The sequence below is a fragment of the Cornus florida genome, unplaced genomic scaffold, assembly GCF_030987335.1.
Source record: "Cornus florida cultivar Cherokee Brave unplaced genomic scaffold, ASM3098733v1 CherokeeBrave_3.0.0_Hap2_Chr01, whole genome shotgun sequence".
Lineage (NCBI taxonomy): Eukaryota > Viridiplantae > Streptophyta > Magnoliopsida > Cornales > Cornaceae > Cornus > Cornus florida.
The window spans coordinates 86976308-87048396 of NW_026775571.1; the positions used below are offsets into that span (position 1 = coordinate 86976308).

The 72089-nt window shown below is 34.2% G+C and overlaps 4 protein-coding genes and 1 pseudogene across 4 annotated transcripts; all 5 read left to right on the forward strand.

Annotated features, from left to right (window-relative positions):
• Nucleotides 1-1301: 1301 nt before the first annotated feature.
• On the forward strand, nucleotides 1302-2883 carry LOC132276827 (aspartyl protease family protein At5g10770-like). The gene is made up of 2 exons (XM_059778452.1): nucleotides 1302-1344; nucleotides 1616-2883. Exons 1-2 carry the CDS (start codon nucleotides 1302-1304, stop codon nucleotides 2881-2883), a joined length of 1311 nt encoding a protein of 436 aa, XP_059634435.1.
• A 2869-nt stretch (nucleotides 2884-5752) lies between these two features.
• On the forward strand, nucleotides 5753-8617 carry LOC132276836 (aspartyl protease family protein At5g10770-like; annotated as a pseudogene).
• Nucleotides 8618-11451: 2834 nt separating this feature from the next.
• On the forward strand, nucleotides 11452-13418 carry LOC132304713 (aspartyl protease family protein At5g10770-like). The gene is made up of 2 exons (XM_059802447.1): nucleotides 11452-11586; nucleotides 11903-13418. Exons 1-2 carry the CDS (start codon nucleotides 11520-11522, stop codon nucleotides 13168-13170), a joined length of 1335 nt encoding a protein of 444 aa, XP_059658430.1. The 5' UTR covers nucleotides 11452-11519; the 3' UTR covers nucleotides 13171-13418.
• A 1753-nt stretch (nucleotides 13419-15171) lies between these two features.
• Nucleotides 15172-16219, forward strand: LOC132276844 (aspartyl protease AED1-like). Its single transcript, XM_059778471.1, has 3 exons — nucleotides 15172-15385; nucleotides 15636-15936; nucleotides 16033-16219. Exons 1-3 carry the CDS (start codon nucleotides 15172-15174, stop codon nucleotides 16217-16219), a joined length of 702 nt encoding a protein of 233 aa, XP_059634454.1.
• Nucleotides 16220-53868: 37649 nt separating this feature from the next.
• Nucleotides 53869-54333, forward strand: LOC132276860 (uncharacterized). Its single transcript, XM_059778490.1, has one exon. The coding sequence runs from the start codon at nucleotides 53869-53871 to the stop codon at nucleotides 54331-54333; it is 465 nt and encodes a 154-aa protein (XP_059634473.1).
• Nucleotides 54334-72089: the final 17756 nt, after the last annotated feature.

A 72089-nucleotide genomic window follows, 5' to 3' on the forward strand; every position in this document is an offset into this window, starting at 1 on the left:
ATAATTTTAAATTTTTAAGCTCATTACATCAGCAAACTATAGAGCATTTCATTTTATTTTTGTCCAAATCTGAAAGCTACCTTACAAATCAACAAATAATTTCATTATCACACACATGATCCAAAATCAAAGAGAGATACCATTTTAATGGAAATATCAAAAAATAAGATGTTTGGATATAATTGAAAATCAAAAATTGAAATTGAAATTAGGGTAAATGGATTTGTTAATTAATTAAGGTTTGGAGACATTAGCTCATCTCTACCTACAAATCCTTTTAGAAATTTCACTATGTGCCAACACCCAATTTGGCCACTGTGAAATTTTTTCATGTTTTTATTTTTATTTTATCAATTCAACTTTTTTTATTTTATTTTATATTTATCATCAATGTATATTGCAAAGGAAACCCAATCAACTACGTAATTCACATGCAAAAGAGTATCCAATCAACAATTCAACTATTCAGACCACTGCCAACAACCACCATACACTCAACACTTACCCGAAAAAAATTTAATTGCTTCAATTTTTTTTTTTTATTTGCTGCAAAATCAGTACTTAACCAAAATTTTTTTTTTTTAATTGCTTCAATTATTATTTATTTTTTTTTAAATTTTATTTATTTATTATTATTATTATTATTTGTTTATTATCAAAATCAGCACTTACCTACAACTCGTCGGAGAAGAGCCAGCCGAAATCGCCGGCGAGACAATGAAGCAAAGAACAGCCAGCCGACAAGCTCGCTGGAAGAAAACGGTCAAAAATCGCCGGAGAATGGCGACCCACAAGCTCGCCGGAAAGACCCTGCCGCGATCAGAGAAGAACCTAGCCGCGACTCACAAGCTCGCCGAAGAAAAACGACGCAGCGAAATTGTTGGAGAACAACGACGCAAAGAACCCAAATCGTCCTAAAGAACGACGATTCAGAAACTTGCCGGAAGGAATCCAGCCGGAATCGCTGGAGAAACCGGCGATTCAAAAGCTCACCGGAAGGAACCCGCAACCCAACAGCAATCGCCGGAGAAGAACCAGCCAGAATCGCTGGAGAGCAGGGCGATTCACAAACTCAGCGACCTAAACTCGGCAAAGAAAAGCAACCCAGAACCATGGCGCAAGAAATCACAGCCGCGACACCGTGGAAGATGAGAACAAACCATGAGGGATGGACGAAGGAATTGGGAGTGGAGGTTGGGTTTAGAGAGTTGTAGGGAAAGAGAAGAATCTGTGAGGACAGATGAAAAATTCGAAAGGAGAAGAAGAGTGATTTATTTGGGGTTTGAAACTAAGGCAGAGATATGCGAAAGGTAAAGCTAAAAAGGGCGCTCGATCACCTTATGGGTATTTTAGGCAACACAGAAAAAAGGGGAAGGGCATTTTAGGTAACACAATTTTTAAACAGTAAAACTCCATATGCCACCTCAGCAATTCAGTCAAACTCATTTTAGGGAAACTATGGAACTTTGACTCAGCCTCTAGGTAAATATAGTGCCTTAACCCCATTTATATGTAATAATCCCATATATATATATATATATCTGTGCGTGTGTTGTGCATGATATTAAAGGGATATGGATTAATTAAATTACTTCTATTTCTCTATTTTGGGCAGAGGATGAGCAAGGACTTAACCATTCAGCTTTACACTTCACCTTGCATCATGTGCTTGGACATGGCTCGCCTCTAACCTCCCGGTCTCCGCTATCCTTCTCCGAGTTACTAACTCGGGATCAAGCACGAGTTAAGCATCTCAGCTCCAGACTCACCAAGAATATAACAAGCAGTGTCACAGAAAACCCTTTTGGATCAAATCTCGTCAGCACACCCGTGAACTCTGATATGTCTGTTGGTGTGGGCCATTACTATGTCAAGGTTGGTCTTGGCACTCCACCCACTTACTATCCCGTGATTGTCGACACCGGCAGCTCCATCTCCTGGGTGCAATGCAAGCCTTGCGAGGTGCACTGCTACCAACAGGTCGTTCCCTATTTCGATCCCTCTGCAACAAGCACCTACAAAAGGTTGTCGTGCACAACACCCGAGTGCAATTCATACGATAGCGGCCATTGCACGCCCTCTAATGATTGCTCGTACGAGGCTAACTATGGGGACAATTCTTTCACTGTTGGCTATTTGAGTCAGGATTCACTAAGCCTAACACAATCGGAAACACTGCCTGGTTTTGTGTTTGGGTGTGGGCAGAACAATAGTGGGTCGTTCGGTAGGTCTGGTGGTCTTTTCGGCCTGGGTGGTAACAAGCTGTCTATGGTCTCCCAGCTGTCAACCAAATACGGAAATGGCTTCTCCTATTGCCTCCCAACAGTGAGTGGAGGCAGTGGAGGCTCGTTGTCCATAGGAAGGGATTCGCTGACGGGACCACCCTACAAGTTCACTCCAATGCTTCCTATTCAACAAGACCCGGGCTACTATTTTTTGAAGCTGTCCGCGATTGTAGTGGCGGGCAGGACACTGCAGGGAGTGTCTGAGGCCGACTACAACATTCCAACAATACTAGATTCAGGGACGACGCTCACGTATCTGCATCCGTCGGTATATGCAGCTCTCCGCGATGAGTTCAAAAAGATCTTGTCCTCCAAGCACGAGGCTCTCCCGAGTAATTCTAATGCGTGTTATCAAGGTAGTTTGAAGGAGTTGTCAGCAGATGTGCCTGAAGTTCGGTTGGTGTTTGAAGGAGAGGCTGAACTCACTCTTGCTCCTCAAAACATTCTTATTGATAGGAGCGGCGGATTTACTTGCTTGGCCTTCGGGACACTCGGCCCCAACTTAGCGATTGTTGGATACATTCAGCAGCAGACGTATAGTGTGGCTTATGATGTCTCCAATTCAAGATTTGGTTTTGCTGCTGGGGGCTGCAGCTAGTTATTAAAATGATGGTAACTTTATCTCATATATTTATGAATAATATGGCATCTCATGAAATAGAGTCAGGAGAACACTCAGCAACAACCCTTTTTATATGATAGATGAAGATCCCATGATGCTAAATTGTTCTTTTTTGTGTTTTTTGGACTCAATATTGTGTGAGCTAACCATAGGCCTTTTATAGGCCCCATGTTACATGGGTATAATCAAATTATATAGTGTTATTTATTTTGTCCCTTCTGTTAAATGAGTTATAATCGACCCATCAAAGACAAGTATCTAATCAAGCGACACATCAAACGTATTGGATCGGACGGTTATGACCATTTGGTTACGGTTGAAACTGAAGACACAACCAAGTATCTAATCAAGCAACACATCAAAACACATGGGATCAAACGGTTATGATCATTTTAATCATGATTAAAACTGAAAATATAAGACAAAAATATTATCGGCAAAAAACTGAGTGCGCAATTTTTTTTCCAAAGAACCAAAATAAATAAGTAAATAAAAAAACAATAAAAAGAAAATAATTGAGATAAGTTATACAAAGCAATATAGAGTCACAAGCCAAGTCACGTTGAGTGGGAGCAGGAGCGGGAGCGCGAGAGTGGCATATCCCAAAAAATCTTAAAGTAGGAGCGCTGCTAGAGCACAGCATTATAAATATATAAAATATTAATTTATAATAGTAAATATATGTTTTAAATAAATTTCATACAAATAAAAAGACAAAATAGTAAATCAAATATGAGTCCATTACAACCAATATAACCTGCTTTATAAAAATGCATAAATTAACAAACATAACAATCAAACAAGCGGCTTTATAAAAACAAAAACATATGAATAGGGCATAATAGAAAAAGCAATGTTCAAAAATATTGTCTTTTATACATTTAACCTGCTTTAAACTCTCAAGATGACAATTATTGTCTTTGAAATAGCAATGTTCAAAAGCATATGAAAAGTATATGAAATAGCAGAGAGAATATGAAATGATGGAACAAGAGTAAGACTATAAGAGTGAATCAAGAGTCAATTACTAGTGAAAGAAGTTCAAGAATCATGAACCCAACACTTAATAGCAGAGAGAAAACTAAGAAATCACAATCAGAATATGAAAAATTATTCATTTATTTATTTCTTTACTAATAAATAAGTATTATTAAATATTAAGTATATTGTTATATTATTTGATTTTTACCTATAAAGTACAGAGTTTACTTAATTAAATTAAATTGATTACTTTTTGATATAATTAACCTTATTTGGTCTATTTAAGTTGGGGGTAAAATCGAAATTTCTCAAGATTCACACTAAATTCATGAATTTTTTTGTCAAAAGTCGTTGAATTCTTAAACAAAATACGTGATTTTATCTTACACAATTCGTTGAATTGAACTTTAAGAATCAGCGAATTCTTAAATTGAATTTGCGAATTTAAAAACATGAGAGTGTGAATTTTTGGCGAATTCGCTCTCAAAATGCCAATTCGGATGCGGAGTGATGAAGCATGAGTGGTTTGAGCGAATTATGTGACTTAGGTCACAAGAATCATCGCTCTGTCCTCTCCCTTCCCATATTTATTTATATTTTACTAACTAATAGTGCCTACTGCCTAAGTATGCATAGATTAATATTTTATGATAGACGTATCCCTTGTGATTGAAAGGGAAATTTTATTAAACAACTATTACACCTTCCACACTACGAACAACTATCAGGCTCTGGTCAGTGACTTATTCCTCTGGATTGAACCCTCTTACTGATTAATGACCACTCATAACGAAAGAAATATATTACCTCATCCCAAAATAGTGTTAAAAGTTTTGAGAATTTAACTTTTTAAGTGTATGAGTTTTAGTATTTAATTTTTTGTTGGATTGATATTGAATGTGTTACTATATTTATTTACAGTGGATATGTAAAGATATGATTTTTACTTTTTATTGGTTGAATGCAAAAATAAAAATTTAAATTAATAATGTTGAAAAAAAAAATTAACACTTTGATTTTACAAATGAGACATTCAATTTAAGATACCTAAAAATGAAAAGATTGACATGTATTTTAGAAGAGTATATAATTTACATACACGCTTCATCAAGAAGCATATAAATATTTACAAGAGTGAGTAGGCACAGAACCACATTGGGCCCGGGCGGGCTGCTGCCAATCGAGCTTAACATGGTTCTCCAATAAATAAATATATATATATGTATAGGGCAATAGATTTTCTGGGAATCAAACCTTGTAGATTTTACAAAAATAAAAGAATTAATATATATAAAAATATATATTTACTTTATTATATATAATTTTTAAAATTTATAAAATGTTCTATAAAATTCTCTCTTATTGAAATTCTCTCTAACTTTTTTTTTTTTTTTTTTTTTTTTCATTTCTCTTAAACTGTATTGTTTTTTCAAGTTTCTCTGTTCCCTTCAAAAAAAAAATTTGCATTCACTTTCTTCAATCAAACACTACTTTTTTTTCTCTTCAAAGTTCTTTTAATTTTTTTTTTCTTTTATTTCTCTTGTAGACACTAAAATTTCTTGAATTTTATTGATTGGAAATGATCATATAAGTATTTCATCTGCACATACTCCACTTAAATATTGAAAAATTTCCCTCCACCTCAAAAAAATCACACCACCTTTTTGGATCAAATTTCATCAGCACACCTGTGAACTCTGATATGTCTATTGGTATGGGCATTTACTATGTCAAGATTGGCCTTGGCACTCCAATCAGTTACTATCTTGTGGTTATCGACACTGGCAGCTCCTTGTCCTCGCTGCAATGCTAGCCTTGAGCCGGCTACTGCCACATCCAGCACCTACACAAGGTTATCGTGCACATGACCCAGTGCAATTCACTCAAGGAAGCCACTCTAAATGACCCTGCTTGCACTTATTCTAACGAGTGTCTGTACGCTGCTACCTATGGCGACAACTCTTTCTCTAGTGGCTACTTGAGTCAGAATTCATTGACCCTAACCGAATCAGAAACATTGCCTGGTTTTGTGTACCGGTGTGTGCAGGACAATAATGGGACGTTCGGTGGGACTGCTGGTCTTTTGGCCTCGGTAGTAACAAGCTGTCCATGTTCTCTCAGCTGTCAGCAATGGCGTATCCAGCCCAGCCCAAAAATATATATATATATATATATATTATTAGTATTAGCCAACTCAAACAAAGCCAACTCAGATAAGTCACAATACTAAGGCCCAAGCCAAACAAGTCCTAATAAAAAAATTTGCTTAAGAAATTGTGTTACTAAATTTATATTTAATTTTAGCCCACTCCATTGATAATTTCTGGATCCGCCCCTGGCTGTCAGCCAAATATGGAAATGTCTTCTCTTATTGCCTCCCAACAAAGAGCGGAGGCAGTGGAGGCTCATTGTCCATAGGAAGCGATTCATTGACAGGATCATCCTACAAGTTCACTCCAATGCTTACTAATTCTGTAAAAAACAGTTTGTACTATCTGAGTTTGTGCGCAATTGCAGTGGCAGGCAGGACACTGGGAGTGGCGGAGACCAAGTACAGGGTTCCAACAATCATAGATTCTAGGACGGAGATCACATGCCTGCCTATGTCAGTATACGCTGCGCTGTGGGATGAGTTTGCCAAGATCATGTCCTCGAAGCACGAGATTGGCCTGTCTTTTTAATTTCTTGACACATGTTATAGAGGGAGTTTGAAGGAGATGTCTGATGTGCCTAAGGTTCGGATGGTGTTTCAGGGAGAGGCTGACCTCACTCTTGCGCCTCAAAATATTTTGGAGGATGTTGCTGAGAAGGGCAGTACGTGCTTGGCCTTCGCAGGTCGGCCACTGATGATATGGCTATTATTGGAAACCATCAGCATAGACATATAGTGTGGCTTATTATGTCGCCAGAATTGGGTTTGCTGCTGGGGGCTGCAACTAGTTATTTAAATGATTGTAACTTTATCTCATATATCAATAAATCAGGCACATGAAGTGGAGTCATGAGATGCTCTGTAACTATCCTTTCTACATGATGGATGAAAATCCCATGATCCCGAATTGTTGTTCTTGTTTGGCAACGTAAATTTCAAGTTTGTGTATAAACAACTAATTATATTGTTTTATAGATTGGTAGATGCAGAGAATTGAAACCTAGCACTCAAAGTTTAATGGAAACACTAATCCATTGGACTATCGAGGCATCTTCACCCTCTTCAAAATTTAATGAAGCTAGCTTTTACAATTCACATGTTCATAAAGTATTACCCTCCATGAATTACTGTATTCATGTATATATTGATCTAAAAATAATAATTTTGATCAATCATGTTATTTTAAATTATTTTTGACTTGTTGCCTACTCAAAGAGGCTTGTATTTAAATCAAATGAACCAATTTGTATAGGGTTGTTTAATTTCATATTTTACCAATTATAGAAATAGCTCTTAGATATTTTCTCTCTCTAGAACTAGGGTTTTGGAACAAAGCAAAGAGGAAGAAGATGGTGCCTACATTGAAGAAAACCCTTAAGGGTTCTATGGCCACTACCATGAGTGGCTAGATCATTCTCTTGGGGCTAGAGATAGCCCCTAGGCTTGCTTCTTAAACTTAGTATTTTGTAATTTTTTGGGATTTTAGTTGTAAATGATGTTTTGACCATGAATAAATATAGATCTTGTGTTTTTACATCATTTGTATGAATTAATGCTTCCAATTGATCTTTTAATTCTATTCATATATCTATGTATGTTAGAATGAATGGTCATACTTTTATCACTAGGTTTTATGAGTTTGATGCATGTCTATGTGTGTTGAAATTATAAATCTAGTGATGGTCAAGACGTGGTACTTAATTGATTACTCTTGTGGTTTGTTTGATGGATCACGCTTATTTGTTGATGGATTGTGCTACCTCCTTAGCTTAATTAGGTTAATTTCCTTGTCATTAGAGTAATTGTAGTGTAGTTGCTTTAAATTATTAGATAGGTTGCCAATCCATTCTTTTTGTTTAATGATCCATGCTTATGAGTGCAACTAGTACATTTCTCTAGATTCTTGTGTGTGCATTAATTGTGGTTTTATTGAATGGTTAATGGCTTAGTTTGATAGGTTGTGCTATTTACTAAATTGATTAGATAATATATACTTAATTTACCATCCATACTTAGTTTTCAATTAATGTCACACACACATTTGATTTACAACATGAAATTTCCCTTAAATTTACAAGTGCTAATGTTTAGTGAATTGAAGCTTAGTGGTGAACTCTAAGCCCCAAGACCTTTCTCTCATTCTCTTTACATTAATCTCTAGATTGATTTTAGTTTGCATCTTATAGATTCTGGGACGGAGATCACACGCCTGCCTATGTTAGTATACGCCGCGCAGCGGGATGAGTTCGCAAAGATAATGTCCTCCAAGCATGAGATTGCCCTGTCTTTTGAATTTCTTGACACATGTTATAAGGGGGTTTGAAGGAGAAGTCGGATGTGCCTAAGGTTCGGATGGTGTTTCAGGGAGAGGCTGACCTCACTCTTGCGCCTCAAAATATTTTGGAGGATGTTGCTGAGAAGGGCATTAAGTGCCTGGCCTTCGCAGGAACCTCGGTCACTGATGATATGGCTATTATTGGAAACCATCAGCATCACACGTATAGTGTGTGGCTTATGATGTCGCCAAGTCAAGAATTGGGTTTGCTGCTGGTGGCTGCAACTAGTTACTGTATTTAAATGATTGTAATTGTATCTCATGTATCAATATATATGGCATCTCTGTAATGTTAGAATGAAGATATACATGTTCAAATAACAGAATTTCAAATAGAGGCATGCAATAATTTTCTTAAAGATAGTTGAAGTTTATACTAGGATGACAGCGGGACGGACCTGCATTCGTGTGGGGGTGGGGGCCATGTTATTTTTTCTTTTTGTCCATCATAAAATATTGTTGTTGTCCCTTAAAATTATTTAAAAAATTTATTTTTGCCCCCAGCTCATATTCTGGGTCACCATCTTCAAAATTTAATTAGATTTAATAATTCGCATGTTTCATAAAGTTTTACCCTCCATGACTCACTGTATTCATGTTTATATCGATCTAAAAAAGAATAATTTTGATAAATCATGTTATTTTAAATTTAATTATTAAAAATTATATAGTGAGTACAGCAGTTAAATACACTACCAAATTGGAATTCCTAGCACTTCCATAATTGTTGTAGTGAGAATTGTAGTTCCATCCAAAATCCTAGGTTTAGTCAAAGAAAACTTTACCTGTTAGCCAAAATCTTAGGTTTGGTCACTAAAAACTTTACCGAAAGTTTACAAGATTGTAGACAATTCATCGAAACCTTCACCAGAGTTTCGCGAAAGTTTGTCAGATTCTAAACAATTTAACAGAAACTTCATCCGAGTTTCGTCCAAATTTCTTTGAGCTTTATCACTATATTTTGACCACTAATCAAGCAACACATAAAACACGAGATTCACATATAATTGACCAGGGCAATATGATGAGTGATTGATAGTGAAAATAGAGACAAAATATTTGTGTCATAAACCAGACAACGATATAAATTTTGAAACATGTCCACCAAAAAAAAAAAAAAAAAAAAAATGCACCAATAGTATCTCCTTAAAATTTTACATGCAAAAAATAAGAGTGTGAATTTCTTAACATAGTAAAAAGTAAATAATAAGATAAATTAATTAAAAAATAAAAATAAAGAGAATAATAGAGAGATATAAGTCACCAGACACACCACTCCTCTGCCATATTTAAGATTTGCTAGTACTGGGAGTATGCAAATTTTTACGTAGTAATAGTTCGGGGAGATTTTATGTAATTAATTCTAATTTAAGGTTAAAAATAAAATTTTAGAAGTACTTAATACGCATCCATGCTCTCATTTCAACATAAATAATTAAATTGAGTCAATTCTATGTGAACTATTGGACTGCATCATCTCAAGGTCATTCTCACTTGGAAAAGACTCACAAGCATCCTCTTTCTCCCTCTCCCTCTCCCTCCGCCAATCTTGTCGATATAGATTTTTTCAAAGAAAAATGATGAGCACACAAAGCAAGACTTTTCTATCATACATGTAAACTTCAACAAATCGAGTTCAGACTGGACCTTTATATTTAAAAAACAATATTTATGATTCATAATTTAATAAATTATTTGATATTTAATTCATATCTGATTACTCTCTATGATAAGATTAGTTCTACTTATTCTTAAGAAAATATTATGAAGTCTTATTTTAAATATAAATAATTATATTATTAAATTTAATAATTCATTACTATTTTACTATATGTTTTTGCTAAAAATAGATATCATCAAATACAAATTTATTTATTTATTAGAATTTAAAATTATAAGGGTAATTGTGGTATATTCAATCACTTTCTTTTCACTTTCATGCCATCTAAAATAACAAATCAATATTTTCATATAATTTTCTTGAATAAATTTTCATACTAATCAAATGCATGTGAGAAAATAACTTTTCTTTTCATTTACTTCATTTTTCTTTCATTTTCCATTTTTTTTTTCTTTTCTTGCTTATTTCCATCTAAATTATTTGTTATCATTTTGTGATGAAGGAATTTGTGTATGTATATAAATTATAAATGTTGTTACGGTTGGACAAAAGAAATTTTTGTTTAAATTTTTTTTTTTTTTTTAAATTTTTTTTGCTTATGATTAATTTTTTTGTAACTTAAAGGGTCCGTTTGGTTAGATGAAAATTAATGTCAAAAAGTGAAAGTGAAATGAAGGAAAGGAAATAGATTTTCTAAGATTCATTTGTTTAGCATGAATTTTTTTAAAAAAAAAAAATATAAGAAAAAATTATTTAATAGTTTGGATGGTACGAAAGTTAATAGAAAATATTATGATTTACCTAACTTGTCCATTTTTTTTTTATTAAATATAACAAATGGTTTAAAGTAATTTAAATTTAAAAAAATTTATTTTTAATTGTAATATAAGAATCTAAATAATAAAATTTTATAAGATATCTTAGAGAGGTAACTATTATAATATTCTTATTAAAAATCATGCATAAACGCAATTTATTTTAGAAAGTAAAAAAGAAGGACAATTGAAATTTTATATAGTTTTCTCAAGAAAGCAAAATTTTGCTATGCTTTTAATAGGGAAAAAAAAAATAAGAAAAGAAGAAATGAATCCATTGGATTTAAAACTTACTTTTTAGTTAATAGGTTATGAAAAAATTGTGTAGTTATAGAAAGTTACGTTCTCACAAAAAATTTCTTTCTTTTCTTGTTAATCAAACTCTTAAAAAATAAAAAAATAAAAAATTCTTTTTATTTTCTTTCTTACTATTTGGATCTAACCAAATTAAGTCTTACAAACTCTCGTAACTTCTAGATACTAGTGGTTGATGTTTTTAAACGTGAAAGAGACCCTTTGGGTGCCAAAATCATCGACTCTTTCTCATATTGGGGTTACACATGGAGTACATATGCATGTTACGACTCAAAGTCGTCCCAAAGTCGTCCCAGACTATTTCATGTATATATACGTGTGCGCGAGAGAAGTGAATCATATATACATAAAATATACTTAAATCAAGATAGCATTCCCAAAGGTGTAGGAGAAATGGAGTTGGCTTGGTTCCTCATTTCTTTCTCTCTGCTTGCAACATCTTCATTTGCAGGGAATCAAGGTATGTGGTTATCTGGCATTTACAAGATTCACTTAATTGTTTGCAAGAATATTTTATTTTATTTAGAAGGTTAAACAAATACATATTCATGCCTTTATTAAAGTTCGAATATTCAACCTCTCTTTTGGCCAGTTTGTACAACTTGAACTATTGTCCATTTGATTATTATTTGCATCATTTTCTTTAATTACATATACGATGTGTGTGTGTGTATATATATATATATATATATATATATATATCTGTGCGTGTGTTGTGCATGATATTAAAGGGATATGGATTAATTAAATTACTTCTATTTCTCTATTTTGGGCAGAGGATGAGCAAGGACTTAACCATTCAGCTTTACACTTCACCTTGCATCATGTGCTTGGACATGGCTCGCCTCTAACCTCCCGGTCTCCGCTATCCTTCTCCGAGTTGCTAATTCGGGATCAAGCACGAGTTAAGCATCTCAGCTCCAGACTCACTAAGAATATAACAAGCAGTGTCACAGAAAACCCTTTTGGATCAAATCTCGTCAGCACACCCGTGAACTCTGATATGTCTGTTGGTGTGGGCCATTACTATGTCAAGGTTGGTCTTGGCACTCCACCCACTTACTATCCCGTGATTGTCGACACCGGCAGCTCCATCTCCTGGGTGCAATGCAAGCCTTGCGAGGTGCACTGCTACCAACAGGTCGTTCCCTATTTCGATCCCTCTGCATCAAGCACCTACAAAAGGTTGTCGTGCACAACACCCGAGTGCAATTCATACGATCGCGGCCATTGCACGCCCTCTAATGAGTGCTCGTACGAGGTTAACTATGGGGACAATTCTTTCACTGTCGGCTATTTGAGTCAGGATTCACTAAGCCTAACACAATCGGAAACACTGCCTGGTTTTGTGTTCGGGTGTGGGCAGAACAATAGTGGGTCGTTCGGTAGGTCTGGTGGTCTTTTCGGCCTGGGTGGTAACAAGCTGTCTATGGTCTCCCAGCTGTCAACCAAATACGGAAATGGCTTCTCCTATTGCCTCCCAACAGTGAGTGGAGGCAGTGGAGGCTCGTTGTCCATAGGAAGGGATTCGCTGACGGGACCACCCTACAAGTTCACTCCAATGCTTCCTATTCAACAAGAGACGGGCTACTATTTTTTGAAGCTGTCCGCGATTGTAGTGGCGGGCAGGACACTGCAGGGAGTGTCTGAGGCCGACTACAACATTCCAACAATACTAGATTCAGGGACGACGCTCACGTATCTGCATCCGTCGGTATATGCGGCTCTCCGCGATGAGTTCAAAAAGATCTTGTCCTCCAAGCACGAGGCTCTCCCGAGTAATTCTAACGCGTGTTACCAAGGTAGTTTGAAGGAGTTGTCAGCAGATGTGCCTGAGGTTCGGTTGGTGTTTGAAGGAGAGGCTGAACTCACTCTTGCTCCTCAAAACATTCTTATTGATGGGAGCGGCGGCATTACTTGCTTGGCCTTCGAGACACTCGGCCCCGACTTAGCGATTGTTGGATACATTCAGCAGCAGACGTATAGTGTGGCTTATGATGTCTCCAATTCAAGATTTGGTTTTGCTGCTGGGGGCTGCAGCTAGTTATTAAAATGATGGTAACTTTATCTCATATATTAATGAATAATATGGCATCTCATGAAATGGAGTCAGGAGAACGCTCAGCAACAACTCTTGTTGTATGATAGATGAAGATCCCATGATGCTAAATTGTTCTTTTTTGTGTTTTTCGGACTAAATATTGTGTGAGCTAACCATAGGCCTTTTATAGGCCGTATAATCAAATTATATAGTACTATATATTTTGCCCCTTCTGTTAAATGAGTTATAATCGACCCATCAAAGACATGTATCTAATCAAGCGACACATCAAAACATATTGAAACTGAAGACACAACCAAGTATCTAATCAAGCAACACATCAAAACACATGGATCTAACGATTATGATCATTTTAATCATGATTAAAACTGAAAATATAAGACATAAAATCGGCAAAAAATGAGTGCGTAAATTTTTTCCAAGAACCAAAATAAATAAGTAAATAAAAAAACAATAACGAGAAAATAATTGAGATAAAGTTATATACAAAGCAATATAGAGTCCTTCAACTTAAAAAAAAAAAAAAAAAAAAAAAAAAGCAACATAGAGTCACAAGACTAACCACTCGGTCCACTCCCATATTTATTTATATTTTACTAAATAATAGTGCGTACTGCCTAGGATGCATAGAATAATATTTTATGATAGAACCTTCCAAAAATATATATATATATTTTATGATAGATGCATCCCTTGTGATTGAAAGGGAAATTTTATTAACCAACTATTACACCATCCACACAAATGCCACAACGTTGGACAACTACGAACAACTATCAGGCTCATGGTCAGTGACTTCTCTGGATTGACCCCTCTTACTGATTAATGACCACGCATAACGGAAGAAATATATTCCCTCATCCCAAAATAGTGTTAAAAGTTTTGAGAATTTAACTTTTTAAGTTTATGAGTTTTAGTATTTAATTTTTTTTTGTATTGGTATTGAATGTGTTACTATATTTATTTATAATGGATATGTAACGATGTGATTTTTACTTTTTATTGGTTCAATGCAAAAGAAAAAAAAAAGTAAATTGATAATGTTTAAAAAAAAAAAAAATTAACACTTTAACTTTACAAATGAGACATTCAATTTAGGACAACTAAAAATAAAAAAATTGACAAGTATTTTAGAACAAATATATAATTTACATGCACGCTTCATCAAGAAGCACGTAAATATTTACAAGAGTGAGGCACGGAACCACATTGGGCCTGGGGCCAAGTATACTCCTCGAGCCCATTCGGCTCCTGGATACTCATGCATAAAACTATTTTAGTGTGCTGCCCATCGAGCTTAACATGGTTCTCCAATAAATAAATAAATATATATATATATATATTTTCTGGGAATCAAACATTGTAGATTTTACAAAAATAAAAGAATTAATATATATATATATATATATATATAAATTTATATTTACTTTAGTATATATAATATTTTAAGTTTATAAAATGTTCTATAAAATTCTCTCTTACCGAAATTCTATCTAACTTTTTTTTTTTTTTTTTTTTTCATTTCTCTTTAACTTTATTGCTTTTTCAAGTTTCTCTTATCCCTTTAAAAAAAATTTGCATTCACTTTCTTCAATCAAACACTACTCGTATTTTTTTCTCTCCAAAGTTCTTTCATTTTTTTTTTTTCTTTTATTTCTATTGTAGACACTAAAATTTCATGAATTTTACTGATTAGAAATGACCATATAAGTATTTCATCAGCACAAATTCCACTTAAAGATTGAAAAATTTCCCTACACTTCAAAAAAATCACACCACCTTTTTGGATCAAATTTCATCAGCACACCTGTGAACTCTGATATGTCTATTGGTATGGGCATTTACTATGTCAAGATTGGCCTTGGCACTCCAATCAGTTACTATCTTGTGGTTATCGACACTGGCAGCTCCTTGTCCTCGCTGCAATGCTAGCCTTGAGCCGGCTACTGCCACATCCAGCACCTACACAAGGTTATCGTGCACATGACCCAGTGCAATTCACTCAAGGAAGCCACTCTAAATGACCCTGCTTGCACTTATTCTAACGAGTGTCTGTACGCTGCTACCTATGGCGACAACTCTTTCTCTAGTGGCTACTTGAGTCAGGATTCATTGACCCTAACCGAATCAGAAACATTGCCTGGTTTTGTGTACCTGTGTGTGCAGGACAATAATGGGACGTTCGGTGGGACTGCTGGTCTTTTGGCCTCGGTAGTAACAAGCTGTCCATGTTCTCTCAGGTGTCAGCAATGGCGTATCCAGCCCAGCCCAAAAAAATATATATATATATATATATATATATATATATATATATTATTAGTATTAGCCAACTCAAACAAAGCCAACTCAGATAAGTCACAATACTAAAATAAAGGCCCAAGCCAAACAAGTCCTAATAAAAAAATTTGCTTAAGAAATTGTGTTATTAAATTTATATTTAATTTTAGCCCACTCCATTGATAATTTCTGGATCCGCCCCTGGCTGTCAGCCAAATATGGAAATGTCTTCTCTTATTGCCTCCCAACAACGAGCGGAGGCAGTGGAGGCTCATTGTCCATAGGAAGCGATTCATTGACAGGATCATCCTACAAGTTCACTCCAATGCTTACTAATTCTGTAAAAAACAGTTTGTACTATCTGAGTTTGTGCGCAATTGCAGTGGCAGGCAGGACACTGGGAGTGGCGGAGACCAAGTACAGGGTTCCAACAATCATAGATTCTAGGACGGAGATCACATGCCTGCCTATGTCAGTATACACTGCGCTGTGGGATGAGTTTGCCAAGATCATGTCCTCGAAGCACGAGATTGCCCTGTCTTTTTAATTTCTTGACACATGTTATAGAGGGAGTTTGAAGGAGATGTCTGATGTGCCTAAGGTTCGGATGGTGTTTCAGGGAGAGGCTGACCTCACTCTTGCGCCTCAAAATATTTTGGAGGATGTTGCTGAGAAGGGCAGTACGTGCTTGGCCTTCGCAGGTCGGCCACTGATGATATGGCTATTATTGGAAACCATCCGCTTAGACATATAGTGTGGCTTATTATGTCGCCAATTCAAGAATTGGGTTTGCTGCTGGGGGCTGCAACTAGTTATTTAAATGATTGTAACTTTATCTCATATATCAATAAATCAGGCACATGAAGTGGAGTCATGAGATGCTCTGTAACTATCCTTTCTACATGATGGATGAAAATCCCATGATCCCGAATTGTTGTTCTTGTTTGGCAACGTAAATTTCAAGTTTGTGTATAAACAACTAATTATATTGTTTTATAGATTGGTAGATGCAGAGAATTGAAACCTAGCACTCAAAGTTTAATGGAAACACTAACCCATTGGACTATCGAGGCATCTTCACCCTCTTCAAAATTTAATTAAGCTAGCTTTAACAATTCACATATTCATAAAGTATTACCCTCCATGAATTACTGTATTCATGTATATATTGATCTAAAAATAATAATTTTGATCAATCATGTTATTTTAAATTTAAACATTATAGTGAGTGCATAAGTTTTTGGTTACTAGAAGTTGGTTAGAATTCTAGTTCCATCCAAAATCCTAGGTTTAGTCAATGAAAACTTCACCCGTTGTTAGCCAAAATCTTAGGTTTGGTCACTAAAAACTTTACCAAAAGTTTACAAGATTCTAAACAATTTATCAAAGGACTTGGATCTTCTAAATTAAATATTCTCTAAGTTATTTTAAGTTGAATTCGCTACAGATTGATACGTGACATTTAAAATCTATCTACGGCTGGTGTTAAACCATGTCAACTAATTTAGAGAAAGTTTGAAAACTGCACCGTTTTGAGATAAGAAAAATTTACCAAAATTTAAAAACTGTACGGTTTTAAATTAAGGAAAATTCTTAATTTAAAAATTGTTTAAAAATTGCACCGTTTTGAGATAAGAAAAATTTACTAAAATTTAAAAATTGCACCGTTTTAAATTAAGAAAAATTCACCATACTCTAACCACGTTTACATTGTTATCTCTCCCTTATTTTTTCCCAAAAAAAAAAAAGATCCTCCTTTTCTTTCTTCTGTATTCCTATCTTAAACAAGTTCGATAGTCATTGTTTCTCTTTTGACTTGAACGACGTTCTCTATCATCTTTTCTATATATAGGGCTTTTAGTTATATTGTTATGGTTTTAACATGTGTCATTTCGCCGAAATCTAAGGCCGACAACGCTCCACATAATTTAGTGATAAAAAAGGCTTGAAACGACAATGTTTTGTTTTTGTTTGTTTTTTTTTTTTTCAACTAGATTCTTATAAAAACTGTACCATTTTAAATTAAGGAAAATTCACCGTACTCTAACCACGTTTATGTCATTATCTCTCCCTCATTTTTTCAAAAAAAAAAAAAAAAAAAAAATTCCTCCTTCTCTTTCTACTTTTAACAAGTTGCAATAGTCTTTATTTCTCTTCTGTCTTGAACGACATTCGCTATCATCTTTTCTATGTATAGGGCTTTTGGTTGTGTTGCTATGGTTTTAACATGTGTCATTTCACCTAAATTTAGGGCTGAGAACACTCCACATAATTTAGTGATAAAAAAGGCTTGAAACGACAATGGTTTTTTTTTTTTTCAACTAGATTCTTAGATCTCTTCACCTTTACTTCCCTCTATGCTAATTCTTTTTTAGTGTTTGAACCTGAAATCTGCTCCTTCAAATTTCCTACCACTAGACATAAAGCTAGGTTGTTTAAATTTTTTTTTTTTTTGTTTTTATTTCTTTATTATCTAAATCAATGCGATAATTGTTTTCTTTTGAATATATGATTTGTTGATTATAACGAGTTGGTAACTGCATTTGATTATGTTTAACTACAAGTTATTCAATCTAAACTGAAGATTAGGGTTTAAACTCACCGATAATCACCACAAATTTGCAAACTTTACCATCAATTCTATACCAATCCCAATTTACTTCAATTCTTTCAAAATTTAGAGAGTATTAATTTATATACACATATTGACATATATATAAATACATAAAGAGAATTATTGAAGAAATAAACTAGAAAGAGAAAAGAGTGGGAGACGGTTTGTAACAATGAAGAACTCACTAGTTTCAGGCATAAGAGGCCATAAAAAATAAAGAGTTGAAGAAGTTTTCGCATTCGTTGACGTTTCTCTGTTCATTGGTTAAATAACTGTGGTTTTTATTTTTTATTTTTAATTTACTGATGTGGTACATTATGAGTCATAGATATGTGATAAATGCCACATGTTAAAGTTTCTAAGATTCAACTTAAGATAATGTAGAGAAGTTTTAACTTAGATGATCTTAGTCCTTATTTGAAATCTTCATAAGAGTTTCGGCCGATGCTTGTCAGATTCTAAACAATTTAACAGAAACTTCATCCGAGTTTCGTCCAAATTTCTTTGAGCTTTATCACTATATTTTGAACTCTTCTCAACTTCTCAACATTGTGTGCTCACCATCTGTCGCGGTATTGATTTTGATGGCCCAGATTGTTTCATCAGGTAACTAATCAATCAAGCAACACATGAAACACAACTAATCAAGCAACGCATGAAATTCATCCACTAAGGTCACTTGATCATATAATTGACCAGGGCAATTTGATGAGTGATTGGTGGTGAAAATAGGCCATTTGAGACAAAATATTTGTGTCATAAAATAGACAACTTTATAAATTTTGAAACATGTTCAACAAAAAAAAAAAAAAGTACCAATGATATCTTTTTTAATTTTTACATGCAAAAAATAAGTGTGTGAGTTTCTTAACATAGTAAAAAGTAAATAATAAGGTAAATTAAAAAAAAAAATGAAAATAAAGAGAAAATAATAGAGAGATATAGAGTCACCAGACTCATAACTCCTCTCCCATATTTAAAATTAAATTTAACCTTCTTTAACTATTGAAAATTTACAAATAAGGTCAGCATGGTGTACTAAAAGTTACTAAATTACTCTTCTGCACAAACTCCTTTGAACTATAAGAAATTTATAAATTATCCCTAAAACGGCATAACATGGGGTAGGTGTATTTTGCAATTAATTCAAAAGGATACATTTTATTTTTTCAAAAAATAAAAATAAAACCAAATCTTTTGAGGAAGGGAGTGTCTTGCAAAGTTTTTGCAATTTTGAGTACTAAAAATTTACATGCAAATTTTTAATAGTTAAGGGAGATTTTACGCAATTAATGCTAATTTGTAGATAAAAATGAAATATTTTAGAAGTACTTAATACGCATTGGACTGCAGCAGCTCAAGGTCATTCTTGATAAGGGATATAATCATCCCAATGATCATGGAGTTTTAATTGTAGCTATCAAGGACCAAAGTCCGACTTCCAATACTCCATTTCACCCAGCTAGCATATCTCTTTGATTATTTCTTTATTTATGTAATTTCCTTAAATCAAAATCATTTACAAGTATATATTGCACCTCTGTAAATGAATAATAGAGAGCCTTATTTTACCATTTCATAAAAATATTTTCATGGTATCAGAGCAAAAACTTGCAAGCCCACAACCATGTCTTCTTCTTCTATTCCAAAAACAGAGCCCAAACTCAACATCCAATCCTTCCACCAATGTTCTAGCTTGATCTCAATCAAGCTAAACACCCAAAATTTCCTATTTTGGCACAACCAAATCACATCTTTGGTTCGAGGTCTTGGTGTTCTTCATTATCTTACAACTGATGAAAAACCTGCTGAGGAAATCAAATATGTTGAAGGAAACCAAACTCCCAACCCGATCTATGATCAATAGATCAATAACGATGGACTACTGGCTTTATGGCTATTGGGGACTATGAAGGAGGACATCCTAAGTATGATTTTCGGTGCTGAGTCGGCATACAAAGTTTGGACTTCCTTTAGCTTCTCCCTGTTACCATGTGTGATACCCCTCGATTCTGAGACATGGGTTGATCAGGCCCAGGCCCAAACTCGAGAGAATATCAAACAATTAGAGTATTTAGACGAACACAGAATACAAAATGAAATAAAAATAAATAAGCTGAAGAGAATCTAAATAACAAATCCTCAAAATATTTATAAAATAATCCAATATTCTCAAAACCTCCAATAATATTACAACTCGGGAATCTATTTAGTGGACCCCTAATAAATCCCAACTGTAATTAAATGTAATTGAACTGAAAAAAAACCAAAACTAAAACATGAAGAAAAGTCCTATGTAGTCGGAAGAGTGAGTGACTGTCTCTGCTCAACACGATCAAGCTCTAAGATTGCAACTGTCGAACACTTGAAAAATAATAGTGGGTCAGGCCCGCGAGCAAGTTCTACTCTATACAATCCAAACAGAGACCCGATACTCAGATACATCCCAGATAACTCTGCAATAAATAAATAGTCCATATATGTATAAATACACATTATGGGACGCTTACTAGTCCATAAGTCTGTCTCAACCTAAATAGAAGGTAACATGCAAATCGTACATAAAGTGGGCATGTATACCTAGACCTACCAGGGTACACAATATCTACTATGTCCAGTTATCCATCCTAAGCGATGTACACATCCTAACCATGATTCTGAGACTCAAGCTCATATCATAGCTCATAACTATATATATGTATAATCCATCCTAATCCAAATCATGAAACAAACATCCGGTATGTCATCCAACTGATTCAGTTGACCTGATATGAATATATGTAGGATTTAACATTTTTAGTTAATCTATTCCGTTATGCATGAATAGGAAGGATTTAGCGTTTTGATCTAATCTATCCCTAATATGCCACCGTCCCATACCTGTAATACCCCTAATTTTAAAAGGATAGTTTCGGCATTTTAGTTATTGTTTTATTACATTTTTATTTGATTATTTGCTTATTTGCCTAATTGTTTTACTTATTATTATTTAATTGAGTTAATTGGGTTCATTGTATTATTTATTTATTTTTTAATTTAATTGAAGTAATTGTTTTAATTGTTTAAATGGTGTAATTGAATTATGTGTTTTATTTAAATGAATTCATTGGTTGATTTGATTCAATTAGTTTGATTAATTACTAAAATATATTTAGGGTTTTACATGTAGAGGTAATCACGTATTGGGTATAGCCAGCTTAGTTATAAATTTAGTTGTTTTCCTTTTCCTTCTCTGGGTATAATTAGGATTAGGGTTTGTGGTTTTCTTAAGCCTATAAATTTATAAGTACATTTGTCTAGGGTTGGGAATACCCTATTCACGTACAAAGAGATTTGAGAGGAAAACAGAGGGAAGCTTGAGAGGAAAACAGAGAGGGGTTTGAGAGATAACCAGGGAGGCTAAAGGAGGAAGGAAGGGATTTCTTCTGGATTGAACTAAGAGCAACGGAGGCATTGAATGGCAGTCTAGAATCTGTCGGAAAACTCAGAGACGGTGGTTTAAGGTTTTAAAACTGAAACCGAAGGCAAGTTCCTATTCTAACTCCTTCCTTTAGACCTATATTCTGTGCATGCCTAGGTAGTCTCTAGGGTTTAAATTGATGTTAAAATATATCTTGTAAGCATGTTTGAACTGTATTTAATTGCGTTGAATTAAACTAGTTTGTGGTTGATTGAAGTTTCGAATTAAATCTTGCTGTCATTGGTTTAAAACTTGTGTTTAATTCATGTCGTTGATGCATAATAATGTCTTATAATTAATCTAGGACAGAGATTGAACCCTAAGAATATAAATATAAGTAGTACAGAGGGTTTGCACATCACTGGAGTCAAAGAAGATGAACAAAATGGGAAAGATGGCTCTCAGGGAGAGAGAGCTGGCTCTCTAAAGGAGGGAGCTAGGTCCCTCAAAGACAGAGCTGGCTCCCATGAGTATGGAGTTGGCTCTTAGGCCTCTAGAGCTGGCTCCCACATGTGGGGAGCCGGCTCCCATGTGTATGGAGCTGGCTCTTAACTTTTAAGAGCCTGCTCTTGTGTTGTACGGGCAAAAAAAGGGATTTAAGGTTCTATTTGGTTTAGGGTATTCCGAAGTTGTTTAAAATGCAATTGACAGTCTGAATAATTATTTTGAACATATAAAAATACTTGGAAGCAGTCCTGGATTAATGTATTAAGGAATGGAGCAACATGAAGTTAAAGAAAAAGCCTACATGTTGAATATTGACTTGTTGATTTATTTGCTTACTGAAATTTAGCAAATCTTATGTATATGATTTAATAGTGTTTAATCATAATTCAACAGTGTTATAAGTGTAATGGATTATCTAAAAATAACTATGCTTGGATTAGATTAAATTAATGTTTTAATTTGTTGTAAGTTGCATCAATTTATGGACTGTTTGGAGGCTTTAAATACTTAGCATTATTTTAGCAATTTAAAGGATTGGAATATAATTTTTAAGTCTTGTAATGAATGCATAAAATGGTCATATATGTATTAGACTTTATTTGTGCTTATCTTGGAGTATGGTTAATGAGTTACTTATTACTGTTTTAACAATTATACTGTTTTGGAAGATTGTATGCATCGGTATGGGACGGTAGCATACTAGGGATGGATTAGTTTAAACACTAAGTCCTACTTATTTTGGATTGAGGGATGGATTAACTATAAAGGTTAAGTCCTACTCATATTGGTGTCATGTTAATAAACAATTGAATGACATGCTTTAGTTTCTGGATGGATTTTTATACATATGTCAAGCTACTATATCAGATGGATGATATTTTTGTATTGGGCTTATACGGACTTTATATATTTATGATTATGGTGCCGTGATATGAGCTTGAGTCTCAGGATCATGGTTAGGGAGCATATATCACCTAGGATGGATAACTGGACATAGTTGTTGTTCCTTGGTAGGTTTAGGTACACATGCCCACATTATGTGCGATTTGTATGGTATCTCTACTCAGGCTGAGACAGACTTATAGGCTAGTGAGCATCTTATAATGTGTAATTACACATATATGGACTACTTTAGTTACTGCTGAGATATCTAGGGTGTATCTGCGTATCGTGTCTCTGTTTAGATTGTAGTAGAGTAGAACTTGCTAGTGGGCCTGACCCACTCTTCGTTTTTCAGGTGTTCATCAGCTTTAGGCTCAGAGCTTGATCGTGCTGAGCAGAGACAACTACTCACTCCTCCAACTGCGTAGGATTTCCTTTCATGTTTAGTTTTGGATTTTATTCCCGTACTTTACTTTTTAGCGGGATTATTAAGGGTCCACTAGATGGATTCCCGAGTTGTATGTATTAGAGGTTTTTGGGAAGTTTGGATTATATTAATATTTTTAACTTTTGAAGATTTAATAATTAGAGTTCTTTCAGCTTATTATCTATTCATTATATTATTTTGTATTATGTGTTCATTAAAGTATTAATTGTTTGGTATTCCCTCGGGTTTGGGCTTGGGCCGGATCAACCCATGTCCTGGAGTCAAAGGTTATCACAATACCGGTGCATATAATCCACAAATCCATATATGATGCGACATCCAAAGTAACACATCAAATAAATTCATATAACATCCATATTAATTGCTAAGTTATTTTAAGCAATTAAATCCACAATTTCATCCAATAATTGATAAAACAGAATAAAGTAGTTTATCAATTAAAATCCAGATTATGATATAATGCACACCAGATATCTAACTGAGCACATTATATTGAAAAATATAGGAATATATGTATAACCATCCATTTAACTTGCTAACGTGACGGTAAGCAATTAAATCCTTCAAAACCATTAACATCCAAATTAAATATTAAATCTCAAGATGTTCAAGTTCATAGCATGGATTACTCATTTATGGGATTTTATTATGCTTATTTAAATTATTTAAAACCATCCATACAAGTTCAAAACTACAGTGGAGCCTTTGAAAACCCAAAAATCGTAAAAAATACACATTCTGATGTTTTCAAAAAGGGGAGCCGGCTCCATTCAAGGTTGAGCCAGCTCCATTCAGGGTTGAGCTGGCTCCTTTCAGGTTGAGCCGGCTTCTTTCAAGGTTGAGCCGGCTCCTTGTTATGTGGAGTCGCCTTCACTCCTCCTAGTTTTCGTCTTCTCCAACTACGGCTACTTTCTGACTTTTTGGTTTCCCTTGTTAAGGTCCCTAACCCTCTGTTCTAAGTCCCAGATAGTCCTAACTAATTATATGATATTAATTATGCATCATTGACATGAATCAAAACACGCTTATATGCAAGAAAATCAAGATTTAATCAAGAACATAAACGAACCATAGAAACAGTTTAAATTCAATTCAAGCATGCATATTAGATCACTTTTAATATACAATTAATTCTTGGAGACTACCTAGGCATGTACAGAACACAAGTCTAGGGGAAAGAGTTAGAATAGAACTTGCCTTTAAGATTTCAGATTAAAATCTCAACGTCATCTTCCTAGATTTTCTGGCGACTCTAGTTGCCGTCGAAACTCTCTACTACACTGTTCTAGCCTACACATAGCCTCCCCTTCTTCCTCCTTGGTCTGATCTTGGATTTTGGCCAAAACCCTAGCCCTGGCATCTCTCTATTTATTTCTCTCTCTTTGCCTCTCTAATAGATACATGAATAGGGTTTTCTAAACCCTAAGGCAGACATAATACAAATATATATATAGGCTTATAAAAACTTAATTCTAATTAGATTAAGAAAAGGAAAAGAAAATATAATAAAATAAATATCTCTAAGTCTGCTAGCCCTCATGTGATAATCTTATATATATATATATATTAAACCTTAAAACCACATAATATATAATACTGAATATTACTCCTTTAACCATTAATTAAAATAAATAATTAAACTAACCTTTTATACATATATACCCATATATATATGTATAACTAACCATGGATAACATTGTACCCATTTAATCTCTATCGAAGTAGTCCATGAGACTCAACGGCTGGTCCATTACTACTGTCCAAGTCCATCCTTAAATAAAATAAACATTTAAATCATTTATTTTCTAACAAATAAGCTACACAAAAATACACATAAGCGGATACAAATAACTCAAATAAAAATTTGTAAATTCAAATAAGCCAACAATCACATTTAACTACTTAATTAAATTAAACATATCATCAAACCATCAATTAATCAATTAAATAAATTAAAAATGCAAATAAAAGAACTAAAAATATACTGAGACTATCCTTTTAAAATTAGGTGTATTACATCGTGGAAAAGGAAGGAAATCTGAAAAATATGTTGATGATCTCGCTTTCTGGAGGAATATCTAGTGGATTCTAAATCCATTGGCAACAATCTCACTGCCATTAAAAAGCCGATTGACGACCTCGACAAAGTTTTTCAATTTGCCCATGGTTTGGGACCAAGGTACAAAACTTTTCGCTTTGCTATGCTTATTAAACCACCTTACCCTTCTTTTAGTCAGTTTGTGCTAGCTCTATAAGGATATCAGCAATCACTATCTGCCAAAAAGGAAGAAGATAAATCATTTCTGGAACACATACAAGCCTTTTTTAGTTAACGTGGTCATGGTCGTGGTCGAAATGGTTGAGGTGGCAGAAGTCTGTTTAATTCAAGAGGAAGAGGGTTTACACCCGCTGGTCGCTATAATGCCCAGTATGGAAATCAAAACAACAACCTCAAGCACCTTGACAACAACACAGGAAAGTCAAAAGCAGGGAATTCATTCGAATAACAAAAACAACAAAGCACCAACAATAATGACAATGGTAAAGCAACCTGTCAAATTTGTGGAAAATCAAATCATTATGCTATTGATTGTTGGTATAGGTTTGACTATTCTTATCAATCTGAGGATTTTCCACAAACCCTTGCTGCCCTCGCCTTGAATGATTAAGATAATCAATCCTTCATTGTCGATTCTAGTGCTACTGCGCATATGACAAACAATGCAGGTAAACTATCTCACAAAAGGCCTTATCATGGAAATGATATGATTTATGTAGGTGATCTGAATTGTTTGCCTATAACTCATATTGGTGATGCTCATGTTCTCGCAAAGGAAGGAAAATTGAATTTAAATGATGTTTTAGTAGTTCCTGATTTGAATACAAACTTGCTATCTGTTGGTAAATTTACTTTTGATAATTTGTGTACTTTTGAATTTACCTCGTCTGGTTTTGGTATTAAGAAAGGAAAATTATATGCCTTAGATGAAAATAACCAAGAGGCGTTGAGTGCAATAAGGAAAGGCGGTTCCCCCTCATCTATTTGGCATCAAAGGCTTGGGCACCCAAACTCAAAGATATTATCTTCATTAAGTGCAAAGAAAGTTATTGATGTTACTAACTGGCTAACTAAACCTCCTATATGTGTTAGTTGCCAGATGGGTAAGAGTTGTAAATTGCCTTTTAATCGTTCGAATAAAATCTCCTAATTCCCTCTTAATAAAATCCATTGTGATCTTTGGGGCCCTGTCCCATTAATATCAAATCAGTGTTTTCGGTTTTATACAATCTTTGTGGATGATTATTCAAGGTTCACGTGGCTTTACCCTTGTAAAAAAAAATCATAATTTTTTTATTGTTTTCTTAAATTCCAATAGATGACAGAGAATCAATTTGATCGAAAAATTAAGATTTTTCGATGTGATGGAGGTGGAGAATTCAGTTCAAATATTTTCATTGATCATCTCCAAAATTGTGGAATAGAACAACATGTTTCTTGTCCTGGAACTCCAGAACAAAATGGAGTAACAGAACGAAAACACCGACATATTGTTGAAACTGGGTTAACTATGCTTTTCCATGCAAGTTTGCCCTTGTCTCTTTGGGTAGAAGCTGTTCTTACTGCTGTGTATCTAATTAATAGAATGCCTTCATCAATATTGCAGAATGATAGTCCTTACTACAAACTTTACAGCAGACATCCTGATTATAGTGGTTTGCGAATGTTTGGATTTGAATGTTTTCCTTCATTAAGGCATCAAGCCGGCTTAAAAATTGATAAGAAAACATACCCTTGTGTTTTTATTGGTTACAGTCCAATCCATAAAAGGTACCGCTGTTTTGAGCCAAAAACAAAGGGGGTGTTTTTATCTCGACATGTTGTATTTGATGAGGAGACTTTCCCTTTTAAACCTCCAGTTACTGTTGTATCTTCTCCAGATTTGGTGGTATCCGAATTTCCCTTATTAGATGAATGGTTTGACTCACTAAAAAGGGCAACTAAAATCACGGACAATTTTGAAAATTCAAATTTAACCAAAATGGAAAATTCTGAATTTTTGGAAAGTTCAAAATTATCTTCTATTAATTGTTGTGATTTTGATTTAGTTGCAGGTCCCATACAGGATATATACCAGAAATATTCCTGACATTGCGGAACAAATCTCTCATGCGACATCTTCACAATCAATCATTCCCAGAGATGATAATGTTACATCACATTCCATTTCAATGTTGGATCCTCCTTCAATACCACTTGCTGGTCTTCATCAATCTGAAAATTCAAGTGATCTCATTGACCAAACGTCATCACATCCGACAAGATTTCGTCGATCACCTACATATCTACAAGACTATATTGCTTTAGCCACAAATGGTGCACCAACTTCGTTACCATCTGAGCCCAAAACCTTGAAAATATCCCTCAAAGACTCACGATGGATTAAAGTAATGAAAAAAGAATTACAAGCTCTCCATGACAATAATACTTGGCAACTTGTTCCTAGGCCATCCAACATCAACATAGTTGGCTCTAAAAGGGTCTATCATGTCAAGACAAAGGAAGACGGTTCTATAGATCATTTTAAAGCACAATTAGTCGCTAAAGGATTTTCTCAAGTGTCAGGAGTTGATTATGATGAAACATTCAGTCCAGTTGTTAAACCAACTACCATTCGTCTAGTTATTGCTCTACCCTTATCTTTGAAATAGAGTTTGCAACAACTTGATGTCAAGAATGCGTTCTTACATGGGAATCTCAAAGAGACTATTTACATGGAGCAACCTCCTGAGTTCATTAATCCATCGGAGCACCATTATGTTTGCCTTTTAAAGAAATCACTATACAAACCAAGATAGAGATGATATACTTGTCTCTGGCAACAACAATTAATTGCTCAACTTAGCTAAGAATTTGCAATCAAAGACCTTGGGAACTTACACTATTTTCTAGACGTAGAGGTTAAGTCCTTTACTGGGGGTATTTTTCTTTCTCAACAAAAGTACACTTAGGAACTCCTCCATTGAACTCAAATACTTGAAAGTACTCATCTTGCTACTCACATGGTGATCAAGGATAAGCCTACTAGCTTAGATGGAGATTTTGTTGATGCCATCACGTATCGAAGCATAGTTGGAGCCTTACAATATTTGACCTTTACACGGCCAGATATTATCCATGCTGTCAACAATGTATGTCAACACTTTTACATCCCCACTTTGGTCCACTTAAAGGCTGTAAAGTGAATCCTCAGGTACCTTAAAGGCACACAACACTTCGTCTTACGCTATCTCTCCCAAAGTCCAACTACTCTCTATAGTTTTAGTGATGCCGATTGGGCAGGATGTCTGACTACTAGAAGAAGCACAATGGGTTTTTGTGTGTCCTTGGTGCAAATTGTGTCTCTTGGTGTTCTAAGAAACAACCAACTATAGCTCGTTCAAGCTCTGAAGCGGAGTATCGGTCTATGGCCTCAATAGCGGCAGAAATCACTTGGTTAACATTCTTATTCCGTGACATTGGCATCCCACTTTCACAGCCACCTCAATTATTTTGTGACAACATTAGTGCTCTCTACATGTCTATCAATTATATGTTTCATGCACGGTCAAAGTACATCGAGCTGGATTATCATTTTGTTCGTGAAAATGTGGCTATAGGAAACCTCATTACACGACATATTCCTTCCTCATCTCAACTAGCTGATATCTTCACTAAGCCTCTGCCTAAGGACGCCTTCATTCTCTTTCGCACCAAGCTGGGTGTTCATCCTCATTCCCACTCCAGCTTGAGGGAGCATGATAAGGGATATAATCATCCCTATGATCATGGAGTTTTAATTATAGCTGTCAAGGACCAAAGTCAGACTTCCAATACTCCATTTCACCCAACTAGCATATCTCTTTGATTATTTATTTATTTATGTAATTTCCTTAAATCAAGATCATTTACAAGTATATATTGCACCCCTGTAAATGAATAATTCAGAGCAGCCTTTTAACATTTCATAAAAATATTTTCAATTCTCACTTGGAAAAAAAGACTCACAAGCACCTATCTCTCTCCGCCAATCTCATCGATATAGATTTTCCAAAGAAAAATGTTGAGCACGTAAAGCACGACTTTTCTATCATACATGTAAACTTGTCATTGTTGCCAACATATCGAATTCAGACTAGGCCTTTGTATTTGATAAAAAAAAATAATATATATGCATTCATAATTTAATAAATTATTTGATAATTAATTCATATTTGATAAATCCCTTTGATAAGATTTGTAAATTTTGATAAAAATTTTAAAATATAAACTTCAAAATAATGAGAGAGAGAAGAGACTAAAAATTGTGAACAAGAAAAAAGAAAAAAGATCGTGTATTTTAGGTGGAATCAATTAGAAAAGAAAGGAAATAAAAAAATTTGTTTTTTTGGAGTTTTTGATATATGGAAAAAGAAATGTAATGAAAAATTATGTTTCCATACTTGCCTATTTTCTCCTAAAACTTTTCCCGCACAAAATAAGAAAAATAATATTTGCTTGTGAAAAGATTATCTTTTTATTTGACATTCCTATTTTACCCATTAACTTAATCAAGCAAAACAATTTATTTCTTTATTTTTTTACTGAAATTCTAAGAGACAGGTTCTCTACAAAACAACTCTTTCTTTGTTTTTTTATTTTATTTTTTGTTTTGTTTGTTTGCACCTTTCTTTATTTTTCCACAAGTTCATATATAATTGGCAACAACAACATACAATCAAATCTCTCTAAAACTTTAATATTGTCATTAGCACATCTTCGTAATTTTGTTTTAAGTTTTGTTTTCTCTTAAACTAATAATTAGTTTTACTTATATCTAAAAAAATATTATGAAGTCGTATTTTACATATAAATAATTATACTATTAAATTTAATAATCCATTATTTTTTTCTTTTTTTGCTAACAAAATTCTTAAAATGTTTTAAAAAAATTTCTTTTCTTTTTCTTTCTTACTATTCCATATGACCAAACTAAGCCTTACAAACTCTCCGGACTTCTCTATGCTAGTAGTTGATGTTTTTAAATGTAAAAGAGACCCTTTGGGTGTCAAAATCATTGACTTTTTTCTTGTTGTGGTTACACATGGAGTACTTAGCATGTTACGACCAGTGGCGTAGCCAGGAATTTCCTTCAGTGAGGGCAATTTATAATAGCAATAATATATATAATTTGAACTAAAATAATATATATATAAATTAAAACATTGATTCATAGTATTTTTATTCAGTACATTCACAACTGCCCTCAACGATTTTTCATAAATAATAACATCATTATCAATAGTACTAAATATGTCTCTCTTAATATACACAACCATCATATCATTCATCCATTGGTCTTCCATTTGATTGCGCAGTCGAGTTTTCAATAATCGTAAATTTAGATGATGATAAATATACTGCAGTTCGGAGACAGGTAATCTTATATATACAGTATTTGTTTGAATTTTGTGAATTTTTGAAATGTTGAAGACTCGCCCAAAAAAAATATTGAAAAGTTAAAATGCGAAGGAAACAACACATTTGTTTGTGGTAAAGTCAAAAGTGTGAAAGAATATTTTTTATTTTTGGAGAAAGTGGGAAAGAATATAATATATTTTGAGAAAGTGGGAAAAAAAATATCATATTTTTTGAAAAGATTATATTCTTTTTTTTGGTGTAGTAGCATGAATGGTCATTTGGTTATATATATATATATATATATAAGTGCACTGTCAAATTTTAGTAGGGACAATTATACAAATATAAAAAATCTTTCCATATAAAATTTCAGTGGGTGCAGCTGCCCCCACTTGTCCCTCTGTGGCTACGCCACTGGTTACGACTCAAAGTCGTCCCAGACTAGTTACTAAAACTTTTACTTATCTTCATGATATATATATATATACATATATATATATATGTATATATACATATATATATGTGAGAGAAGTGAATCATATATACATAAAATTTACTTAATCAAGATAGCATTCCCAAAGGTGTACGAGAAATGTGGTTGGCTTGGTTCCTTATTTCTTTCTTTCTGCTTGCAACAACATCTATATTTGCAGGGAATCAAGGTATGTGATGTGGTTATCTCATTTACAACATTCCAATAATTGTTTGCAACAATTTATTTTTGAAGGGTTAAACAAATACAGAGGCCATGTATGTTTTTTTTTTTTTAGTTGATACTCACACATACATGTCTTTACTAAGACTTAAACCTCTAACTTTTCTTTAAAAAGTAAGAAGCTGATACCGCTAGGCCACTGGCCCATTGATAATATACAGGCCATGTTATCATTGAGGCTTGAACATCCAACCTCTCCTTTGAGAACTTGGAGGGCATGTGCTAGCTAGCTAGGCTATTGCCCAATTGGTTATTGTTTGTAACATTTTATTTGATCATATGTGTGTGTGTGTGTGTGTTGTGCATGATATTCATAGTTGAAAAGGGATATGGATTAATTAAATTACTTCTATATATTTCTCTTTTTTGGGAAGAAGATGAGCAAGGACTCAACCATTAAGCTTTACACTTTACCTTACGTCATGTGCTTGGACATGGCTCACCTCTAACCTCCCAGTCTCTGCTATCCTTCTCCGATTTACTATCTCGGGATCAAGCACGAGTTAAGTGTAATAACCCTAATTTTAAAAGGAAAGTCCGGGTATTTATTTAATTGTTTAATTGTGATTTCATTTATTTAATTGAGAATTTGGTGATTTAATTTATTTATTTAATTGTTTAACTGCGTATATTTATTTAATTTTTGTTTAATTAGATTTATTTTATTTTATTTGACTTAATTATATTTTTCGTTAGATGTGTTTTATTAAATTAGGTTTTTAGAGGTCATGTAGGTAGCCGACATAACTAAACATTAACTAGGTTTTCCATGGGCCGAGTTTTCAGTTTAGGGTTTAGTTAAACTAGGGTTTTGGTGTAAACCTATAAATACATGTCTTACGTTCGGTTTAGGGTTTTAGAACCCTATTCACGACATAAAGAGAATAGAGAGAAGCATATAGGAGTCTGTGAGAGAACAGAGAGGGAAAACCAAAGGATCACCGGAAAAGCTTAGGAGAAGACGTTGAGATTTTTGAACCGAATCTCACAGGCAAGTTTTATACTAACTCTATCTCTTTGGCCTGTGTTCTTTGCATTCCTAATACAATCCCAGGAAGAGATTAATATAAATGAATTTGGTTGCCCTGTTATTTACTTCAAAGTAGTATATCTTTCTCTATGTGAATGTTAATTGTTTTTAAACTGTTTTTGCTTCTTGTTATTCTGTCATGCGTAATTCTTGTTCCAATCGAATTTAATTAGTGACTAATGAGTTTAAATTACTCTAGAGCACCTTGGGATTTAGTTTTAACTAAAAAGAAAGTTGGTTTGAAGGATTAAACAAAATCTATACAGTATGTATTCATGGTTTTGGTTTTGGCTTGCAGAAACTGTTTTTGCTAAATTCTTATTCCAATTGACTTTGGTTAATAAGTAATGAATTTAATTAACTCTGGATCACCCTAGGATTTAGTTTAATCAGTTAAAGCATAATTAAAAGCGTTAGAGGCTGTAACAGAGAGGAACAGAAATAATGGAGCTCACCGGAGACGAAACAAGAAATTAGAGAGAGAGGGGGAAAAAGAGGCGGCTCCATGGAAACATGGAGCCAGCTCAAAGAAGGTTGGAGGTGGCTCCAACAATGTTTGGAGCTGGCTCCATCATTTTAAAGGTGGCTCCAACTTGGTTGGAGGCGGCTCCTTCAACGGTTTTCAGTTTTTCACCTTTGCAGTGATGGTTTTGGCTACGGGTTTCAGAATTTGGTGTTTCCAGATGCTATTAGGAGCTATGCAGGGATGTTCCAGTAGCATCGAAGTCCTATTAAAATTTCTGAGGGTGTGATAATACATAATAAATTACAAAGAAATCAGTAGTTTTAAACCGTTATAGTTTCAAGTGAACTTGTGACTGTTTTGGAGGCAGAGGATTTTAAGTGCATAACCCTATGAGTTGCAATTTTATCTGGGAATGGGAATATTGTTTAATCATGTTTCTATAATTTAAATTAAGCATATTAGCTTATAGAATGATTATAATCGGAATAAGTGACAGTAAGTCACTTTTAAGGAAGTTTACATGGTTGAAATTTTGCAGACGATTCAAGTAGTTAAATTCTAAATTAGCAATTGAATTAGGGGTTTTATGTTTAAATCATGTAACAATGGTATGAGTTTAAACATGTCAGTTTATATAAATTATGTTATCATATAATCAGAATTTAGTTGATGTTTACAAAGAGTTCTTTATATCAACTTATTGGATGTTGTGGAGTAGGTATCAATAAGCATGTTAATTCTGTTATTATTATTATGCTTATTGTGAGTTACAGGATGGTTATATTTATTTTCTGCATTTAAAACTTGTTAGAGAATTAGGTACTGGATGTATTGAACAAGCATGCTACTTAAACATTCTTATTATGCTTATGATTGAATATGTTGATATTGATATGTTATGCTGTTATATATATACTATTAATACTGAATCGATAGTTTGTATGCACCGGTATGGGACGGTGACATACTAGGGGGATTAGCTCAAAAGAACATTAAGTCCTACCTACTCTGGATTGAGGGATGGATTAATTACAAAAGTTAAGTCCTACCTGTGTTTTGTGTCAGATCACTAAATAGTTGAGTGACACTTTGGCTTGAAACAGAATTTAAATATATTTTTATGGTGCCACGATATGAGCCTGAGTCTCAAAGTCGTTGGCTAGGGAGTGTATATGTATTGGGATGCATAGTTGGCTATGATGGTTGGATGTATACCCTGCTACGTTTAGGTAGTCATGCCCACCTCAGGTGCGTTTTGCATGGTGCCTACTAGTTAGGTTGAGACGGGCCTGGAGTCCAGTGAGAGTCCTGTAGTGTGATATTATATATATATATATATATATATATATATATATATATATATATATCTACGGACTATTAGTTATTGTTGGATTGGTTAGGATGTACATGCGTATTGGGTCTCTGCTTGGGTAGTAGTAGTATAGAACTTGCTAGTGGGCCTGACCCACTTATCATTTTTCAGGTGATGGGCGTTTCCAGTCTAGGGATTATTCGGGCTGAGCAGAGACGATCTTCCATTCTACCGACGATGTAGGACTTTATTTCTTTATGTTAGATTTGGTTTTTATCTTCAGTTATTTAATTACCTTCAGTTTGGGATTGTTATTAGGGGTCCACTAGAGATGGATTCCCGAATTGTAAAATTATTAAAGGATTCTTTCTAAGAAGGTTTTGGATAATTGGATTTCAAGTATTTTAATTTCAAGGATTATGTTTAGTATTCTTTTCAGCTTTTAAACTTTTATTTATTAAATTCATTTTGTATTCTGTGTTCGGTTAAATATTAATTGTTTGGTATCCTTCGAATTTATGCTCGGACTTGATCACCAGTGGTTCTAGAATCGAGGGGTATCACATTAAGCATCTCAACTCCAGACTCACTAAGAATATAACAAGCAGTGTCATAGAAAACCTTTTTAGATCAAATCTCGTCACCACACCCATGAACTCTGATATGTTTGTTGGTGTGGGCCGTTACCATGTCAAGGTTGGTATTAGCACTCTTCACTCACTTACTATCCCGTGATTGTCGACATCGGCAGCTACATCTCCTGGGTGCAATGCAAGCCTTGCGAGGTGTACTGGCACCCACAGGTCGTTCCCTATTTTTATCCCTTTACGTCCAGCACCTACAAAAGGTTGTCGTGCACAACACCCGAGTGCAATTCACTCAATCGCTGCGGTTGCACTTCTTCTGATGAGTGCTTGTACGAGGTTATCTATGGGGACAAGTCTTCCACTGTTGCCTACTTGAGTCAGGATTCACTAAGCCTAACACCATCTGAAACACTGCCTGGTTTTGTGTTCGGGTGTGGTCAAAATAATAATGGGACGTTCGGTGGGTCTGGTGGTCTTTTCGGCCTGGGTTATAACAAGCTATCCATGGTCTCCCAACTGTCAACCAAATACGGAAATGGCTTCTCCTACAGCCTCCCAACAGCAAGCGGAGGCAGTGAAGGCTCGTTGTCCATAGGAAGGGATTCATTGACGGGGCCACCCTACAAGTTAACTCCAATGCCTCCTATCAACTAGAGATGGGCTTCTACTTTTTGAAGCTGTCCGCGATTATAGTGACGGGTAGGACACCGCAGGGAGTGTCTGAGGCCGAGTACAACATTCCAACAATACTAGATTCAGGGACGACACTCACGTATCTGCACCCGTTAGTATATGCAGCTCTACGCGATGAGTTCACAAAGGTCTTGTCCTCCAAGCACGAGGCTCTCCCGAGTACTTCTTATGTGTGCTATAAAGGTAGTTTAAAGGAGTTATCAGCAGACGTGCCCGAGGTTCGGTAGGTGTTTGAAGGAGAGGCTGAACTCACTCTTGCGCCTCACAACATTCTTATTGATAGGAGGGGTGGCATTACGTGCTTGGCCTTTGGGACAAAAACCAACTTAGCGATCGTTGGATACATTCAACAGCAGACATATAGTGTGGCTTATGATGTCTCCAATTCAGGAATTGGTTTCGCTTCTGGGGGCTGCAGCTAGTTATTAAAATGATGGTAACTTTATCTCATATATTAGTGAATAATATGGCATCTCATGAAATGGAGTCAGGAGAACGCTCAGCAACAACCCTTTTTATATGATAGATGAAGATCCCATGACGCTAATATTGTGTGAGCTAACCAAAGGCCTTTTATAGGCCCCATGTTACATGGGTAATCAAATTATATAATCGACTCATCAAAGACAAGTTTCTAATCAATCAACACATCAAAACACATTAGATCAAACGGTTATGACCATTTGGTCACGGTTGAAACTGAAGACACAACCAAGTATCTAATCAAGCAACACATCAAAACACATGGATCAAACGGTTATGATCGCGGCTAAAACTGAAAATATAAGACAAAAATATTACTGACAAACGCGAATTTCTTTCCATAAAACCAAAATAAATATGTAAATATAAAAACAATAAAGAGAAAATAATTGAGATAAGTTATACAAAGCAATATAGTCACAAGACTAACAACTCGGTCCACTCCTGTTGAGATTTGACATCTTGTAATATGGGATTATATAGATTTGTACAGCTGTAGGATTGAATTATATATTCCTTAATAGGTAATTAGTTTTTCGATTATTGTATAAATAGTTACCTATTTTAGCTAGGTATTATTCTAAAAATTGAATATAACACCATCGTGAATAATATCGAATGGAGTTTTAATTCTCATATTTTTTCTTTGAATTTCAAGATGGCACTACAAGAATTCTGGGCAACAAGGACGGACAATTAGGGACAGTTTCAAATTTGTCTCAAAAAGGTAGTTTATTTGGGACGGAAGAAGCAGTTTGTCCCAAATTACCCAAAAGAAGCCTAAAATACCAAAAAAAAAAAATTTACCCCCCTCCAATTAGTTAGCGCGAAAATTTAGCGCCATATTTATATTTTTTTTTTAATAAAAAAATTATGAAAATGGCCTTTTGGGACGATAAACGTACCGTCCTTGATTACTTACCAGGTAATTTTACAAAACTATCCTTCTAAAACGATGTAGTTTCGATCAATTAGCATATATATATTTTGCCCACAAGGGAGACACTTGCGCAGAACCCTCTCAATTATATTAAACTTGTTCTGTCCTCTTTCTGAAGGATTGCCCTAGCTAGCTCTTCTCCTTCCGTCTTCTATCTCAGACGATGATGATCCCTTTGCCTTTACATGACATCTAGTGCTGAAAAACTTGTATGGTCTTCCCCAATATCGATCTCTTTCTTTTCAATTGAAGTCATTGCCAACTAATTTTCTCTTTTGCAAAAGTGGGTATCAACATGGAGGTCTTGAAGAGCCCCCCAACAACAGCAGCCAGAAACGATCTTTCTTGATATCCTCTGCTCTCCTATCGATGAGTCCTCTAACACTCTCCGCCGTCTTCAACATCAATCCCACCGCCGGTAATTTTCACTCCTCAATTCCCTTATTTCCCAATTAATGAACCCTAACTGCGTATACATTCACTATATACACACATATACACATGCATATAATTAACATAAATGTTTTAGATGCACAAAACTTGAGTGTTCGCTTTAATGTTCATTGCTTAACAACCATATTTGTACTCAAAACGAAATTAAGGAAAAAAAAAATGTAACAAAAAGGAAAACGGGGGGTGGGTTCAAAGATCAATATTTAATTTGGTAAGTAGTCATGCATGGAACTCTGTATTTGGATTAGGATCAAGTTATGATTAACTTTGAATATTAAATTTTTGGTGAAAATGAGACAGAAAAATTAAAAAAGAAGAATTGTAAAGGTCTTCTTTGAATTTTTATTTTGATTTAGAATTGTGGAATGCTGGAGAAGATTTTTAAAACTTGAAATCAGAAGATAAGTTCTTGTCGCGCTCATCCTTCCAAATTGCACATTAAGCGCATTAATTTGGACTTCAATTTTCAATTTTCTTATGGTATTACATTAGGAATTTCCTTATGATAGACGTGCTTTATGTCCCAGTTGGTGGGAAGCCCTACAGTTGGTGTGTGAGCTTCTGTTGGAGTCGCCTACCTACCCTCTAACTTCTAATCAAACTTCAACCAATTGCCAGGCTAAAAATATATATTCCTTCTGCTTTCCTTCTGCAGTTAAGTTTTCTAAATTTTCTCAAACATATGATTGTAATGCAAAACATAAACTTCACTTTTAAAATAGTGGCACATTTTTACCTTTCAAAATAGAAGATCTAGGTTTAAATCCCTTAAAAGAAAAAGTGGAATGTAAGAGTGAGTTTCTATTAAAAAAAATTATTAAATAAAATAAAATATAAAATAAATTTTCTTATATATATATTTTGAAGGAGTTATGCTATATATTGCTATTATGAAGTAAAATAGACAATTGTCTTCACTTCGTTTTCTTTTTAATCCATTGAGGAACCTGATATCTCGCGTACTTTGAGAATAATGTAAAATTTCATAATTCGTATAAGAGTAGATTCTTTGCACAATCTATAAACTAAGCTACTTCATTAATTTAATTTTCTTGCTGGAAAGTCGATCCTTTTTTGTGGGTTTTGTTGATTGATCTTAGTAATATATAATTTGCAGTTTATTGGCTTCTTCTTTGTCTAATTGGGTGAACATCTAATTCATTTCAATTGGGAGGCAGCAAAGTCAGTCCATTAATGGTAGACAAAGCTTCTTCTTCCTTCTTTGTATTCTGATCTCACCCACTTTCCTACTCTAGACACTCCCTGCAACAGGTCCGTCATCTTCTCACAAACCCAACTTTTTCATTTTTGAATATTCTTCTTATGGCTTTGGAAATATTTTAATTTTGCATTAACCTAAATGGTACTGATGGGTTTTAACGTATTTTTTTTTTTTTTTGGAAAAAAAAAAAATCTTCCAAAAAAAAAAAATCATAACAAACTAAATTTAGTAGTATTATAAATTATTAGCCTGAGTTGTATCCATCTTCTTTTGGAACTAAATTTTAAAAAAGTTTTATTGGACAAGAAAACAGAATGTATGAACAGACTTTATATCCCATTGATCTTCTTATCCACAAGTAGAGTGCAAGTTAGCTGTAAAGCTAATTAATTGATAACTATAGCCAACAAAATAAAACAATTGTTTTTTTTTTTGATAACTAGAGTGTATCATGTAAATAAGAAGAAGTGAAGAGTATGAGTCCAAGGACAAATGTTATTTTGAAACTGTACAGCTTAATCCATCACTTTGCCTTTTCCAGTTCTGCAGACTTGGTTCTAGCTTCACAAGATGTTTAAGAGAGGGTTTTGTTTTGTTTGTTTGTTTGTTTTTTTTTTTTTTTCTTCTTTCATTTTTTAGTTAGTATTATATAAAAAATATATGTATATATATATATATATATTTATCTGACAAGGAGAAGGTGTCACGCCTCGTCTTGGTGCGCACGAATTGGTTAGAGTGGTGCTGAAAGTCACACCAACTAGGAGAGTGCCTCCCAGGTCACCCCAAATTGATCCAATATCTGGGACTTTTTCCCTAATTATGCTTGACTCACTAGCTATTTATTAAATTGTTATTTGTCACTAAATTGTTTCTTGGGGATTTTTTTTCCTATAATACTTTAAATTCAACAAGTGACTCGATGATCCCTATTATTTTGTATTGCTAATCTTACAGTTTTAAAAATACCAAATTCAAGCTTTATTTTTCAAAAGATTACTGAACTATTTTAACAATTTTTTGGTAACCAATTGTTATAGAATGCAACACTTGTGTATTGTGTATTTAAGAAAATCTCTAATCCCCAGCATTACTGATCCACTTGAGCTGCCAAAAATGTTATCAATTCAATGGATTTGTAAATTTTGCATTAGCTCAAAATGTTTAGTTGAATGCATAAAGTGCCCATCCTTTATATTTTTGGAATACCCCATCCATTTGTCTCAATTGATTGGATTGATAGCTTGGAATGTTTTCTATCATTTGCTTCTTTGTTTCATGCCGTAGATCTTCTCTATACGGACTACCAGAGCGACTAGAAGTTCAGTGTCACTACTTACTCTTCTACGGGTGTTGTAAGTGTTTTTTATTTTCTATATTTAATTTTTTTTTCCCGTTGCTTTTTAGATTTGTATATTTGCTTTTTGGCTTGGTGAGGCTAGAGTTATCTCTTTATTTATTGTTTTGTGTGTATGGTGTAATTTGTTGAGTATTTTTATATCTAACTTAATGTGCTTTGTTCAAAAAGTAAAAGAAACTAGTTCAATAGATTTAACACACATGTTTTTTATGGCCTTATATATACATATATGTGTGTGTGTGTGAGTATTTGTATTAGTTCATATCTAGATAATGAAGTACTAGGAAATGGGGCTTTTGTTTTTGATCTCTTAGGTTTTGGTTTCGTCTAACATTATGATATATAGTTGAAGTTACGGACAAAACTCTATGATTCTGTTTTGTATTCTATACAGATCTGTTCATGTGTTGCCCAAAAATAAAAGAATTGTTGGAATTAAATCTGGGAAAAAATTATCTTTAGGAAAAAAAAAAATTATTATGTTCCTTCATTTTCTGGTTGTTTGGGAGGCTATAACAGATTTTTTTATTTTTATTTTTATATTCCTGGACACAATTGTAGTCATGTTAATTCTTTCAACTATTGGAAGTTTCAAGGCTTTATACATAATTGGATTCTCCAATATGAAATTGACCTAGAGCGGGTACATAGATCACCTTTGCTCAATTTCCAAATTTTACTTTTATACAAGACTACGAGTATACTGATCAGAATTCATACCAAAATTTAGAATTAAAAAAGCAAACCCAAAGACACCATTTTTTATGTTGCGTAGATGTGTTCTGTCCCACATGGGATGTAAACTAGGTGATCTTGTGATTTTGTAATTAAACAGTCCAATTTTCAATGTCTTGTGATTTCTTAATTTCCTGTTCTATTTGTTTCGATAAATTTGTCTCCATGTGTTTTGATTAGATTTTAAGTCTATTTCTTCTTCTTTTTTTTTTTTTTTGAATATCTTGTTTCTATATACGTGTGGTTTTGTTTGGCTTTGGATTTGAACTAAATAGTGTTGTTTTATCCTCCTTTTGGTTCAGATTTAGTGATTTTTCATTAGAAATTAGTTCACATCTAGATAATGAAGTACTAGGAAATGAGGCTTTTGTTTTTGATCTCTTAGGTTTTGGCTTCGTCTTAACATTGTGATATATAGTTGAATCTGTGGACAAAACTATATGATTCTATTTTGTATTTTATACGGAATTGTTTGTTCATGTTTTGATTGATGTTATTTTTAAGCTTCATTGTTTTCTTCAATTTAATTTGTTTAAATGAAAGGTTCTCTTATAAATATGTTTGAATTTAATCCGGGTAGATATTATATTTAGGAAAAATAATAATTATTATGTTCCTTCATTTTTTGGTTGTTTGGAAGGCTATAACATTTTTTGTCCTGAACATAGTTGTACATAATGTGTTCAAAATAAAGTTGTTCCTTACATATATATATATATGTTTATAACACATTTCGACATAATTGAAATACAAAATAATGTGTTAAAAATTAATAAATGTATTTCCACACAATTGCATCTATTTTAATACATTATTCATGTTTCTATTTAATGGGATAGGACCATGGATGAGGAAATTGAAAGAGTTATACATACACATAGATATTTAACATGCATCAATTCTATTATATCCATAATTGATTTTGTTTTTGATGAACCAGTTACATGGATAAGTCTTGGATTCATCATCATGCTAGGGGTAGTGAAGGGTACAATAGAGGCATAAGAAACTTCATAAAGTTGGCTAACAGACATAAAGATGGGCAGGGTAGGATCAGATGTCCATGTCGTTTGTGCAAAAATACTGTTTATAAGCCAATTAAGGAGGTTGAAAAACATCTATTTCAGTGTGGGATGTACAAGTCGTATACTAATTGGATATGGCACGGGGAGGGAACTGTTAACATCACTAGTACTGTTAATACAGAATATGATGTTAATACCGACAATGGGGATAATGCCGATGAGGGACGTGGAAACGAAGACAATGTATTTGAACTGCTAGATAATGTACGAATAGGAACATTCACTAATGCAGAACAAGCAGAAGATCCACTTGAAGTTGATGTGGGAGACAAAAGATTTAAGAAATTGCTAAATGACGCACAATGTGAATTGTGGCCAGGTTGTCAGAAAAACTCTAAGTTGTTAGCAATATTAAAGTTGTTCCATATGAAAGTTGTAGGCCGAATGACCAATAAAAGTTTTGACATGTTGTTTAAGTTGCTAAAAGAGGAGTTGCTTCCTGATGACAACACGTTGCCAAAGTCATATTACAAGACTAAAAGCTTGTTATGTGACTTAGGTCTCGGATACAATTCCATCCATGCATGTAAAAATGACTGTGCTCTATTCTGGAAGGAGAATGAAGGTAAAGAATGTTGTCCACAGTGTGGTGAGTCAAGGTATAAGTCTTGCGAAGGTAAAGGTAAGAAAATTCCTCAAAAAGTGCTACGATACTTTCCTTTGAAACACAGGCTTCAACAATTGTTTATGTCAAGGGATACAGCTGTAGACATGCGGTGGCAAAAGGAGAAACGCGTCAAAGAGACAAATGTGTTGAGACATCCAGCTGATTCAAAAGCTTGGGAGGAATTTGACAATAAGCATAGTTGGTTTGCTGCCGATCCTCGTAATGTTCGTCTCGGGTTAGCATGTGATGGTTTTAATCCATTTGGTAACATGAGCAATGCTTATAATATGTGGCCTGTAATTATTGTGCCTTACAATTTGCCACCTTGGATATGTATGAAGGAACCATATATGTTTATGTCATTGCTTATTCCTGGTCCTAAATCACCTGGTAATGACATTGATGTGTACCTGCGACCGTTGATCGATGAGTTGAAAGAATTGTGGATGGATGGTGTGATGACATATGATGCCTATAGCAAATCTCACTTTAACATGCATGCGGGGTTGATTTGGACTATACATGATTTTCCCGCCTATGCGATGACATCCAGATGGATGACAAAGGGTTATATGGCATGTCCAAATTGTAACAAACACACATGTTCTTGTTATTTGAGTCATGGAAAGAAGATATGTTACTTGGGAGCTCGTATTTTTTTGTCATCCGAACACGCTTATAGGAAACGTTATAAGCAATTTAATGGTGAGAAGGAAGAAAGACAGCCACCAAAGTAGTTGACTGGTGATGATATTCTAGAACAACTTAATCTTATACCCGAGGTTAGATTCGGAAAAAGGACCAAACAATAACAAGCGGACTCGTGGGAAGGAGGAACTTAATTGGACAAAAAAGAGTATATTCTTTGAATTGCCTTATTGGAGAACGCTTTTGTTGCGGCACAACTTGGATGTTATGCACATAAAGAAAAACTTATGTGATAATGTATTGGGGACATTAATAAACATTGAAGGAAAGACGAAAGATACATTCAAAAGTCGGATGGATTTAGAAGAAATGGGTATTAGAAAAGAACTTCATCTTAGGCGTAATGGTGAGAAATTTGAGATGCCACCTGCGCGTTACACATTGTCAAAGGATGAAAAAAGGCAATTGTGTGATTGGTTAAAGTCGGTGAAGTTCCCAGATGGTTATGCGTCGAACATAAGCCATTGTGTGAATGTCAATGAATGTAAGATATCTGGATTGAAAAGTCATGATTCACATGTTCTCTTACAGCGTCTCCTCCCTCTAGCTATACGGGGATTGTTACCCGTTGATATTTGTAATGCGATAGCAGAGCTTGGTTTATTCTTTAAGGAGATGTGTTGTCGGACCCTTAAAATGGATGTCTTAGAGGCATTAGAAAGGGACATTGCTATTATAATATGCAAGTTAGAGATGATATTTCCTCCATCATTTTTTGACATAATGGTGCACTTAGCTATGCATTTGCCACGTGAGGCTATCATCGCAGGACTTGCCCAATATAGGTGGATGTATCCTATTGAAAGGTGCTGTATATTTCTAATACATAAAATGTTTTGGGGGCATTACATGATATTTAATTATGTATAAGTATTTTGATGTGCCTGCAGGTTTTTACATACTCTTAAGTCTTATGTGCGTAATAAGGCACGTCCTGAAGGGTCCATTGCCGAAGCTTATGTGGACAATGAATGTGTCACATTTTGCTCAAGGTTTCTTCAAGGGATTGAGACACGATTTAATCGAGAAGAAAGAAATCACGAGGGCGACTATCGTACCAATTGGTCCACTTTTTCACAGCTAAGGCAAGTGGTTCATCCTTTAGGGTCTGGAAGTTTAGAAATACTTGACATTGCAAGCATACAAAAGGCTCGATTCTACGTGTTAAATAATTGTCCAGAAATTGAGTCATACGCACTGTAAGTTATATATTGTATTTTTTTTTTTTTAAATTATCTACTTGTAAATTATAAAATGCATATATTAATATCACATAATTATTTAGTGCACACAAGGCTGCACTTGAGCAAGAAAATACGGTTAATGTACAATCCAGACACGCAAAAGAATTTCCCAGATGGTTGGAAACACTGGTAAGTCTATAATGTGCTTAACATACCTACCATTTCTTTTAGATGTTGTGTCCTTGTGCATTAGTTTAACACTCTACAAATTTTTCATAGATAAAGGAAGAGCGTTATCATAACAAGTCAACAATTAATGATAACCTTTATTCATTAGCGTGTGGACCTGAATCTCGGATACATCGATATTCTGGTTGCATTGTAAATGGAGTTAGGTTCCATACAAAGGAAAGGGAGAGAAATCGAAGAACACAAAATAGTGGTGTGTTAGTCAAAATAGAGGACCTTGATTACTATGGCATCTTGACAGATATCATTGAGTTACAATACCCTTTGAAAAGGCGGGTTGTCCTATTTAAATGCGATTGGTTCAACACAAAGACTGGTATTAAGAGTGATACTTATTTCAGGAGCGTAAACATAGCCCGTAAATGGTACAAAGATGAGCCTTTTGTGTTGGCTAATCAAGCTAAACAAGCCTTCTTCGTCAAAGACAGCAAATTACGAGGGACGTGGGAGGTCATTCAAGATATAACACATAAAAGCTCCTATGATGTTCCTGAAATGGAGGATGATAGCAAACTTACAGCTGAAATGTGTACTGCAGCATATCAAGAGGATGAACCATGTATTGTGGATAGGGTTGTTAAGGCGGCGGACTTTGACATGGATCCACTCCCTTTGAATAGGGATGGCTTGGAGGTTGAAAGTATTGATGCTGAAATAATTCTTAAAACTAGTCAAGAATCACGTTATGAATTTGACTTTCTTGAAGACAATGATGAAATCTCCATTGAAGACAATTCAGACGAGGAAGAAGAATTGCTTAGTGAAGATGATACTGATTTGGATGACATGTGATGAGTTTTATTTTTATTCATTTTTTGTTGAACACATGCAAATTTGAAGTTAAATTGTCTTCAGTACTTGAACATTAAGTTTTAGAATATGTATTGTTTTTATCTTTTTGTCTTATTATTACTTCTTTTTTTACATTCACATTATCTATTATTTTTCTTTATATTAATTTTCTATTGTCTTGTTATTTTAATACTTCTCCCTCTTACTTAATTGTTACTCTCTAATCTATCGATTTTTTGATTCGTTATAAAGATTTTATTCGCCTTTTGCTGTAATATACCATGGCATCCAATGAACCTCGTCGCTCTTTGAGATCTAACAATGAACTCACCCAAAATGCTCCTGCATCGTCCCAGCCACAACAAGGTGATATTTTCTAATCTTTACATTTACTACACTTGGTCTTTGAATTTACTAAAAGTAGGTCTCAAAATACTTTTACAAGTTACTTTCATGTCTTTTATTTTTTAGGTTCTTCAAGAGAATTCCCGAAGCGTGGAAAAGCTGTAAACAAAAAAAAATATAAAATCAAAAATTACAATGGGGGTATCATTCCGATTAAGTTTAACAATGATTATTCAAAACCGGTGGAGGAACATTCAGATTTATGGGAGAGAGAGCTTGGGATCATTGCTCGTGATTACATTCCACTATGTTATAACAATTGGCTGAAGATTCCGAAATCTCATAAACAGTTCTTATATTGTAAAATAAAGGTTTGTCTTAATTAATGCATATCTTGTGTGGGATTTCTTTGTATATTTAGATGATATGAAAAATAATTTGTAATTTTTCCTTTTTTAGCTTTCCAAAATCAGGATTCTGTTATTTTTCCTTCTTTAAAATTATAGTTATTTATGGCTTATTCATGTGAAAAACTACAGGAAGAATTCGGAGTTGATTGTGAAAACGATTCAAAAGCTTAGGAATGCGCAGATAACGCATTAGCCATTGCTCATAGGAAGTATAGGTACCGTTTGAAAAAACATTTTAACCAATTCGAAACAGAAGAAAGTGCACGCCGCAACACACATCTTGAAGTAACTTACGAGGACTGGCAGATCTTGTGCAATAGGTGGATGTCAAAAAAATTTCAAGTTAAGTTTACTACATTTTTTTCTATTTATATCGTTTTCCAAAGATTTCAACGTTTCATTCTTTCCTTCATTTGTTGTATCATTTTTCAATTATTTTGTAGGAAATTAGTGCCCAGAACAAAGAAAATAGGTCAAAGAATGATGTGATACATTATGCTGGGTCAAAGTCGTTTGCCAAAATGCATTATGAGGAGGTATGTAATATCTAACACTATACTTAGATTTCTTTATTTTCTTTTCATCCAACAACCATACCTTATAATATATAAAAATAATTAATGAAGAAACAAAAGGAAGCTACTTTAAATGATGAAGATAGTGATGAAGAGAATGAGGATCGTATCGTAGGACCTGCCATCAAAATGTACAAGAATGCACATTTCAAGGAAGGGACTGGATGGACTAATGATGATGCTCGCAAAGCATATGTAAGTTATGTAATCTTTTTTTTTTCTTTTTTTCATAGAAGTTAAATCATCTAACTTAACATGAAGATTCGCCAATTTTCATGGTCTTCTCTATGTCTCTATCTCTCTGCATACACATATATATAATAATGATTAGGAGTTTTGATTTTTTTTTTTTTTCATAAATTTAGGTGTGACATTTTAATATTAATCTCCGTGTCACCCCTTATCCCTAGAAATCTTCTCTGTTGTTAAAACTTAGAAGTGGCTGGGAAATATAGGAATGATTTTTGTTTTTCTATAAATATTTTTTTTTGGGTAAGTGATCCAATATGATCAACAAACAAGGGCACTTGCTTCATTTGAAAAGCATTGGTCTGGTTATATAATTTGAACATTGGCTTAGTAGGTGTTTAGTGTACAACTTTGAAGTTGTGTATAGAATCACTAGACTGGTTATATAATTTGAACATTGGCTTAGATAAAAATTGCATTGACTTTTTCCCCAAAGAACATACTGTGGTTATGTTATGACTGCATATTTCTTTGTCCCTAATTTGTACTATTTCGAGAATTATTTTGACCATCTTCAGTCATAAATGATAACTGAAAGAGTTAACTAGATAGCAAGTTATATCATGTGTTACTTTTTCAGTGTACTGGACATAGATTATTCGCATTTGGATGTGGAGATTAACTGTAAATTTGCTTGTCGGTAATGTATTTGGGCATACACAATATCTAGTATTGGTTTGAATTAACTGCCCTTTATAGTCAGGAAGCTTCCACTTGCTTTGCTGGTAAACTTTATGAATACAAGTAGTTGTGAATCTGTTTTGACTCTGTTCTTAATGTTTTGTATTATTTGTTCCTATTTGATTCTCTATACTTTTAAATTTGACTTGATTTAAATTTAATTAACTATAAATTAATTGATTTTGTGTATAGCTTTTCTGAATTATTGTTTCAAGCTTGGCTAGTTGTGTGCTGCATCTTTTAATAAAATACTTTCTCAACTTGCAAGGGAGAATATGTAAAAGCCTTTTTCATTTAATCAAAGTGAAAAGCCCTCATTCCATCAGTCTATTCATAGCCTCAACCCTCTACCCTATCCCCCACTTTCCAAGCTAGTTTAGTGCCTTTTTAGTCTCTTCCCTTGAAAAGGGCTCACTTCAGATAAAGATAGAAACCATTAAGTCCAAGTGCCAAAAATTCATATCTAATCATTTTATACACCAACTCTCTGGGAAGAATATACCCTCCTGTTGAAGGGGTCCAGTAAAAAACTCTCTCTCTCTTGCACACATTTTTCAGAGCATTGTTGACACTAATATTATTTAAACTTTAAGGGTCAAAGTTGCAGACTCTTTGTTAGCTTTTTGAGTCTCAGTCCCAAAATTATAGAGGGCTTGGGAAAACAAAATCAGCATAGGGAGTAACAATTTTATGTAAATTACAGCACTCAAATGGCTTGAACTCAACTAACCCTAACTTTTAGGGTTTTGTGTGTGTATATCACTAATACAATTTCAGTCCTGTACCACCAACAGTTGTCACAGCTTTGTCTTCATAAAATACACTTACTAGTGCATAAAAAATTCTTAAAGCAGCAAGGTAAATCAATTTGCAGCTCACAAACAGAACTGAAAAACTCACAGCAGGCTCAAAACAGCAGCATTGAATTAACATTAATATGAAGGGGTAAAACTGGTATTTTGCCTAGACACCTCTGAAAGCTTAGGTCCATGGCTCTGTTTCCTCACCTTACACTTGCTCAGATTAACCACCACACGAACACAGCAATTAATATTCAAGAAATAGCTCACAAACTGTCCTCAGCTATAGTTTCTGCAGAATTGCTTGACTGAAGTGTATTTCTGGAATTTTGTATAATCTTAGGCCTGAATTGAGTTCTCACAAACTAGAACCATCATTACACATATGCTCTGATGTAGAACACACTAACTGAGGCATAACACTTTAATTTTAATTTTGTGATCTCAGTGTATTAAGCTTAAAACCCTTGCTTATGAGGTTTAAGATGTCAAAACAAGCACTGACTACTTTTTAGGAAATAAACCAACTTCAACAGCTTATAATCATCAACACAATCATGTTCCAAGGGTACACAATCAACTCACACCATGATTTGTATATATATAACTCAGTTCTGTTACTTAAACCAAAAATCAGCAACAATAAAGAACAATGAGACCTCAAATTTAGCTACAGCACTTATATGCTTAAGAACAGGTTTTCTGCAGCCTTAAATAGATAGAATATACTTGCCTTAACCTGTACAAACCTCTGAGCTGTCCTTCATAGATGTTGAGGCTCTGAATCACTCTTTTACACCAGAAAATCAGCAACACAAGCCCTCCTTTCTGTTCAACACATCTGCAGCTTCTTCATGAGGATTTCAGTGAATAAAATAGACTTGGATAAACCTGAAATCACCCATTAAACACTCACTATATTTAGCTTCGAGCCCTTTTTGCAATGCAGCCTATTTCAGCTCAATATTCCTCTCTTGGCTCTCTTTTTTGCAGGCTACTATAAGGATGCTTTATACTAACTTTTTGTCACACTGAAAAACCCTAGTATAGCGGATAAGGATGGCTAGATCCACCAATAGCGGATAATGTATATACTGTATACTCTAGCTCAGGATAATGCAAGACTGTTTATTAGCTTTCACTTTGATAAATTAGATACTTAGGTTCTCTATGCTGGATAACACCAAATTGCTATTTAGGCTGAGATCTTAGCTATTTTGGAAATTGTCAAGGTTGTTTTGAATATGGGGCTTTGGCAATGTTTGATATAAAAAGATTCTAATATTGTTTTTATCTTTAATTATAATTGATTCATCCATTCTTCTTAAAAAAGGAAAATGCAATAATATTATTTACACAATTTTTTTTTTCCATGAAACCAATGGTTTTACTTGCCTAATAACTGTATGGAAGACTTAACAGAAGGTTTTTTCTTTTGCAGTTGTTGTAGTTGAAAATTGCTATTACTAAATGATTTCCGACTTGGAAAATGTGGAGGGAATTATATTGAAAAATATTGATTCACTTTCAGAGATAATGCTTTAAAATTTGATGCTCTAAAGTCTTCTTCTCATCTTGTTGTGTAGATATGAAAAATGTCGTCCTATGTCCATTTATCTTTAGGTCTTGCTATTTGTAATTCTCTTTTTTTTTTTTTTTTCATGACATTTAAGTAATTGAATATGGTATTCTTTATTTTCTCAAATAATGGTATGCTTACCTATTTGATTTATTTAGGTTTTTTTTTTTTCTCTCTTAAATGTGTTTACTAATGGGTATATATGTAGCCTGCAGTTTGGCAGAACCTTGCATATTATATTTAGTAAAGACACAACCCATGAATCAAATAAATAGTGACTTAGGCCTTTAATTTTTTTGCCATGATCAACCTCTTTGTGTTTGTGTAACTCTGTTTTTGTGTTAGTGATGTTGTTACTGGAGGAAATTTTACCATTGCATAGCAAACTTATCACTCTTTTCAATTTTTTGAACTAAAATTCTCATCATCCCTAAAGTTAAGAGTGCTTCAGTTTTGCCTTAATTCCAAAATAAAATTGGTTTTCCTGATGAAAGCAATATAAATTATTACTTATCTAGGTTGCATCAATTTCTCTATTAAATTACTTCATTGACATTTCAAAATACAGGATAATATGGTTGCCCAATCAAAGGAATTTATTAATGTGGATGCTAGTAGTCCAATTTCAGTGGATGAGCAGATATTAGAGAATTGTCTTGGAAAAGGAAAGGGTACTTATTTTCGCGGGTTTGGTCATGGAAAGAAGGCTCCACGAGGACGTAAGAGGAATGCCAATATTGCAGAATTGGTGGCAGAATTAGAAGCTGAGAGGAGGAGGGCTGATAGAGCTGAAGATTCCATAAATGATTTGAAGGCAACTGTGGCTAGTCTTGCGGAGAATCAAAACAAAATGTCTTCTCAGCTTATGTTCACACAATTTGGAGCGCATCGACCTTCGTTTGGTAGCCCACAGCAGCAGCAACAGCCTTCAACTTATGGACCATTTGGCTGTCTATTGAATAGTCCTCAGCCACTAATGTTTGGGGCATTTGGTCATCCGTACCAACCATTTCAATCCAAGCCTGCAATATATGATCAATGATTTCAGACATTGAAGTTTAGAAACTAAGTTTTTAATATCATTTCCTAATAGCTAGGCACACAAATAGGTGGCATCTGCTGCACCTCTTCCAAAGGCAGTATAAGAAAGTCAAGTGCAAGGCTAAGAAAGTTTTTGATTAGAAACTAATTTTTTGGGATTACATATGATGTTTTTTTGGTACAGTTTTTAGAATTGCTAGAAGTGTAATTTAAACAACCTATATATATTTTAATTAATGGTTGACATTAACTTTAGTTTGTGTAGAAGTAGATTATGAATATATATAGCAGGCTGATTATGAATGCAGATTATGAATGGATGAAGATATGAATCGAATCACTGATCAAAGGTAGAGGAATTTCGGGTTGTCAACAGCGGATGGGAAATAAGAACAGTTGTGAAAGAGTCAGAGGCGCCAAAAAAAAAAAAAAAAAAAATACATCAATTTAATTCCGTCCCTAATGCTCAATTGGGACATAATAAAGCTCTGTCCCTAGTGCTCAATTGGGACAGAATTTAAGTCCGTCCCTAATGCTCAATTGGGACAGAATAAAACTTTGTCCTTAATGCTCAATTAGGACAGAATAAAGCTCTGTCCTTAATGCTCAATTGGGACGGAATTTAACTCCGTCCCTAATGCTCAATTAGGACAGAATAAAATACTGTCCCTAATGCTCAATTGGGACGGAATTTAATTCCATCCCTAATGCTCAATTGGGACGGATAAACAAATTCAGTCCCTAATGCTCAATTGGGACGGAGTTTTATTCCATCCCAATTAGTCCGTCCCTAAAACCCTTTTAGGACGCTGCATATAGAGACAGTTGCATCAGCTGTCCCAAAAAGGTATTGGGGACAGTTTGGGCACCTATAGGGACAGTTTTTTTTGTCCCTAATAGCACCATTTCTTGTAGTGTGGTATCAGAGCCATCATTGAACCGTATTTTTTTTTTTTTGAATCTCTTTGAATTTAGCTTTGAAATACACAGATGCATACACAGACCCATACACAAACATTCATCTCTTTGAATTTATCTTTGAAATACAGACCTATACACAGCCAATACATATCCGTATACAAGCATCTCATATCCATATACACATCAATTCACTAACCCAGAACTTATCATCCCTGACATTCACCAATCTCCACCACAAGCCGCAACCCTCACAAGCCCCAACCGAACTGAACCAGCCAGCCGCCGTCTCTCTGCTGTTGAACCGGACTCGCCGCCAGATCCATCGTCGCCATTGCACCGCTGCTTGCCACTGCATCGCCGAATCTAAATCAGTGAACCGCTGCTCGCCGCTGCATCGCCAGATCTAAATTGGTATACCCGCTACATCGCCGGCTCTAAATTGGTGCTCTAAATTAGGGGTGCACAAAAGAACCAGAACTGTGGAACCGGAACCGGAACCATTTTTTCCGGTTCTCACGGTTCCGGTTACAAATTTAGGAACTGTGTACACACGGTTCCGGTTCCGGTTCCGGTTCCAGCCCATGGGAACCGGTAAGAACCGGAACCGTATATATATATATATATAATATTTATTATATATTTAATTTTATACTAAAAAAAAAAAATAAAGATAAGGTTGGAGGTCAAATTTCTGAGCAAGGTGTCTCCTTAAGTGACGACCTCCCCTTCCATGGACCGAATAATAATCAAGTCATAGAAAATTAACATTTAATCCAGTTGAACCTCCAAAATCAAAATAACTATGCTATATCTTAGCCTTTTAGAGTCTTAAATACGTAGTTTATGTTCCAACTGTAATCTAGTTTATGTTCCAATTGTAATCACCATTCAGCAATATATATATATATATATATATATATATATATATATATATATATATATATATTATCGTAGATGATAGAACCACATCACATTTAAAAATCATCTAAACTTTCGGCAGAAAAGGCAACAAAAAGCATTAAACAAACACAAAAGGCCAAAGGTAGAGCCTTGTCTTGAAAGAAAGTGGATATGCATCTCTCATTAGTCTTATATTCGCCATGCCCTTAAGTAAAGAAAGGTGAAACTAAGTATATGTGCTTGCACAGAAATAGTTTTCAACCAAAAAATCTGGTTAAGTCACACCTTTTTCTCCACCCTTTAAGTGGGAATCAAGCCATGCTGTGCATAGGGGAAATGCTGGAATGATGATATTATGGTGAACATACATATTTGAATCATCATCAGCATCCTCATAAATCCAAACCTGCTTGTAAACATTGAGCTTATCGTGAGTGGCTGGCTAATATCAGTGTTTAGTTTTATGAAACACTACTGAGTTACAAGTTATAACTTACGACATTTCAGTGTTAAATTCGGAAACATTTCAGTATTACAACTTATAATACTATAAAAAAGAAAAAAATTAAACAGTTAACGGTTTTCATGGAACTGAACCGGAACCGAACCGATTCTACGGTTCTGGTTCGGTTCCATCCTATACGGTTCCGATTCCGGTTCTATTTTCAAGAAATCGTAGTGAATGGTTCCAGTTCCGGTCAGAACCGGAACCGTGAGAACCGGAACTGTGTGCAGCCCTACTCTAAATTGGTGTACCGCTGCTCGCCAGTCCATCGCAGGATCTAATTCAATATACCGCTGCACCGCCAGATCTTCTTTGCTGTCCATAGCCATAGCTGGATCTGCCATGCTCTCACCTAGTTTTTTGTTATTTTTATTTTATTATTTTTGTTTCTGTCTCTTAATAGAGACATATTGTGTTTCTTAAATATTTATTTTTTTTAGTAATATAAATATATATATAAATAATAAAAAAAAAACAAAAAATCCAAATGAGTGAAAAAAATATTGAATCCTCTGGAACGAAATCAGTTCATATTTTTGTTCAATCTGAAGGTGTTTTAAATGCAGGGATTAGTCTTACTGAATCTAATTATGACATTTGGTCCCAACTGATGGAGATGCATATTGTTGAAAGGGAGAAACTCTCCTATATTCATGGCACGACTAAGCCACCTGATGAATCAGACGATGGTTATGACAAATGGTATGCCGAAAATCAGAAAGTGGAGTGGTGGCTATCAATGTCCATGACTCCAGAAATTATGAAGCGTTATTTACGCTTACCCATTGCTCGTGAAATCTGGAGTGCTCTATTAAAGGCCTTTTATGATGGGAATGATGAGTTCCAAGTTTTCGCATTGAACCAACAGGCCTTCACCGCCAAACAAAATGGAAAATCTCTATCTGAATATTATGAAAAGCTAACTGAGGTTTTCCGAGAAATGGACCATTGAGATAAAGTGGTCATGAAAGATCCGGATGACATTGAAGCATATCGGAAGTCTATCGAGCGACTAAGGGTTCACATCTTTCTTGCCGGATTGAATGCTGATTTTGAACAAGTTCGTGGAAAAATTCTACGCAACGATCCAGTTTTAGACTTGGAAGGCTACTACCCTTTGGTTCGACGAGAAGTGGTAAGTCGTGCAACTCTGAAAGGGGAGTCCGAAAACTCTGAAGCTTCAGTCATGATGGCTCGCAACAGATCAAAGCAAAACTGGCAAGACCATACTAAACCTAATCAATCTAAAGTCACCAACGGTGCAAACAAGTCTACCTACAAATGTACCCATTGTAATCAGACTGGTAATACTAAAAGTTGCTATTTCAAATTTGTGGAATATCCGGAATGGTGGGATCATAACCGTTGGAAGAAGCATTCGACAAAGACCTCCGTTGCAGTAGTTGTTAAGACAGAGAATGATGGTGCTGAAAAGGCCTTTGGGTTGGTAGTCATTGGTGATAATGGTGGTAAGATTTTAAATATTTCTACACCTGTTGTTACTAGTGTATGGATAATTGATTCTGGTGCTACAGATCATATGACATTTGATTCTAGACAGGTTTCACCTCTTAATTCTTCCTCACAACAATTTGTTTCTACTACCAATGGTACTTCGACCCCAATTATTCGGGAAGGATCTTTGACACTCCCTGATAATCTGCATTTAGATTCTATTTTAGTTGTTCCATCTTTAGCTTATAATCTTTTGTTAGTTTCCCAAATAACCATAACTTTATCTTGTGTTATAATTTTTTAGCCTGATTTTTATATGTTAAAGACATCCAAACAAAGTAAACGATTGGTTGTGGTATTAGGCGAGGGAAGCTCTATTACTTAGACTTGATGTCAAAAAGTTCCAACAAGCTACGATAAGCATTGATAGTGAATGGTTCTGAGGGAGAGAAAAAGAAATCTGAAATCTAGCTGTGGCATCGACGTCTGGGGCATACTTCCTTTGGTTACTTGAAAAAATTGTTTCCTAGTTTGTTTGAAAATTTTGCTAGTTCTCGTTTCCGCTGTGATGTTTGTGAACTAGCAAAGAGTCACCGTGCTTCATTTCCATTATGTTTGAATAAAATTCCACTTCTTTTTATGGTTATACATTCTAATGTTTGGGGTCTGTCCAAAGTCACTACTTTAGGTGGATCACGTTGGTTTGTTACTTTTATTGATGATAGTACCAGGATGACCTGGTTGCGCTTGATGAAATCCAAAAGTGAAGTGACCTTATTATTTCAAAAGTTTCATAAAATGGTTGAAACTCACTACAATACACATGTTCAGGTTCTCCGTAGTGATAATGGTGGAGAATATCTGAGTTTTGAAATTCAACAATATTTGGAAACACATGAAACTATTCATCAAACCACTTGTTCCAATACACCCCAGCAGAACGGGGTTGTAGAGCAAAAAAATCGTCACTTATTGGAGGTTGTTCGTGCTTCATTGATAAAAGCTTATATGCCGTTATTGTACTAGGGAGAAACACTTACCTCTACAGCATATCTAATCAATCGAGTGCCTTCTAGCTCAATTGACTTCCAGACACCATTGCAGGCTCTCTCTAACGCAGTTGTTGCCCCAACCGTCCCAAATCTACCTCCTCATGTCTTTAGTTGTGTAGCATTTGTACATCTCCATAAGCATCAACACAACAAGCTGACTCCTCGAGCACTGTGATTTGTTTTTCTAGGATATGCTACTTATAAAAAGGGGTATCGCTGTTATCACCCTCCAACTCGACGAATGTTATCTTCCATGAAGACTCAATGTATTTTTCCTCTGTGTCTAAACTTTAGGGGGAGTACCAGAAAGAAATTCAGACTCTAAATTATGATTATCTAGATAATCATTATCACACTTTTGAGGATGGCGATTCTAATGGTGCTGACTCGCAAGATGGACTAACCAATTAGGAATCGGGCAAATTGGATTCGAGTGGTATAAGTTTGGATCAAAGTGGTGATACACACCCAGAAATGGAAAGTATGGTGCCAACCCCACCGTCGTCCGAGTTTGAGTCCCTCGCAACTGATATATCAAACCAATCGCCTGCTGAGGATGTTCTTGCTTTAGTGCCTGAGCCACTCAGAAAACAATTACCACAGCGTCACACTAGAGGTATTCCTAAACCCATATATGAACCCGAACTTTCTAGTAAAGTTAAGTATCCTATAAGTCATTATGTGTCAAACCATCGTGTGTCAGAATCAAATTTGTCTTTTGTAAATTAATTATCTACTGTATCTATTCCTAACAATATGCAGGAAGCCTTAGCTGACCCTAGGTGGAAAGTAGCTATGAATGAGGAAGAGATGAAATCCTTGCAGAAAAATGAAACTTGGGAACTCATTGATCCTCCACCAAGAAAGAAACCAGTTAGATGTCGATGGATTTACACTATGAAGTATAAAGCCGATGGCACAGTTAAACGCTTTAAAGCAAGATTGGTAGCAAAAGGTTACACCCAAACCTATGGAATCGATTACATAGAAACATTCACACCTATAGCCAAAATCATCACAGTTCGGGTCTTGTTATCTTTAGCTGTGAATTTGGATTGGCTATTGCAACAATTCGATGTGAAGAATGCCTTTCTGCATGGTGAATTATTTGAAGAAGTCTACATGGATCTCCCACCAGGATGCATGATACCTGAAAAGTATAGTCGGAAGGTCTGCAGGTTAAAGAAATCATTATATGGGTTGAAACAATCTCCGAGAGTATGGTTTGGAAGATTTATAAAGTCGATGCTAGCCTTTGGCTACCGTCAGGGCAATTCAGACCACACATTATTCCTGAAGAAACAATAGGGTAAGATCACTACACTCATTGTCTATGTAGATGACATAGTGGTTACAGGGAATGGTCCTAAAGAAATGAAGGCTCTCAAGAAGTATTTGTCCAGAGAATTCGAAATGAAAGATCTAGGTACTTTGAGATATTTTCTTGGGATTGAAGTATCTCGATTTAATAAAGGAATTTTCCTATCTCAAAGAAAATATGTCTTAGATCTATTATAAGAGACTGGCATGACAACGTGTCAACCAGCTGAGACACCAGTGGCAGAAGGACTGAAGTTATGTGTTGAGTCCAACCAAGTACTTGCTGATAAAGGAATATACCAAAGACTTGTAGGGAGATTGATGTACTTAACACACACGAGACCGGATCTAGCCTATGCATTGAGCATTGTTAGCCAGTTTATACATGATCCTGGAGAGCAATATATGCATGCAGTTATGCGCATTTTGAGGTATCTGAAATCTGCTCCTGGAAAAGGAATTTTGTTCACTAAAAATGCTGGTTATCAAAACATAGATGCATATACTGATACTGATTGGGCTAGAGCTATAGATGATAGGCGATCTACTTCTGGTTACTTCACTTTTGTAGGAGGTAATCTTGTTACATGGAGAAGTAAGAAACAAAATGTTATTGCTCGCTCGAGTGCATAAGCTGAATTCAGAGGTATGGTGTTTGGACTTTGTGAAACTTTGTGGTTAAGACATCTCTTGCGGGATTTGGGTTATCTACTTGGGTAACCGATTCTACTATATTGTGACAATAAAGTAGTATGTGATATTGCCCATAATCTAGTTCAACATGATTGTACGAAGCATGTCGAAATAGACAGATTCTTCATTAAGGATAAGTTGGATGGAAAAATTATAGAATTGCCTAAGATTCGATCTGAGGATCAACTAGCCAACATTCTCACCAAAGTAGTTTCAAATCAAGTGTTTTCAAAATTTTTAGACAAGTTGGGCATGTGTGACATCTATGCACCAACTTGAGGGAGAGTGTTGAGATTTGACAGCTTGTAATCCGGGATTATACAGATTTGTACAGCTGTAGGATTGAATTATATCTTCCTTGATTTAGCGCTGGTAGGTAATTAGTTTCCCGATTATTGTATAATTAGTTACCTATTTTAGCTAGGTATTATTCTATAAATTAAATGTAACACCATCGTGAATAATATCCAATGGAGTTTTAATTCTCATATTCTTTCTCTGAATTTCAAGACTCCCTTCCCATATTTATTTATATTTTAACTAATAGTATGCATAGATTGAAAGAGAAATTCTATTAAACAACTATTACACCATCCACACAAAATGCCATAATGTTAGGCAACTAAGAACAACGATCAGGCACATGGTCACTGACTTATTTCTCTGGATTGAACCCTCTTATTAACTAATGACCACGTATAACGAAAGAACTATACTCCCTCATCCCAAAATAGTTTTTTTTTTTTTTTTTAGAATTTAACTTTTCCAATGTATGAGTTTTAGTATTTAATTTTTTTTTATTATATTTGTATTGAATGAGTTACAAAATCTATTTATAGTGGGTCTGTAAAGATGTGATTGTTTACTTTTTATTTGTTCAATGCAAAAAAATTAAATTATTAATAATAATAATAATAATAATAATAATAATAACTAACACACATCCAATTTAGCATAACTAAAAATAAAAAGATTGACACGTACTTTGAAACGAGCATATAATTTACATACACCCATCATCAAGAAGCACATAAAGATTTACAAGAGTGACTAGGCACGAAACCACATTGGGCTCGGGGCCAAGTGTACTTCTGGAGCCCAATTTGGCTCCTCAATCCTTATGCATAAAACTATTTTAGTGTACTGATCGGTTGGTCAATTAACATCAACCTTCGCAATAGCACGAATCATTGTAAAATAGGGCTATTGGTCGGGTAAGTCGAACCACTGGGACTGTGCTAGTCTAAGGCAACCTAAGTGTCTAGAGTCATTCTTAGGATGATGAATGGGTGCTCATAGAGGTTTTGTTTGTTGTCACTTAAATTAGGAATTCAAAGTGCATAAAACACTAATTTGCAAGGAATTTAGGATGAAAAGATTAAGAAGAGGAGACTAGGGAAGTGAATCCGCCTCCATCCCTATACATATGCTAGATTAGACCTAAATTGGGGGGAAAACAACGTATGATGGTCAAGACTTACATAGCAACACATGGTTGCCATATAAGTAATCAAGAGGTACATTAGGTCTCAAGCAAGTATAATCCATTAAAAGATAAACATGCTTAGACTACCTAACTAAGATGTAGCTTATACACATTTACTTAAATGAGAGACTATCAAGTTCTTGACAAAATGATAAAGCACATGGAGTTAGAGATTAAGCATACACCATCAAAGGATTTCCTAAGCAATGGTCTATCAAAGTCACCTATCAACATGCCATGAAACCATTTCATAACCTTGCTTCCACTCTCACCATGAAAAACTCAAGCAATATGATTACTCTAAGACATCATCTAAGACAAGATAATCAACTTAAAGAAATCATCCATACATGTATCAACATTCATTACAACAAATGAGGTGCTCTTGGTTATGAAAAGACCATAAAATATACATGGCAAATCCCCAAAATAGACTATCCTAGGACATGCTTACAAGGGAGGGACTTCATCACCTCCCTAGAGAAAGAGTTAGTTACCCATTGCTAAGCTAGAAGAAGGAAGAAACTCCATCCAAGACTCCATTTTCGTGCTCCTACTGTAGCACTCAAGAACACCCTCCTCCTTGCTCTCTTCTCTCTCCTCTATCTTGCTAGAATATAGGATAATGATATGTGTGGCCTTCCTTGCCTTATCTCCTTCAACAAAGCTCTCTCTCTCCTCCAAAAAACATCCCCAACCACCTCATAAAGAAGTAAGTAGAAAATGAGGAAACCAATGCCCAAGTGGCTGCCAAAATGAGAATTCTCGAAGGCAATTCTGTCCCAAATTCAAGCACTCTAAGCAAGGCCTCGAGCACTCGAAAATGGAATGATTGCTCCATGCTTGCTTTGATTCGCCCGGACCTACTTTGGTAAAACAGCCATAACTTTGCGCTCCGAACTCCGAATGATGAACCGTTTAAAGATTTGGAGAGCTGATTTAGAGCTTTAAAAACTTCATGTTTTAATGAAGACCCAAATCTCAAGTCTGGTTGGTCGAAAATGGGGAGAAAGGCAGTACTTCAGTGCTGCCAGGCAGTTCTGCGCACCTCTGGTAACAAGGCCATAACTCTCTGCTCCGAGCTCCGAATGATGAACTGTTTGAAGATTTAGAAAGCTAATTCAGAGCTCTAAATCTTTCATGTTATGATGGAAGTCCAGTTCTCGAGCTTTCTAGGTCAAAATCACGAGCAAAGTCCTGACTCCACTGCTGATCTCGTGAAGCAATCTGCCCCAAATTCAAGCACTCGAAATAAGGCCTAGAGCACTCGAAAATTGGCCAGAATGCCCTATGCTTGGTTTGCTCCGCCCGGACCTACTTTGGTAAAACGGCCATAACTTTGCGTTCTGAACTCCAAATGATGAACCGTTTGAAGATTTGGAAAGCTAATTCAGAGCTCTAAAAACTTCATGTTTGGTGGAGATCCAATTCTCAAGGATGGTTGGTCGAAAATGAAGATCAAGGCAGAATTTCATTGCTGTCAGGCAGTTCTGCGCACCTCTGGTAACAAGGCCATAACTCTCTGCTCCGAGCTCCGAATGACAAACCGTTTGGAAAGCTGATTCAGAGCTCTAAATCTTTCATGTTATGAGGGAAGTCCAGTTCTTGAGTTTGCTAGGTCAAAATGGCGAGCAAAGTCCTGACTCCACTACTGCCAGAAATTCAGCCTTGTGCCTTTTGATGGTCTAAAATCCACAAAGTCTTATTTGTACTCCTTTTTGGCAAAAGGACCTGAAAATATATACAAACACACAAATGGGGATAATCTACATAAAATAAGCAAACAATGGACTTAAATAATGCAATTAAGGGCGCTTGAATATGCAATATTCAGCGCTTATCATGTACTACCTCCAATAAATAAATAAATATGTATATATATATATATATATATATATATATAATTAGGGCAATAGATTTTCTGGGAATCAAACCTTGTAGATTTTATAGAAATAAAAGAATTAATATATATATATATATATATATATATATTTACTTTAGTATCTATAATTTTAAAAATTTATAAAATGTCCTATAAAATTCTCTCTTATTGAAATTTGCTCTAATTCTCTTTTTCATTTCTCTTTAACTTTGTTGCTTTTTCAAGTTTATCTGATCCATTCAAAAAAATTTGCATTCACTTTCTTCAATCAAACACTACTTTTTTTCTCTTCAAAGTTCTTTCATTTTTTTTTCTTCTTTTATCTCTCTCTCTCTTTCTCTCTCTTAATTCTTGCACTCATATATCATATATGCGCAATAATCGTTTTCTCTATTCTTATTTTTTTTCTCTTATTCTATAAATTTTGTGAGTTTAACATGAGTTGCAGAAGCTGTTAGTTGATTTAATTATGATTAACTTCTTTAATGAACTAGATGAGATTAATAGGTCAATTTGTCCAATTTTTGTGACTGATTAAATTACTCAATCAATATAATCAATTAAACATCCACAATCACAAAGATTAATACTGAAAAGTAAAGCAAGTAGAGTTAGAGAGATTGCATCAGGATTTTTATTAAGGAAATCCCAATTGGTAAAATAGACCAATTGTTTGCGTGGGAAAAGTCTCGTAGACTATGCAGTCCAAAGTAAACCAATCCACTATGTTTGAAACAATGTGCAATGGATTTTGACTTAGGCTTACACCCTATCGTGCTACCAAACACCAATAGCTGACAATCCTCTGATTTTGCGACATCTCGTCCAACAACACTTGACCTCAGGCTTACTTTTGATCTCTGTAGAAGGATTGGTAGATCAAACAACACTTCTCGAATGCTTTGATCCTTTTAAAGTGTGATCACTTTTACCCCTTTTTTTCAAGACCTGAATTCGTTGTAGAAGAATAGATTTGCTCTTTGAATCTTCAATTAAGCTCCAATTCCAATGAGATGGAGAACAACACTACTAAATCACTCATGAATATATGTGTGTGCTCACCAAAATGTAATCAGAATAATCAGATTTGATTTTATGAAGAATATCTCTGTAAAGGCTTTCTCAAAATATTAAATTAATATTCTTCAAAGCCATACCTCAATAATGAATGAATGAAGAATTATATAGAATTTTAGAAGACCTAAGCATACTCGTAAAACACATAGAATTCATGTATAGGTTTTAGAAGGAAATCTGGACCAAAAAGGAATCAAAACGGAATAGGAAACTGAAATTACCTAAAGTGTTCTGGAGCCTTGAACCGGTACAAGATTTGGCTATTGGTTCAGGAATAGTGTCAATTCCAAAGTACTTTGGCTATTGGTAGAGCTCTTGGCTACCGGTTCAGGAAGGACGGTGACAAATCCTTTTTGTTTCATAGTTGGCTACCAGTACAAGGATGAGGCTACCAGTCCCAATGGACAGAAGTGAATCTGTTGAATCCTTCAACTTTCTAAATCTACCGAAGTGTTCTCACTTACTCACATACCTTTCTAAAGCATTGTTCTCATCATCTCGGAGTGTATTAAAGTATGAACACTTGAACTTCTTCAAATCTGCATCCGATCTTCAATCTTGAAATTTTCAACTGAAAAATTACAACTCGATCGGACTTGTTTTGACAACAAAATTAGTCAATACAAGATATATATCTCATAAATTTCACTGCAATTTTATGAGCTAAATGTTCTTATTTTATAATTTTGAACTTTTAGTTAGGGATTTTGCAAAAATTCATTCATATACAATGAAATAAATACAATAATCCTATTCAATAAATTGACATATTAAAAAATACATAACTTACAATATGATCTCAACAGATAGCATAAACAAAATTACAATGCTTTGAATGATACAACAATATGATCATCAAGTAGAATGAATATTATTTTATAATAAGCAATGAAAGCATAAAATTAATAATGATACAAATAAATTTAATTTGAACTCAATAAACAATATGATAATACAAATATGTATAAGAATATATTAGATTAAATAAAAGTAGATAACCGCTAGGCACTGTCATAAAGTCGATACTTCCTCCTCACATGAGCATATACAATCCAAAAACTTGCAGGCAATATCCTCCAAGCATTTCCAAAGGAAGACGAGGTAACCATGTTGACGTTTCGTTACTATTATACTCGTTAAATTATAATAAAGAAAATATGTAGAGAATATGAGAGAATATAGAGACTCATGTAAAATGTAGAAATATATTCCTTCTCTCACACCCAACAAATGATATATGACCATACATATCATAAATAAGTTGTAACGACTATTGATCATATAATGATATAAATAACACACTAATAATATAGTTAATAATTTATAATAAAATAGTACACTAATAATATGGGTAATAATGTATAATAAACTGCACTAAATAATATTTTTATTAAAATATCCTCAACACTTTTTACTATACTAATAAAAGACCCGTGCAATGCACGTGGTCAAAATTCAAAAGTTAATATATAAGCTTAATTAAAATTCTTTATACAGAGTTATAAAAAATAAAATAAAAAATCCCTTTTACAAATAATTAATTAGCAACTTGTTTTGAGTAATTGAAATTTTAAATATTCATGAAGTCAAATATGTTGTCCATGAAATTTTAAATATTTATGAAGTGATTTATGTTGTCCTTTTGCACATTCATTGGTAAAATAAGATTTTAAGAGTAAAAATTAAAGGTTAAGATAAATACAAATTTTAAATAAAAGTTAAAATTCATATTTTAACCAATTAGACATAATTGTAAATCATAACAGGAGATAGATCTTGGGCACTGTCATTTAGTGTATTACTCAGCCTTAGTGGCTTGTTTAGCAATAAAGATTTTGAAGATGATGATTCGGAGACAGTAACCAGTCTCAAAGACTTGAGAATATTGATGCTAACATTGATGTTGGGAGTGTTGACTGCCAAAAAAAGAGAACGAACGAGTCAAAACCAATACAAGGATGTCCAAGGAAATTTCATCTGCAACAAAGTTGTCTAAACAACTTGATCGAATATGTGATGTTGTATGTGAGTTGTGCAGCAGAAATAAAAGATGGAAAGTCAAATTTTAAAAACTGTTTTTGAGGAATTTAATCACATATTTATTTATCTAATTTTACTCAACCAAAATTACCTGTTAATTAACAATCACACAACAAAATAATAAGCACGTAGAGTTAGAGTGACACCGAATTTTAGCGAGGAAACTAATTGGAAAACCTCGAGGATTTTTGCGTTGTCTCGAGCGTAAAATGATTTACTATATATAAAGCAAAGTATACCGAAATTTGACTCAGTCTCATGCCCCCTTCACTCTACCGAGACTCAATCCACTGAATACCCCTAACTTTGCGACTTCCTATCCAACCACTCTTGACTCATAATTGGTTCAAATAATTTATTCTATGATAATAAATTACTTTAATCTCCCTTAAGTTTCAACAAAGTAACAAGTATGTCTAATACGCTCGTTGACTTTCTAATGCCAATATTGCCCTTGAAATAGATGAAGGTAAGCTCACAATGCTCGACAATTTGGGATCAGATTTTTCTTGAGAGGTATTGGAAAGGAATTGAAATGTAATAAAGAATATCGATTTATGCAAAAGAAAATATTCTTTATTGATTCAAACATTGTACCTATGAAATAAAGGGCAGAGGAAGAAGAAAAATCGAAGATTTCACATGATGTTTTCTATTGATTCAAACACGCAGCATACGTCCTAGTGAAATTAATGGGGTGGGCCCGTGTACTCGCGCCAATGGGCTCTTCTGCATAGGGGAATCAAAGTTGATTGCCTCTCTTCGCCTAAATGGTTTTGGAATTATTAAGGTGGGTAATTAACATATGGGTCCAGAATAAAAGTGTAAGTTGAAATGGAAATATTTGGTGACACGGGAGACATGGAATATTTTTGGCTGAAGAGTTTGAAGAAACAATGGGCTGAAAGTTGAAGCAGCAAACATCTAGATATGTCTTTGGAAATTGAAGAGAATAGAAAGGGCCTCCATTCATTGTTTTGTCGGTTGTAATTCACTATAAAAAGAGTGTGAGATTGAAGAAAATTGTATCCAAATATCTTGAAATGAAAAATTGAGTAAGATTCGTAAGAATATTGTAACTCTTCTGAATTTGAAGTTTTTACTTCGTTATTATTTCAGTGTGAGATTTGTCTACCTTTCAGCTTCTGTTTGGTCAGAGATACTTCAATCATTTATTCGATTCTTCCCAAATTCTTCAGAATATATACTTAACAAGTTTCGAATATTGAAATGTAACTTTTTCAAAAATAAAATGATAATATAATTGTTAAAAAACGTTTAAAATTTATTAAAATAGAAGTATTAAGATATGTATTATGATTTAGTCCATAAATTTTTTATGCAATATAACTTCATTCTTAATTTGTTTATTAATCATAATATTTTTATAAAGAAATATTAATCAGTAGAGTCTTAGGCTGTCACCTAAGGCCCCCCATTCAAGGGAAAGGCCCACTAATTTTCCATATTTTTTTTTTTCTACAACTATTCTTTTTTAAAATTTAAGTGTCATTATAGGTTTTTCGAATTAATGTATACTTTTTTTTTTCCCGATAAATGGGGTGTTCGGAATTTTTGCTCTGTTAATTCAGAGGACCGTGTAAGGCGCCAATCACACCCCTAAAGAATTATTTGCACCTAGGAGAAATCGATCATGAGACCTGATACTTCATAAGACACTAGAGCCCAAGTCTTTTTATGTGAATCATTTTAAACAAGCCTAATACAATAATATATTGAACTACACACCAATGACCCATTAGTTGAGCAGTATAGCATCTCCATCTTCAAATGGGTGGAGTTTGAACCCCATAGTGAATAAACAAAAAAAAATAGTAGTGTAATATCATCCGGTGCTTGATGGTTTTGAATGTATGTTGTGTTTTGTTGCAGTATGATGTAGGGGTGGGTAAATAATCTATGAATCAGCGAATCAGCGAATTCGATCCGACCCAGTCCGATCAGTGCAGATCGAATCGGATTGCTACACCACAAATCAGTGGCGGATTCAAAAAAATTGAATCCTTAACTCACGGATCAGATCACAGATTAGGCTGTTAAAAATCCGATCTGATCCGTAAGTCCAATTCGTAAAATTTATATCCATATATATATATATATATATATATATATATATATATATATATATATATATATATATATATATATATATATTCAAAAAATATATTAGTTAATTTAATTAGTTAATGATAATTTAATGTACCCTAAGAATATATTAATTAATAATTATTTAAATATATGAATTAATATTAATAAATTAAAATTTTATATATTGGGTTAGGGTTAAAAGATAAATAAATAATATTACTTATAAAAATAAAAAATAATAATAATAATAATGGATAATTTAGATAAAACTCAAGCTGCGAATCCAATCTGATCCGTTATTACACGGATCCGATTCGATCCATGGGATAACGAATTGATGGCGGATTAAGATTTTTTTAATCTGCTGGGAGTGGATTAGATTAAAATTGATGCCTAATCTGATCTGATCTGATACGATCCGTGGCCACCCCTAGTATGATGCGTGGCTATTATGTATTAGTGTCTAAAATTATTTTTAGTGCATGTGGTGTTTATGGTTTTGAATTTATGTTGTGTTTTATTATTGTCCGTACGCTAAAAAGAAAAGACACGAATGGCCGGTGTTCCAGCAGTATCAAGACACTACTTCTCAAAGGAAGGTCAAAGATTCAAGTCTCTACGGAGATATGGATATAAGTACCAACTAAGAAATAAAAAAAAAAGTTAAAAAAAAAAATATATAAAAGATTGGGGTGTTGGAGGTCTCTTTAACTTTGGCGTTTAATTATATATATAACATTAATAGTTATTATTTAAATTTATCATTAAATATATGTTGATTTTTATACCTTTCTACGTTTATAAAAAAATAAAATACATATTCCTGGGTCTTCATGTATTTATATCTTATTTCTTATTTTTTAAGAACTTGTTGTATCTTATATTCATATCACATTATGTTGGTATCAATGTTTCACACTTCTCCGTGAAACCAATAACAATCTCATTTATTTCATAGGAAAACAATAATCTGAGCCTCCATTAGGATAGAGAGAGAGAAAAATGAGTATAGAGGGACAACTCCAACTTTAGTTGTGTGATGGATTGTAATGGCGGGATAGGCGGTGATAGGCTTGAATAAAATGCGCCTATTGAGGGGAGATTTTGAGAAATTATTAGATAGTCCCGGGATCATTTGTCCCGGGCTAATGGTGTGCTGATATGTGTCAATTTTATGTCAACATCAATGTGAGATATATTTTATAATTGGCTAATTTCGTTGTGATAACAAGTCCGATTGAGTTGTAATTTTTCTATTCAAAATTTCTAAGATTGAAGATCGGATGCGGATTTGAAGAAGTACAAGTGTTCATGAGTTACTACACTCCGAGATGATGAGAACAATACTTTAGAAAGGTATGTGAGTGACTAAGAGAGTTTAGAAGGCTAAAGGAAACAAAGAGCCTCTTAGGAACCGGTAGGAAACATTGTTTTACAAAAGGTTTGGTCACTGCCAACCTTGAATCGGTAGGAGAAATGGGAACCAGTAGCCAAAGTACATCGGAAAAGCTTCTGACCTTTTTGAACCGGTAGCAAAATTGGGAATCTGTAGCAAAAGTCCATCTTAAACCGGTAGCCAATTTGGGAACCGGTAGCAAGAGTCCTGACAGCATTAGAACTTTCAGTTTCCTGTTCTGATGGTTTCCTTTTTGATCCCAACTTCTTTTCAAATCCTATGCACAAAATTTTCTATATTTTTAGAGGGACTAGGACATTTTAAACTCTATATAAACCTTGTTATACACATAGGTTTATTCATGGCTTTTGCATACAAAATTCAGATATATTAGAGAGCTATCTTTGAGAGATATTTTTATTCAAAAAATCAATCTAATTTTCTGATTTTATTTTTGAGAGTACACACATAAACACAAGAGTGATTTAGGAGTGTTATTCTCTATCTCATCAGAATTGGAGCATAATTGAAGATTCATAAATTCTGGAAAAGCAGAGTTCATTCGTTCATCGTCAAATTCAGATTTAGAAGAAAAGGGGTAAAGCGATCACACTTTGAAGGGTCAGAGCATTCGTGGAGTGTTGTCTGATCTACCTACAACTTTTCTACAGAGATGAAGAGTAAGCCTGAGGTCGAGAGCTGTTGGACAAGGGAGTCGCAAAGTCAAGGATTGTCAGTAATTGGTTTTTGGTAGAACGATAGGGTGTGAGACTGAGTCAAAGTTCGGTATACTTTGCTTCAAACATAGTGGATCGTTTATCTCAGGACTGGAGAGTCCAACGAGATTTTTCCTGTTACAATTGGTCTATTCTACCAATTGGGGTTTCCTCGATAAAATCATGGTGTCATTTCTCAAACTCTATTTACTTTACTTGCACTTTATTTTTGCTTTGTGATTTGATTTTAGTTTTATTTTGGTAAATTTAAAATAAATAAAAACTGGATAAAAGAGTAAGTTAAATATATTTATCATCCTCTTGGTTACCTATCCATATTATATTCCACAGCAATTCCGCTGCGCACACTTAACAAGTGGTATCAGAGCCATCCTCTATACATTGAGTTAATCCTTGTGGAAGTGTTTTTTGAAAAATAAAATTATTTTTTTTGTTTTCAAAAATTCATAATGGAAAATCCTATGAATAAAGGTGAATTGGATTTTGTTTTTGATGGTTTAAGCTCTGATGAAGAACTTTTTCGTTTATCTAAAAGATATGGAATACTCCTTCAAAATAGAAAGAATAAAAATTGTAGTAAAGGAGATTATTCTAAATTTAGAGATAAGAAAAATAATAAAGATGCTTCTAGTGCTTTTCTTGCTCCTGTTGATAATGATACTGCTAATAATTTTTGTTTTTGTGTAGGAGATTTTACCAAATTTTGGACATTAAGCAATATTGGTTCTTATGATTCGGATGATAAGAAAATTAAAGAAGAACTAAGTGAAAGCAATACATTGAAGATCTTTGAGGCAATGTTAAAGGCTAGTCCAAAGCAGTCAGATGACCTAGGGATGTTGAAAAAGGAGAATGATACCTTGAAGAATGAGAATGGGCAATAACAGAAATTACTTGAGTAGAACAAACTTGAAATTCAGAATCTTCAAGGAAAGGTAAAAATTCTCGAGAGCGAGGTAAGTCGAGCTAATTCTGTTAGAGAATCTCTTGTTGCTAGAATTAATTTTCTTGAACCTGAATTGGAAAAATATCAAGAGAAATTAATTGCTTTTACTTTTGGACAGATTAAGCTTAATAAGATGATTAATGTTGGTAAGCATGTAAGTGATAAAACTGGATTAGGTTTTAATGAGGCTTCATCTAATAAAGAGGGTCAAATTGTTTTTGTTAAACCCATGAACTTGAATGTGCCTATTGTTAAGCCTAAGCTTTTTGTACTTGATCCTATGCATGCTGAGAATATGTCCAAGGTGCTTTATTGTTCTTATTGTGGTAGAACTGGACATAGTCAACACTATTGTTATCAAAAGAAAATGGATAATTCTTGTTCTGATTTTCTTGATTATAATTCCTTTGCACATAATAGGTTTCATGCTAGAAAGCAAAATAATTGGAATAAACCTAAAAACTTTTTTAAGGAATTCATATATATATAAATAAATAAAAAAAAAAAAAGAATGTCCTTGATATTCCTAAAAAATTTCTTCAAAAGTTGAAGGTGAAAGTTGTTTGGGTGAAGAAAGAGGATTTGAGGTTGTATGTGCCTATTGATGCTATGGAATTTGTTTCCAATAGGTCATTGGGTGCAAAACCCCCAGAGTAAAATCCGAAAAAGATTTTATGGTCACGGACTATGCTTTGATGAATATTTTGTTTCCATTGGACCATATCTTGTAGTTTAGGATTTAAGTTGTTTTTCTTTCATAAGAAAGTGATGATCATATTTTTCTTGTCAATGCATGAATGATAATTATTTCTCTTGAATTAATTATTTTTGAATGCAAATTTGGGACACATGATTATTTGATGAAAAGATTCTTGATGTGTAATTTATAAGTTGAAAGACAATTTGCTTTATTTATTTCTTTTTAGAGACGAGTCTTTTGAGTTCATATTTTTCATGTGCACTAGTCCAACTTTGAAAATTTTAATTGAAAATCATTGTGAAATTGACTAGGTCATATTGCTCATAAAAGCTATAAAGGTTATTGTTTTTTAAAAAATAGAGCATGTGTTTAAAAAAAAAATGAAAAATTTCAGCATAAAAAGAAAAGAAAAATCAAAAGAATGCTGAAAATCTTGGCTAAGGAAAATGCTACCTATTGAGACTAGTTCGAAAGCTCCTACTAGACTTTGAAGAGAAGCTAATTGAGTAAAAAGAAAGGTGGAGGAAAGTCGAAATAGGGAATTGTTGTCTACTCTTTAGAGTGAAAGCCGCTTTACTTAGAAAAGGTTGCTCTAAACAATCTTATCTTGATATTTTTCGATCAATACGGTTTGGATAGTTGATCAATGTGATTTGATTGAAATTGATGAGATTGGATTGCACACACACACACACATGTGAACTTGTTAGTCAAATTTCTAAATTTTTTTAAAAATTGCAAGTTAAATTTCATGTTGTGATTACATGCTTGAGAATTGATCTGATTGAATAATTTGTGGAGTCTAAAAATTGTGTTTTAAAATTCTCTTGAAATTCTTCAGAGATTTTTGGATCTCATATATGCTTGAAATTCATGGAAATTGCTATCTCATTATTTTTGTTCAGATATCAGAAAAATAAAAAAATTGAAAAATGGAAAAAAAAAATCCAAAAAGATTTTCCTTTTAGTTTTTATTAGGAATTTTTGTTTTTGATTGGATGGAGATATCATGTGTGATTTTGAGCTTGCTTGGTGGATGCAACTTGTGTTATCTTGGATACTTGTCTTTGGTTCCATTGCTACTATATATCATCATATTTTTGTGCTTATTGCTATATCTTATGCATGGATGATAGTTTTGATATTTCTTCTTGTTAATTCTCCTACATTTTTTCTTTTCCTTCTTTGGTGCGGTGAACGTGGAGAAGTGTGCATATTTGTCAATTTGTAACAAAAAGGGGGAGAAGTATGCGTATTTGAGGGGGAAATTTCTAGAATTGAGAGGAAGATACATATACATTGATATTCATATATTGATATATGTTTATTGTTTATCCTTCTTGAACCTCATGAATGAAACATTTATAGTGTGTTGATATTTAGGCATTAAAAATTGCTATTTTATACTTGTGTTTATTTTCTTGCTTAAGCTTCACGGGTAGTTTTGTTGAGCTAATATGCAGATTACAGGTTGCTACATGTGTTGAAGCTTCATAAGATTCAAGAAAAATTTTGTTTTATTTCTTTGACAATCATTGTAATTTGTTTTTTCTGCTTGGGTAAATTACATGTTGTTTTTAGGGTTTTGTCACGAAATTGCCAAAGGGGGAGATTGTGAGATATATTTTATAATTGACTAATTTCGTTGTCAAAACAAATCCAATCGAGTTGTAATTTTTCTGTTCAAAATTTTAAAGATTGAAGATCGGATGCGGATTTGAAGAAGTACAAGTGTTCATGGGTTACTACACTCCGAGATGATGAAAACAATGTTTTAGGAAGGTATATGAGTGAGTGAGAACACTTAGGGAGTTT

What these genes read in the sequence shown, in the direction of transcription:
- LOC132304713 (XM_059802447.1), top strand. Translation starts at nt 11,520, where the DNA reads ATGGAGTTGGCTTGGTTCCTCATTTCTTTCTCTCTGCTTGCAACATCT. An exon ending in TTCATTTGCAGGGAATCAAG is followed by an intron (nt 11,587 to 11,902) that starts GTATGTGGTTAT and finishes TATTTTGGGCAG; the next exon opens with AGGATGAGCAAGGACTTAAC.
- LOC132276827 (XM_059778452.1), top strand. Translation starts at nt 1,302, where the DNA reads ATGCGAAAGGTAAAGCTAAAAAGGGCGCTCGATCACCTTATGG. An exon ending in GGCGCTCGATCACCTTATGG is followed by an intron (nt 1,345 to 1,615) that starts GTATTTTAGGCA and finishes TATTTTGGGCAG; the next exon opens with AGGATGAGCAAGGACTTAAC.
- LOC132276844 (XM_059778471.1), top strand. Translation starts at nt 15,172, where the DNA reads ATGACCCAGTGCAATTCACTCAAGGAAGCCACTCTAAATGACCCTGCT. An exon ending in GACGTTCGGTGGGACTGCTG is followed by an intron (nt 15,386 to 15,635) that starts GTCTTTTGGCCT and finishes ATTTAATTTTAG; the next exon opens with CCCACTCCATTGATAATTTC. An exon ending in GAGATCACATGCCTGCCTAT is followed by an intron (nt 15,937 to 16,032) that starts GTCAGTATACAC and finishes CACATGTTATAG; the next exon opens with AGGGAGTTTGAAGGAGATGT.
- LOC132276860 (XM_059778490.1), top strand. Translation starts at nt 53,869, where the DNA reads ATGAGTGAAAAAAATATTGAATCCTCTGGAACGAAATCAGTTCATATT.